The sequence below is a fragment of the Gracilinanus agilis genome, chromosome 1 (genome assembly GCF_016433145.1).
Source record: "Gracilinanus agilis isolate LMUSP501 chromosome 1, AgileGrace, whole genome shotgun sequence".
NCBI classification, from domain to species: Eukaryota; Metazoa; Chordata; class Mammalia; order Didelphimorphia; family Didelphidae; genus Gracilinanus; species Gracilinanus agilis.
Genome location: NC_058130.1, coordinates 84866161 through 84937552, shown reverse-complemented (window position 1 = coordinate 84937552; position 71392 = coordinate 84866161). Strand labels below are relative to the sequence as shown.

The window sequence follows — 71392 nt, the reverse complement described above, 5'->3', positions numbered from 1 at the left end:
TTATTTTTTAAAACATTTTTCTAATGAGAGCAATTGATTTTTCCCTTTTCTCATCTTGTACTGGAAGTACATATATAATCATTATTTATCCTTTTTTCTGATTCTACAGCAAATACCTGAGCCTATAGGACTGTGATTAAATGCCTTTCTGTCTGATTCTACGAAAAGGGAACATGAGAGCTGTTAATAGTGCTAAAGAAAGCACATGGTCAGAGACTTGACTGACTAAGATCTGCATAAATTGCAGCAGTTCTATGCCAATACTTTAGGGCTTGGAAATTGGGGTTTGAGTCCTGGAGTCCCAGTCTTTTCTAAAACTTTAGAGGACGTGGGTCCCCTCAACTTAGATTCCTAGAAAGCACCTAAGATTGGTTATTTATTTGGCTCACTTCCCTGAAAAGCTGATGATAAGCCAGATCAGAGAGAGACATTTTCCTTTAGTCCTGGCCCTGAATGGGTAATTGCAATCTGCTGAATTCACTTTAATTAGACCTTCATTCAAAGGTCTAAGTTTATTTTCCCTACATTTTTTGCACATTTTACATTTCATTCACAAGTTATTTTTTTTTCTTCTTTTTTCTTGAATTTTATTCCTTGTATTTTGTCAATTTCATACAACCCCCCGTGACTCAGCCACTCATCCTTAGCTGACTTGAGGTACCCTTTTTTTAAAAAAAAAGGTGTGTTTAAGATTTACCTCAGGGGGATATCTGTTAAGTTTTTTAAATCTGATAATGTAAAAATATATGTATATTTAACTCTTTTAGGAGTAATTTCAGGGGGAATTGTATAAATCTTAGAAGAAAATGTATGTTTTGTAATCTATAATGTAAAGTTTAAATTCTTTTGAGAATAATTTCAGGATAAGGATCTTGCCATCTCCCCAGAATCCAGACAATGAACCTGTTTGGTGAAGACACCATGAAGATGTCTGAAAAGCCTTCACTGTACCATGAAGACCAAATTTGAACTTTGGGGTGCAGTTGATTGAACTATGGGGAGTGGAAATTGAGTTGTATATATTGTTTTAATTGTACACTGTTATACCAATAGGGGACTGCCCCCAAATTGGTTTTTTGTCAATGCGGCTAATTTTAACCATTTGTTCATCTATTTCTTTTATCCCCAAATTCCTAAATTTCAGAAGTTGTCTATTTTTACAGGTCCAGCGAAGAAAAAGGGCTAACCTTTTTTTTGCCGGCCCTCAGGGGGAATTGTAAGAATGAAATTTGGGAGATGCCATCTTTAAGTATATATATGTATTTTCTATGGACACGTGGAAATTATCAAACTACATTTCCCGTGGTCCAACGGATTTCTGGTTCTGGTTCTTTGGGCGTGGGGACACCTACATCTCCACGCAGAGAACAGTTTAAATCTCCTGGGTTAGGGGGGGAGTGGTCCTCTTGGCCAGCAGACTCAGGAAGGAGGTAACAATAATGGCTGGGCGGCAGTTTTGAATTCTTACAAGCGCGTGGTCTAATGACTTTATCTATCAGCATGGCTTTAATTAAAATACTAATTTTTATATTTATAGCAGCCTTTATTATTTTTTACACTGAAAATTCAAACCCTATAGAGTGGTACCATAAGGTTAGAGGCCTATAAAGAGAGTACAAAGTGGGGTTTACCAGACAGTAGGGGGGGGGTCTCCTGTGAATCCTACATGTTTTACACCTAGAATTTCACTTTCTGTAAAATGATGGCTATATTCTGTTTGATATACAATGTTACTCAATGTTTGAATAAGAGAGAGGAAGGGCCCTCTTATGCCTCTCTGTGGAGAGCTAGTAGGAGCTAGATTTAGAAATTCCTTCTAGGTGGGGGCAAAACAAACTAATAAGATATAGATTGTTTGGTAGTCCCCCAAGATCACACCTGGTTCATGTAAACCAAAAACAGAAAGCCTGGTACTGCTTTTGAGTTTCCCAGATGTCTAGCTGTTCTTCCACATGGATTATAAGCTAGAGAAGAGCCCCATCTTCTTCACTGATGCCCCCCTCTCAGGCAGGGTTAGATAGTCAATAGGTGCTAAAGAGATACTTATTGCATGGTTGATTGAAAGCCCCCATTTATCTGTCTTCCCTGACCATTAAGAATGACCCTGGTTTATGAATACATCTCTGATTTTAGTTTATGAGATCCCTCCCCAATGGAAACTGCTGTGTTGGGCAATATTTTAAATTATGATTTCGAGCAACAGTCCTCACTTCTGCAATGGCCTATAGATGTATCCCTTCTCTCACAATCTTGTTGATTCCTGAAAAACAAATCTTCCTCCTGTTTAATCTGGGGGTTAACATCCTGTGTGGTAGCTGCATAGCCTGTTTCAAGGGAAAAAAGTCAGAAATGAATGTGTAATTTTGTCTAATGGCCTTTCAATAGAGAGGGATGGATTGACAAAATCTGTATTAAGGGAAAGTGAAATAGTTCTTCTTATTGGAATAAGCAGATAATATGAAAAGTCACATGAACATAAGTGTTGAACAATGTCCCTTATCATTTTTTACCATCTTTTTATAGGAATGGATTTTGTATCCTGGGATTTTTTAACAAGTAGGGACCTTCTTACACTTTAGGGACCAGCCTACAAAGTATAGACAAGATGTGATCCTTATCTTTATAGATGAGGAGGGGAATAAGAAACAAACACTTAGCAGTAACACAGAGTACCAATGGTACATCGTAGGGCATCGTAGATGTACAACGCAAGGTGCTATGTGTCAGAAGGGGGAAAGGATCACAAATGCCACATTAGCACAGTAAAAGGCACGGGGAAAGTTTACCATAGCCAGGTGACTGGGGATACAAAGCAGCCAGCAATGGTAAAGTTCCAAACGAGTAATTCTAAGAAGTCAAATCTAAGAGGCAGCTCAAAATAATTAAAGAAGTCAAGAGAGGATCTAGGGATAACATGGCTATGCGTTAGACACAGGAGTAACATAGGAAGGAGGGAAATTTTCACCTATAAGCCTGGCAAAGCAAACAACATTCAGTGGTATGCTTTATTCATTATGGAAGTCGCATTTAGTTAGAGAGGCTGTCAGAGAAGGTGTCCACAGTTACTTGAAAATCTGGAAACTTGTTAGATAAAACATTATCATTCAGGCAGTACAGATTTATTGATAGCTGGCCTTTGAACTAGGAGAACTAAAGTGAACCATGATTAAGAGACATGTAACTCACAAGCGAGGGCTGAAAGAAATCCATTTTTGTATTTGTATAAATAAAATACATTTGCTTAAAGAAATATATATGGGTAGCATTTGCTATTGCTTACAAGGTCACAACTCAGGAGGTTATTTATTTATGCCTGAGGACTTTGTAAAATTAGAATGGTGGTGCCTTGGTTATGTTTCCTGTTCCTCCTGTGGATATGGCTAAAATAAAAAACAAACACACTTTTCCATTCATTTAGGCTTATTACATATAGAACTCTGCATGAAACAGTTAAGCATGAATATTAGTAAAGACTTTATACTGAGTTAACATATTTATTTTTATTTTATTTTTTAAAAAACCCTTACCTTCCGTCTTGGAGTCAATACTGTGTATTGGCTCCAAGGCAGAAGAATGGTAAGGGCTAGGCAATGGGGTCAAGGGACTTGCCCAGGGTCACACAGCAAAGTGTCTGAGGCCAGATTTGAACCTATGACCTCCAGTGTCTAGGCCTGATTTTCAATCTACTGAACTACCCAGCTGCCCTTGATTTAACATATTTATCATAAAATTTATCATAAAAAAACACTGAGCAACTTCTTGATACAGTGTTAGCATTTAACAAGTGGGGACTTGTTAACACAGCTAGACAGGCAGCTCATCCCATTAGTTATAGAAGTTTATCCTCAGCAGGTGCTACAGATGGACAAGTTGGCTTGGAATTAAGTAGGAGGAAGAAGGATACAAGTCTCTTTTTCTTTAACACCAGAACATCAACATGTTGTCATGTGCTTTGAATAATGGAACATCGTGTTCTCAGAACTCAAATTACAAAGAAGTCAAACCTCTGTCCTAAGATAAGAATTGAGAATTACAAGAATCCTTATCAAAGATTAATTGATCTCATTTTATTAAAAGCAGATGTTTCAAGTTAAATACTATGGAGAAAAATTGATTCCTGTGTGCCGACTTCCACGAAGAAATAAGGCTTTCTAAAGAAAAGGTCTTTTACAGGAAAAGTAGGGGATGGGGATGCAATTGAGTTTTTTGAAACTCAGTGTTCCTAATATTTAAAAAATTGTGATAAAAAATCCACTGTGAGCCAACTTCAAATGTAAAACTTAACAACTTTCTAACACATGGGTGAAAACTGACCTTTTCCAAGTGAGATCAAAGATTTATAATTATCTCTAACCACTTTCCTATTAAATTCCTTCTGCCAATCTAAGGTTTTTTCTTCTTGGACAATATATACAGTATGTGCATCCTGAAACAATAAACATTACATGCTCAAAATATTTGTATTTTACCATTCTCTGCTTATTTTTTTTACAAGTTTCTGATGTACTTGGAGGTTAGAAGCAACATGATTCAGTGATCTGCAGTCCAATCTTGCTCTCCACTGAGTAATTCTGTGACTTTGGTCAATTCATTTATTTTTTATACCTCAGTTTCCTCATTTGTCAAATGGGGATAATCTCTGCCCTCTCTGCCTCTTAGGATTATTAAGAGGATCTAGTAAGATAGCAAATTTACAAGTGCCTTGAAAAAATTAAAAACAGTGTAAAAATAGCATGCTCCTTAAATGTTCACAAGACTGTTCCCACTGGTGAGAACACTACCATGAGACAGATAAGAAATGGCTACATGGGAATATCTGGTTTCCCCATTCACTTACCACATTCCCAAATAAGATACAGAACAGTAAGGTTGACAAAAGCTGAAAGGAAGAAAAAGTAGAGAGGGATGTCTAGAGATAAGAAAAGACAGGTAAGAGTTGAAAGATAAATTTTAATAAGCTTTTATTTTAGCTCAATGCTGTGGGAAGAAATAAAAAATTTACCTCTCTTGGTGTAATCAAGATGAGTTTTTCTGATATCATCATTAAAAGACTCTCTGGATCACCAATTACCAATCTTCCACCTCAAATAACCACTTCCTACAATGAAGTCATCCACACAATCATCTTTTACTGAGTATCTGCTGCATGATGTAAAACTGCTAGAAATCTAATTTTTTTAAACCTTTTCCTTCTGTTTTAAAATCAGTTTTGATTTTTAAGGCAGAAGAGTGGTAAGAGCAAGGCAATCTAAATGACACCACTGTAAGGTAGTCTGAGTATTATTATCCTCATTTTATAAATAAGGAGGTGCCTAGAGAGAGGGAGTGATTAGCTAGAGTCATGCATCTATTCATTATAAGAGCAGGAATCAAATCTAGGACCCAAATTTGGCTGCATTTTCAGCCAATCAAGTTATTTGTGCAATTGGGCATTGTCTCAAATGAGTGAGCAGAATGGAAGTTCAGTGGGGCCAATGGTTACAGGCAAAGTCCAGATGTGTGGCTTGTTGTTTTCCAAGACAAACAGGACAGCTAGAATGCTCCAAAAGGACAGAATGCAATGGTGGTCATAGGACATTTAGAGTAGCATAGAGGTCAAAAGTGCATCCCAAGCTTAGCTCAAGACTTAAACAGCAATATCTGAAAGGAAAAGTTCACCAAACCATTAATCTGACAATTGGATGGGTCTTCAAGAGATCATTTGGTCATAGGCCACTGACTTCAGGCAGATGAAGTAGTATATCATCATTTTCTTTCTAGGCTCATCTCAGGTACCATGTTCTCTAGGAGGCTTTTCTTCATTTCACTAGCTATTAGTGATTTCTCCCTTCTCTGTTTAAATTTTATTGGGAGGGGGGAATCTGAATGGTTTTTCATTTTGTCATTATATCCCCAGTGCCTTGCATTGAGGAGGCCCTTAAAGATGCCTGGGAACTGGGAATGTTCTTTGCCTTTCTTCTTATCTCCAGCCCTTAGCACATTGCTCGACACAAGGTAGGCAATTAAGAAAAACTGCTTGACTTGCCTTGACTTTTTTTTTTTAAGTCAGTGGGGGTCAAGTAACTTGCCCAGGGTCACACAGCTGGGAAGTGTCTGAGGTCAGATTTGAAACTAGGACCTCCTGTCTCTAGGCCTGGCTCTCAATCCACTGAGCTACCCAGCTGCCCTTTTTTTTTAATGCCTTAATAAGAGGAGGCAATCAAGATTGAGAAGCTTGTCCAAGGTCTCACAGCTAATGACAGAAGAAACTCTGACCCAAGTCTTGTACCTCCTGGCATTGTGTTCTACCTCTCAATGCTGCTTTATTTATAAATTCTAACAGTCTTCTATCAGTTCCTTTTCTATTATTTTCTTGCTCAAAGAGAATAGAAAACTGAAATGATAGGGAGAGCCCAAGATTGTGTAGCAATCCAGGCATACATTAATCTTGATATTATTTTAAGAGTGCTCAAAAGATGACTCTTGTATTGCTTATGATTGATTTCTGTAACCTTGAGTTGAATTAAACCTCAACCGTGCCAAATTCCTAGCCCTTCCCTAAGGCTACACTCTGGAAGATTGGTCAGTTATCTCAGTCTCCTTGCTTTACCTTCAATCAATCAGCATTTGTATCAAGACCTTGGGCCTCATGGATTCCTGATCTAGATGTTTGCTCTACCTGTAATTTCAGGTTCCAACAGTTTGTATCTCCTGATGATTACGTATGTATCAGACCACTTGGCTCTCCCCATCCCCCCATATACAGTTGTAACCCCAATAAAAGTAGCTATATGACAGTTGAGAAAAAAGCTCTTGACCATCAGATCTCTGAACCATCTAAGCTCTCCACCACCAGAACTTACTTGCTGTCTGTCTACCTTATCCCAAAACTTTCTATGTCTGTGTGTCTTTCTTTATTCTCACCTTATGTTCTCTTTCCACTAGTTTTTAACCTGCTACCCATTTTCACTCAGTCCTTGGTTCCCCTTTCTAAGTGTCCAACCCACTAGGAATCTTCGTGGAGCTGCTGGACGGCTTCAGATTGCTACATAATACCTATACCCAGGTGGAGAATTTTGTAATTACATGCATTATTGCCATTAAAATTTTTTCTCCAATGAACAAAGAGAAAATTTCAGCTAAGGAGCTTTTCAAGTAAACCAATCACACACAATCACAATCGGCTCACCAGATGTAGATAGTAAGAGATGATGCTAAAGAAAGGGCTAAAGTTAAATGTGAAGTTACATCAGTTTGAGATTTGCCAGTCCTGTGTGTTACTACAACATAGACAATAACTTAGAAAATAAAAATGAGTGGCAGTCAGTGATGAATTTAGTGATTCTACCCAGATATAGTAGGGATTAAGATGTGGTCTGGGCATTCCAAGCCTTCTTCAAACTAAGCTGAACTTGAGATGAGTGGTGCAGGCAGGGCACCAATATAAAAAAAGGCATTACCTTTGAAGGGTCTTGATTTCGAACTTTTTTTGTGTGTCTTCATACTCAGGCCACTACACAAGCGCTAAGGGATGCCTGAGCCAGTCTCCATTATCTAGCAAAATGAATGTTTTAGGAATTGCTCCCTTGAGCAGTCACCTATTTTTCTTCATTTTCAGAGGATCTATTTCAAAATAGCTGTCTTCAAAGTGTTTGGAACAAAGGCGCTGGGGTTTGGATGGGATTCCCATTTCTCGGCCCATATTGTGAATCCACTATGCCAATAGTGGCTGGTTTTGCCATGGGAAGCCATAAAAAGTAATGGTTCGATTCTTATAGACACCACTTGTGGCATTTTGAGAATCCAAAGCTGAGCAGTAAATTATTTCAAAAAGAGAATTAGGAGTCAGTACCCTCTGAATAAAACTTTCTCTGCAAAAACAAAACAAAACAAAAAAACAAAAAACCCAGAGTTCATTTTTTGGAGCAACCAATGACTGTAGACTCTTGGTTCCAATCTACCCACCTGATTAGTTAAGTATTCAGAGCAGCAAGTATACCCTGAGCATGGCAGATATCTAACATAATCAGGAACAAAATTCCAGGTAGGAAGGAAGCAATATTTGGTAAGGAACATGGATTTCTACACATGAGATACCTGCAGATGAGATAGAAAACAGAAAAAATTTCTTTAAGAATACTCTACAGATTTATAAGGTACCTTGCCAGACTTATGTATCCCTTCACTGAAAACAGCAAAAGAGTAGCCCTGATTATCCTTATGCACTGAGGGGACATACTTCAAAGAGATCAGGAACATGATAGATGTCCTGGTACTATCATTGTGGAGTCCTGAAGGTCATCTTAGATGAAATTCCAACTATTGGTTTAGTGTAGCATTTTTAAAAAACTCTTACCTTCTGTCTTATAATGGATACTAAATATTGATTCCAAAGTAGAAGAGTGGCAAAGGCTAGGCTGGGTTAAGTGACTTGCCCAGGGTCACTTAGCTAGGAAATATCAGGAGTCATATTTGAACCTAGGACCTCCTATTTCCAGGCCTGGCTATCTTCTGAACCACCTAACTGCCCCTTACTATAGTATTAATAACCTTCTCCTAGGTCAGAAGATCTTAGATTTAGAAGTGGAAGAGATCTTAAAAGTTTAGTCCAATTCTCTCATTTTGTGCATGGAGAAACTAAGGCATAGGAAGATTTATATGACAGAGAGTAGAGCTAGGATTCAAACACAGGTCCTCTGACTCCGAGTCTGGCAATTTTCACTGCTCCATATGGCTATTCCTTCCTCTTGTTATTTAGCTGTTAAGATTTGTGAAAGTTTAGAAAATATCCTAACTGCTCCCAAGCTGATAAATACATACTGGGTTAACAGATTAGGTTAACCATGGACAAATTCACAAGGTCTCAGCGGAGTTTACAGGAATGCTAAGTCACTATTGTTCTTTTTCTCTTAGGAAAAGATACAAGTTATCCAGAAGACCAACTGGGAATGCTTGGGTGATCTCAGAGGAAAGCTTGATCTCAATCGTGTTACAGGAGTACAAGATGACTGAATAAACATATAGACATCCCTCACTATATCGCAATTCACTTATCGTGGCTTCATTATATTGCAGGTTAAAAAACAAACAAACAACTAATACTGTATCACAGAGTTTTCACTATATCGCAGGATTTTGCAGATGAATACTGTACTGTAACAAGGTTAATGCAGTACGCCACTACCGTTTGCACAAGTTTGCCAACGTGAGATTTTACATGGCAATGTTTTCATTTGATCCCTATAATAATAGCTCACATTTATGAAGTACTTCTGAGTTTGCAAAGAACTTTTATCTCAACACTGGGAATCAAATAGGTAAGCACTTATTAAATGCCTACTATGTTCCAGGCACTGTGTTAAGCTTGGGGTGGCAGGTAGTTCAAGTAATGAATTGTCATTTGCAGAATGAGAAAAGTTAAGGCTTAAGGTTATGTCTGTCAATCAACAAGCATTTAAGTATTTACCATATTTGAGATACTGTGTTAAGTGTTTGAGTACAAAGAAAGCCCTGGAGGAACTCACATTCCAAAAAAGAAATAACATGTAAATATGTAGGTACATATATGATACATAAAGAATATTTGGAAGTTAAGCTTGGAGAGAGCACTAGCAGTTGGGGAGACTGTAAAAGGTGGCATTTGAGCTAAGTCTTAAAGAAACCCAAAGTTGAAAAGGCAGAAAAAAGGATGAATAACATTCGAGGCAAGAAAGACAAGTAGTAAAAAGGTTAAGGGTCTAAATTGATTTCTAGTCTCCTGATTCTAAACCCATAAAATATCTTCATTTTGCAGATGGGGAAACCGAATTAGATTTATACAAATACATGATAATATAGTTTAAACTTCATTTAAAAGCTTTTGGAATCAGAGAAATGGAATAATTATAGTGAAGTGAGGCCTGGCAAGGAAGTTCCATATTTAATTATTAGAAATAGGAGTATAGTTTGGGGAGGGGGCATGGGAGCAGTTATATATGAGAGCAGGATGGAGTGATTGTAGAGGTGGGGGCCATGGTAAGAGAGGAAATAATAAAGGACAGCAATGTAGGGGGGATGGGGATGACCATATAGGCAGAGTGAGCTAGATACATCTAGAAATGGGGGTCAAGAAGCCGGGGCACTCACAAATTGAGAGCCAGCAGGCAGAAATAAAGAAGGGGCTAGGGTACTGGAATCATGGGACTCTGGAGCAGAATTTATGGGCACTGGATTGAAAAGTCTTTGCTCTTGACCCACTACTAACTGTATAACCTTTGGCCTCGGACTAGAAATCTCTAGGGTCCCTCCAATCTCTGACATTGTTTTAAAACAGCATTTTATGAGCAGAATCAAGAGAACATTATAAACAGAAAGTGAAACATTGTGGAAGGATTGGATATAATAGACTTTGCTACTAGTAGCAATGCAATGATTCTAGACAATCTCGAGGGACTTATGAGAAAGAATGCTATCCATATCGAGAGAATGAACTGTGGGAGTAGAAATGCAGAAGAAAAACATATGACTTATCACTTGTTTATATGGGTATAGGATTTGGGGTTTTGGTTTAAAAGACTGTTCTATTGTAAAAATGAATATGGAAACAGATCTCAAATGATAACATTTGTATAACCCAGTGGAATTGTTTGCTGACTTCAGGAGTGGGGAGGGAAGAGGGGAAGTGAAAGAAAATGTATTATGTAAATATGGAAAATATTTTAAAAAAATAAATATAACAGCATTATAAACATCAAGAATTCAAAAACTTGTGGAAGAAAAGATAGATCAGGAAAGAGAGGAAATGGAGAAAAGCAGTGGAGGTAAGGCAGGATGGAGGACTGTGGTGGGGAAGGTGGTGTCTCAGAAGTGCTTAATGTAAAAGGAAGGGTTGCAAAGGTCTAAAGGCACATAGAATTGGGATAAAATTTTGAGACTCTCTAGCTACCCCTTTAATTTTATACACAGATGCTGAATAGGATCAAGAAAGGTGAAGTATAGTAAACAGAATAAAACATTTCAAAGAGAGACAGGGCATGAAGGAAAGGTTATACTTCTCAAGGTCTGGTTAAATATAAGTTAATATGTAAAGCACTTTATAAATTTCAAAGCACCATATTGTAATAATTGGGTAGAACTAGTAAGGATAGATATAAATAAATTCAAGGAATAAGGTTTTCTAAAGATTTCTCAGGAGAAAGGCATTGGGGGGAAGTAGAGGAAAACATCATATAGTTAAGAGTTAGAAGAGACTCAAAAGTCATTGTAAGTTTTAAAATTAATATTCAAGGTCTTTTCAATTTTACATCATCCCCTCCAACCTCTTACTTTACTAATGAAGAAACACATCCAGAAGATGCCTAAGATCACACAGGTTAAGTGGGAGCTGAGGTTTCAACTTAAGGCTTCTGACTTCAAATCCAAGCAAGCTCTTCAGGGTTCTACATACTCTAAGAAAGCTCAAGGGGAAGCAGAATATTGGAGAAAAGGAATCTTCTTTTCAGGACTCGGTGAGGGGGTTGGAGTAGCTTGGAAGTGCAGGCTGAGGGTAATGTAAGGAAAAAAGGGGACAGTATAAAGACACATTCTAGAGGCAGTATAATGGCAGGAGGTGGTCTCAGGGAGGAGTGGGATGGAGAGTTGGAGGGAAGTGAAGGGGATAGGCCTAAGTTTGGGAGGGTCAGGAAGGAGAAGAGGAGAGTTTGAGGGACAATGAATGGAAGAGCAGGAGGAGGCCTGGGGAGAGTAAAGGGGCAGGCAGGACCAGGTCTGCAGTGCTGAGAAGAAGGTAGATGGGCTTGGTTGTGGGGGTAATATAGGGGGAAGAATAGGCGTCTGTGGGCAGTGAAAAGAGAGGCTGAGGGGGTAATGAGTAAAATGAAGGGGAAAGGAAATGAAGGTCCTGGGTACATTGAAGGGAGAGATGGAAAGAGGGTCTGGGCGGCAGTGTAAGAGAGTGGGAGCATGTGTTGGTCTAAGTCGGAGACAGTGGCTGGGTGAGAAAGTGGGAAGTTAGGAAAGAATGTTGGGAGTGTATAGGGCATAGATAGAGGAGCAGATGGGAGGGGTCTGGAAGACCTGGGTTCTCTTCAAGAGGATTGGGAGGGGATTTGAGTTGCAGTTTTAAGTAGGAGGGGAAGGGTCTGAATGGGGGGGCTGCATAAGGGGGAAGTCTGGGGAGATGGGGGTTTGGAGGCCACTGGGCTGGGTAGGGTGTGCATAGAGTCAGGTTTGGAAGGCATTTCAGGGGGCATGGGATTAGGGGTGCAGGTCTAGGGTGCACAGAACTGGTCTAGAAGGACTCGTTTAGGGGTCTGTCAGCGGGGGATTAAGCTGGGTGTAGGGGGGGCAATGTATGGGGCCCGGGCCGGGCATAGGGGCACATCATACCAGGGTCAGGGGTTGGGACCAGCACCTTAGGGGACAGAGCTCAGCCTGGGCACCCCTCCCCCAGGGAGGCTATGGGAAGGGTAGAAAGAGAGGTCAGGATTCTGATTTCCAAACATACCAGGAGTCACTCGGCCTCGGAGGAGCAGCCCATACCCCCAGAGATCTCTTTTTGGGGTTTCGACTGTGGTCGCAGCTTCAGCCTCAAACAGCCACTCCCACCTGCACAGCAGGGGCTCCACCCTTTGCTTCCCAAACACCAATCTGCGGCTGCTCCTCCAAACAAATAGCCAATGAGGGAGGAGGAGGCGGGGCCAGGATGCAAAGTGCCCCTCCTTTGGGACGTTTTGTTGGTTTCCTCTACTGCCTCTCCTGCCACTCCACTGGGTGCCCTTCACGTCAAACAAAGCGCAATGGACCTATCGGATTCTACTATTGAGTTAGAGCTGGAGACATGGGGATTTGGCGTCCCTCTCTGCAGTTTGCGCCTGGCTCCTCGGCTACCCTACCCCTGTGCTGAGGTCCCGCCGTAAGGGGTCATCCTGCTCGCCTTAGAGCCTCCTGCCTGGGCCCTTAATAGCTCGGTAACTTGACCGGGTCCTGACAGGCCCTGGGCCTCAGTTTCCTCATTTATGAAATGTAGCACCTACCTCGGGATCATGATGCTCCGCAGGGTTCTTCCGGGGGCCTCACACGGCTGGGATTCGCCTGATCCTAGGGCCAAAATGCTTCCCCAAAGTACCGGGATGCCAAGCAGCAGCTACCTCCCAGGTTTGTGTTTCACATATAGGAGTGGACGGGTAACCGAGACATGCCCTGGACCTACTGAGAAAGAAAGAGAATGGCCTGCTTTGGCTTGGGCACATCCTCTATGGAGGATTTGAGAAATGATAGGCAGAACTGTAGGGGATGGATGAGAAGGGAGGGTTAGTGTCTGCCTGTCTTCCATGCATGGGTGGAGGAAGTGCTCACGCTGATAAAAATCTGAGAGACATGGTAGTATCAATGTGTACATTACTAAAGTTGTTTGGAAAGGCACTTCAGAAAACCTTTTGCAATCCATCTTTTCTACTTTGGCCAAAAGTGATCTTCCTCAAGGTGTAATTCTGCTATGTCATTCTCATACTCAAAGGCCATTACTGGATCCCTTCTCCTTTTAGGATAAATCATTCCAGCATTTCAAACATTCTACCATCTGGCTCCCACCTCATTTCATTTTAGTCCCTTACACTAGTGTTCTAGCCAAAATGAGCTACTAGTTATTTATTGGAAACAACATACCATCTTTTGCTTGTATTACTTTGTACAAGCCATCTCCTAAGAATATAAATGCCTCCTAAAAAAAGATTTCTACAATCTTTATTTTCCTTAAAGACTAAGCTCAGATGTGCCTTCTTCAGGTAACATTCTCTCATCTCCTAAACAAAGTTCTTTCTATGTGAGCTCCTTGAAAGCAGGGAATGGAGTTTTTGTATGTTTGTTTGTTTCCTCAAGATTCAGCAGTAGCTGGCACATAGGAAACATTTTAAAAATGCTTGTTGACTACCTGATCCCTAAAATATCGCTAGAGCTCCTTGTCTGGGTCTCATTTGCTCCTAACACTCCCTACCTTGTCTTATACTTATCTCCCTATTGCAGTATCTTTAAAGTAGAACAAACACCAATAGGACAGGATGTTTTTATTTTTTGCATCCATAGTACTTATTTATTTTTTTAAAACCCTTAACTTCTGTATATTGGCTCCTTGGTGGAAGAGTGGTAAGGGTGGGCAATGGGGGGGGTCAAGTGACCTGCCCAGGGTCACACAGCTGGGAAGTGTCTGAGGCCCGATTTGAACCCTAAGACCTCCCGCCTCTAGGCCTGACTCTCAATCCACTGAGCTACCCAGCTGCCCCCATCCATAGTACTTATAATAGTGCCTTGCACTTAGTGGCATTTAAATGTTCTTTTAATTGAATTTGTATAATTCCTGAAACTTAACAGGGTAGAGCAAAGGCAAATCCTTCTTTCCTAAAGACACTCACCAGTCTCTGTTACTGGCTTCTGATCAGCACTGAAAGAAGTGGACAGCTCCTGCCAGTCTATAGCCCAAACTAGGAGTGAAAGTTCCAAGCTGCTTCAAATCCTATCAGAGAACTGGAGAATTTGAGGGGCTACTTGAAGATAAATTAAAGCCTGAATGATTTTACCAATGTAATCAACTAGCAGAAGCACAAACAAAATCTAGGACTCCTGATTCTGAATCTAGTATGCCTTCCCACAAAAGAATCTGAGCCCTAAATCTTTGGATATCATGAATAAACACTGTGAATCTTGCAAGAGCTAGAGGAAGTAAGTTTTGAACTACATTATCATACTAAGGAAGGAAAGAATGTAGAAGAAATAAAGCTGTGAACAAAGGACAAACATTTGGTAGGGATTAATGTTGCTCAGAGAACCCCATTAACTAAAGATGTGCATCTTGCTAGATGAACCAGGAGTATTTAATCCTTTGGTAAATCATTTCTGATCTTGGAGATTATTCTTCCTGTGAGGATAGGAAACCCTGTCCCTGACTACACCTACAAGTTGTATAAGTGAGAATGTAGCATTCTAGCAGCACCTAAATGACATGAATATTTAGTTAAAATGGGAAGCTACTAGATGGTAGGTGATTCCTCCCCCTTGTGTCAAACTGTGTAAGAGAAGCCTCACTTTATCTTGGGGTCTCTGTCTCCAACTCCTAAACACAACCCAATTAATCTTAAAAAGTGTTTTGGGTGCATTCTTCATGCTTGTTTGCTCAGTTCAATTTATGAAACTTGCTCAAATAAGCAAACTATCAGTGACATCTCAACTAATATCTTTCTGGTGGTTTGCTGTGACAAAGCCAAAAATGGCATCTGAATCAAATTTATAATTTAACTTTTGTAATCTATAACTATAGAATCCTTGCAGGCATCTAATAGCACATTTATTCCCCTATTATAAAATTCCTTTGCTTTTCTTCACCTTTGTACTGACATTGGCCAAGACATTTAACCTATTCAATTCCATCATCTGTAAAATGAGATTGGACTTGATGGTTTATAAGTTCCCTTTCCAACTCTAGCTCTATAATCCCCTAAAAACAGCATTCCTAAGAATGAATAGTCTAACTTCTTTAACGTGTATATAGCTAATTATCATGTATAAATGGGCATTTTGAAGGGGAGACCATGACCTGTTAGCCATTTAACTTTTGTATTAACAAATGAATGAGCATACACTGATTTTACTTCTTATTACAAATGCGACAATACATTTCCCATTTCTAAAAGGATTTCAGATGGCTGTAATACTATTTAATGTGCTGGTTCATCCATACCTTCAATACAAGGAGCTGCTACCAAGTACCTAAATGTCAAGCTAAGTGCTAGGCAACAGGAAAGAGGCAAAAATAAAAGCTGCCCTTGAAAAGTTTTCCATTTTAGAGTGGAGAAAAACACTAACATATGAAATTATGCAAAACAAATAGAAAATAATTTGGGGGAAGGGAGGAGAGTAATACCAATTGGGGAAGAATTACAAAGCCATTCCTCATAACAAACACAGTTCAGTTCCTATTCAAGATGTGTTTTTTGTTTTTCTTTTAAACAGTAGCTCTGGTCCTGAGAACTTTGTAGTTCAGGACTGAGGAATGGGAGGCCAGGTTCTGTGGTGCCCTTCCTGGCAGAAGCTGGGTCCTTCCAGAAATTATGGGTAGATGTGGTAATGGCAGTGCTGAAGAATCTTTTGGGAGTAGGTAATAATGGGACAAGAGCAGTGTTGGAAGGCCTCATTCAGGCCCAGTTGGGGAATGAGAAATGAAATGGAGGTGGGGAACAACAGAAGACTGACTCCCAGCAGACCCGAGTGGTTGTGGTCTTTAGTAGAGAAATAAAAATTTCAGTTTCCTTTTAGCCAAAGAAATTCATTTTCCCAAAAAAATTGAAGCATGTAGAATAATTTTTTTCTGGCCCCGTTGTAGATCTTGCCACTTTGTTAGTGTAGAAACATTAAAAAATAGATTTTGAATAACTTAATTGAGCCTAAATTATTAGTTTGGCATGGGAAAAGATCATACCTCATTTAGTATAGGTAGCGGGTTGAAAAGGACCTATTTTCTATCTTCCTCTGTGCCTAACATAATGTCACATACAATAGGTATTCAATGCTATATTTGTTGAACAAATGGAGTATAAATGGGGAGTGGGAGAGTGGAAATGGAAAAATTGGAAGAGAAACCATTTTCCTCTTGTAATTTTTTTGGGTGGGAATCTCCAAAAAAGTACTGAGGAAAAAGCTTCTTTGCATCTTTTTCCAATTAGCTTCTCTACTGGCCTTTGCATCTGTAAGGCCCTAGCCTGACCTCTGTTTTCTTCTCTACTTTGTGAGTTCGTTTGCCCATTATGGGGCAGGAAAGTGAACCTTTCTCCTTGAATGGCAATTCCTCAACGACAGTTTTTCCCTATTTTTTTGTTTTTGTGTCCCATGTGTGCAGCACAATTCTCAACATGTATGTGGTATTGAGTTTCTGGCCATTCTACTGAGTCCTCACCATCTATATCTCAGTCTACCTCTGCCTCCATTCAGCTTCCACCTTGCTTGCTCTGGGCTCTAGACCACAACCTAGGTACATCATCTGAGACTGAACTAATTCTAATACCTGGTGCATCCACCACTGAGGATCTTTCTTTTGGACCATGACCCTTATAGGGACAGGGGAAGAGACAAACTTCCTTTGATTTTGCTAACTTATCAGCTCATACGTCAGTCTAGTAGAATGCTACATTTTGGATTGTCTATCGTCTGCCCAAAGCAAGTAAATTAGTAACAGGACTTCCTGTTAGCATGAAAAGGGATTGATATGGGGCTCTTATTCATTGGTCACTGTGTTAGGGGCTAAAGTCCATTCTCCACTGTAGTTACCACATGACTTGGGGGAGGAGGTAGGTGAGTAGGGGGAGTAGGCAGTACTTTCAATGGCATCTACATAGCTGCCCTTGTGGGTATTGCTGTAGTGTGCTTAGGTTATAACTATTATGGAGGGCTGATGCTGGTTTCAGAAGGAAAGAAACAGAAGCTAACAAATTAGAAGGACTGGAGTAGGAGAGCATTAAGGGACAAGGATAGGTGTAGCTGTGTTGGAAATGAGCCCCACTGGCTATCCCTGGGTGGGTGAGATGAGCCTATCTTCCCACCCTCTAAGTGATTATATACCCCCTTTGGGTTAGGCCTTTGCTTCTTTGGGGTCAGGCCTGGCCCCATACTTACCCTGCTCTAGCCTGACAAAATCTTTTTGGATTCTGCCATGTTGACATTGATAGATGATGGGTAAAGAGCTGGTGGGATGGATGGGACCTAACGGTGGTGAAGATCCTTTAGGGATACTGTTAAATTACTCCTGCATACCCCAATAATCCTTTTTTAAAAATCTGAAACAACTAATCCACCTGCTTCTCTTGCCACTGCTTCTCCAATCCTGATGCTTATGGCCAAATTTTCTCACCTCCTTGGTCCACATCATGATAGAACAAAGTTTCATGGCTTCACCTCAGCCTCTTTTCTGAAAAACAGCTTTATTGTAAAGGGTTTCAATGCTGGATGAATGGAGTCCAATCCTGTGATTCCCCACCTTTTTTTTTTTTTTTTTACTTAAACTCCCAATGAAAAGTTGAAAATAATCATAATACTTGTCACAGCCTATATTTATGAAGTATTATGGAACCTCAAGGTATATGTGAGATTTTATCTACATTTCAATGGGGGAGCAAACTCAGTTTCTCTTTGGTATTTCACCAGAGGGGCTGAGGGGAATGCTCTCCTGCTCACCAATAGTCATTACTAGTCTTGGGCAAGGGACTAGCTCCCAGATCAAGGTGATGTTTGAACCCTTTATCCCTCAGTTTTGTTGCTTCTAAGAGTGGAATTGGGGTAGCCTAGGATAATGGACAGAGCTCTGGATTTGGGAAGACTTGAGTTTAGATCCTATTTTGGATATTTATTGGTTGTGTTGGTGCTGGATTAGTCACGTGTTCTAAGACTCAGTTTCCTCATCTGTAAAATGATAATGGCACCTCCATGATAGGGCTGTTGTAAGACTCAATCGACAATGGATACAAAGCACTACACAAATTTCAGGAAGAGTGTGGTACAATGAAAAAAGAAATACTGATTCTTGAGTTGGAGAACCTGGATTTTGGCCCCTCCTTTTGGCCCTTCCCTGTGTGGCCTTGGACAAGTCAGTTACTCTCCCTGGGCCTGTTTCCTCCCTGTAAAATGAGGGGGTGAACTCAATGACCTTTGAGTTCTTTCCAGATCTACGTCTATGACACACTGTCACTGCCAAAAAGCGAACCACAAAGGGAGTAAAACCCCCTCAGCAAGTGGCTTATTTTGAATCCACATGAGGCACTTTGCTTACTGTCCCCAGTCTCCTTCTTTCTTTCTTCCTCCTCCTGTCTCCCTCCTCAGTTACCTTCCCCACCAGGGTCTCACACCAGCACCAAGTTCTACCCTGGAGGGACACTGAGGACAGGACAAAGGTGGATGATGGGCAATGCTAGTCAGTAGGGAGAGCAGAGAGGCTGAAGAGTGGGAAGGGAAGAAGATCAATGACTCAAGACTAACTTCTGGCTTTTCTCATTTTACCTAGTTTTCCTAGATCACTCACTTAAGGGGAAAAACATCTCTTCACCTCTTTCCCAACTGCTGAGATGAAAGACACTTGATGATATGAGAACACAAAACAGGTATGGAAGAGACCTAAAAGATAATGGAATCCAAGCTCATGTTACAGTTGAAGAAACAGGCCTGGAGAGATGTTTATTGCACTTTGTCATTCATTCCATCAAACTAGAAACCAGAAAATAAAAAAGGGAACCAAACAGGGCAAATATACTCACCATCCTCCAAGATTCTCAGCCCAGGGGAGAATAATAATAGCTAACTTTATATACAGCACTTGGAGGAAACAGGCTGAGAGGTTACAGTGATTCGTCCTGGGTCGCATAGCTACGAAGTGCTCCAGGCTGGTTTTGAACTCGGATTTTCCTCGCTCTAAGTCCAGAGCTCCTCCCATTCCGCCACCCAGTTGCCCCATTCTGTGCCCACACATCTCGTTGGCCTTCGTCTATCTACAACCACATCTCTGTCTTCACTGCTGTAATTGCGCTGTGGGGGCCGGAGCCTTGGGAGGCCCACAAGGGACACAAAGCTGTTCTCGGGGAGCTCCGCTGGGACGGTGGGGGCTCCCGGTTCATGGCTCCAGTCCATGGATAGAGCAGTTCCTCCACCTGGGGCCTGGACACAGGCGGCCCCAGCCAGCCACCGCCAGGCGGATTCCATCCCGAGCTCGCCTTGGTCGCAGTGGACAGGCGGTCCAGGATATCCTGCGAGCATCCTGGGGGCTTCTCCAGCTTCCGGCTGTGCCTTTGCTGGTGCCTGATGAAACTGCGCTTGAGCATGAAGGTGTGGCCGCACTGGGCGCAGTGGAAGGGCTTCTCCCCGGTGTGCAGCCGCTGGTGGTTCAGGAGGTACTCTTTGCGGCTGTAGCACTTCTCACACTCGGGGCACTGGAAGGGCCGCTCACCCGTGTGCAGTGTCCGGTGCCGCTTGAGCCAGGAGTAACACACGAAGCTCTTGTCGCACTCAGGGCACTGGTAGGGCCGGGGCTGGGGGTGGCCTTGAGGGTGCCTGCCCAGGCTCCGCCTCCCGGAGCACCGCTTTCCTCGCTCTGCGCAGGAGCGCAGTCGGCTTCGGGTCAGCAGAGACCCCCGTGTTCGAGATGTCTTGGTCTGGGGGGATCCAGGGAAAGGCCTTTCTCTCGGGGACTCCCACGGCAAGGCCGCTCTGGGGCCCTGCTGCCTGCCGCCAGCCCTCTGGTGCTCGGGGGGCCGAGAGAGCAGTTCCTGTCCGTGGCTCCTCTGATGCTTCTCCATGTTCTCTCTCAGCCGGAAGCTTTTACCGCACTCCGCACATAAATATGGCTGCTCTCTGGCTGCGGGGCTCCACCAGGCGGCCAGCTGGGGCAGCACAGGTCCTGGCTGCAGCGCCTGCCCTGGCCCTGGGCTGGGGAGGAGAGGCTGCTGCTGTTGGAAGCTGGTGGGGCTGTCAAGATCCGAGCTGCCACCTGGGACAGACAGAAGTCCTTCTCTGACCACTCTGGACAGGGGTTTGGGGAGCTCTAGACTTTTCATGGCCTCCAGAGGATGCAGCTCTGTCACTGAACTCATGGCCCAATTAGCATCTGCAAGAGTTTGAGAAAGCACACAGATGTCATTCACTGGGACTTGCAGGAGTATGGCCCCTAAGGAAAAGGCCTTTAAAAAGCCCTTTACCTTCTTTAGCAGTTCCAAAGAATGGCAAGGGCTAGGCAATGGGGCTTAAGTGACTCACTCAGGGTCACACAGCTAGAAGATATGAGGGGTCAAATGTGAACCCAGGACTTCTGATCTCTAGGTCTGGCTCTCTATCCATTAAGCCACCTAACTGCCCCTATAGAAGCCATTCTTACACAAGGTTTGATAATTTTCTTTTTTTTTTAAATAAGATGTTGTTGATGTACTGTTTTTTTTTACATCACCAGAAATTCTCCCAGGTTTTCACCCTTTAAACGAAAAAGATGAAGGAAAAAATTTAATCAAAACAGGTTCAACACAGAAAAGGCTTGAAAAGAATTCAATGTACCTCCATTGTTGGGTGGACCTCCCACCTCTGTTAAGAGACTATCTGTTCTCTCTTTGGGACTTTCTAGTTTTTGATCATGTAGTCCAGTGATTCCCAAAGTGGGCACCACCGCCCCCTGGTGGGTGATGGCCAAAGGTGCATTTGGAGGCGGTGAATAACTGTAAGGGGGCAGTGATAGTATGTGACAGAGGGTGCTAAGTAATATTTTTTCTGGAAAGGGGGCGGTAGGCCAAAAAAGTTTGGGAACTAGTCTGATGTTTACAACAGCCCGTTAAAGTAGGCTGGACCAGTGGTTTTTTTGTTTTTTAATCCCTCTGTCCTAAACTTGGTTCTGCCATTAATCTTCTGTGATTTGTGACAATAAGTGTATTAACCTGTGTCCAAACTACCAATCATTACTACAGTAGTATAATTATAGCCTACCTAACAAACTGAGGCACAGAGAGATTAATTTACTAATGTGTGCTATTCCCTTGTTCAAAGAGTTTTGTTGTTTCTAGAATGAAAACAGACTCCTCAGCAAAAGAATTTAAAGCCTTTTACAGTCTACCTCCAACTGGAAAGAGGCAGTGTTGTTTAATGGTTAGAGCAGCAGTCATGGCATCTTTAGACTTGAGTCAACTTCTGTCTCAGATACTTACTAAATGGGTAAATGATCTACATTGTAAAGAGGAGATAACAATACTTGTGTACCTTACAGAGTGGTGAGGATAAAAGGAGAGATCCTATTTCCCTAAATGCACTTTGCAAACCCTAAGCACTCTGTAAAAGTTAGTTATTTCAAGATTTATTAAGAGCAATTCCCATCCACACGCATTAAGTTCTTGCAGTTTCTCACATGTCAGTCCAATCTGGGTCTCCCTGCTTCTGTCCCAAGCTGCCCGTCCCATCCCCCGTCCTCCCCGCCCCCCCATCCCTACCCCCACCTCTGTCTCCAAATCACTGACATCCAAGCTCTGCTCAGGTGCTATCCCATCCAGAAAACCTTTCCTAATGCCCTAGATGTGAGGGTCCCTCTCAACTTGTATGTGTACTTGGTGTTTCTCCTGATAGAACATAAGCTCTCTTAGAGCCAGGGTCTGTTTGGTTTTTGTGTCTTTGTAACCCTAGTGTCTGAGGGTGGGTGATGGGAGAAACACCTTCAAGTGCTTGGGGAGAGGGGGGAGCACCCCCTCCAGCATACATGCCATCGGTTTGCCAACATGGGCCTCGCCCTTACCTCTCTTCTGCCTTAGAATCAAAACAGAGTGTTGATTCTCAGACAGAACATAAGTGTTTCAAACAAACAAGTAGTGACTTGTGAATCTTGAGATGTCAGACCACAGTTGGTAGAAATGACCAAATACTGTCATCTTCATGTGCCCAGTTTTCCCCTTCAGATGTAGAGAAGCTAATTTTTTTTACTCACCTTGGTTCTGGTCTGCAACAGGGATACTTCCCTCTATGTCTTCCTGATCCCTGGGCCCTTGCTCTTCTTGCTTAACACATGGTTGCACATCATTGGTAGATATTGGAGGCCCTGTTCCTGGGAAGGAGATCATATTCGATGTTTCTGGCAGCCAGTGACCACTCCATTAAGATCTCACAATGGAGAGCAGGATGTTGGAGAGGAAAGAAAAAAATCTCAAAGCTGAGCCAGCTGAGAAGATATTAGGGATATTAAAATGGCATATCAATGATAAGCGCTCCTGAAGAGAACAGAAAAGTCAGCCCCCAAACCCAGTTTTCTGTGACACTAACTGACGATTTGGCTGTGAAACTTCAGAGCAAGAAGACTTACCAAGGTCAGGGTTTGCTGCTATTTCTGTCTCTTCTGAGTCCAGCTGATTCTGGGCACATGGTTCTTCTCCTTGTTCAATTCGGGTCAAAAATTCAGGTTTGGAAAGAGCATAGTCTGTTTGATGGAGGAAGAGAGAAACTGTGTCACCATTCATTTCACAAATCAGCTTCTGCCACACTGTGAGGGATGCCATCACCAATATTCTTTCCTGTTTTCATTTCTGACATCTCTTAAAAATTGCCTGAGGAATGGGTCATACTCTTTGGTCTCCTGACAGCTGGATGATGGTATTCCAAGGGGCTGGGAACATGTTGCTGAACTTTACTTCTTTCCCTTAAAATGTGACTATCTATTGTCTCTGACTTTATTATTGAGCCTGTGCCATTTGGAAGGTAATTTAACTATTTGTCCCACTTTTGATGTCAGGAGTATTTAATTTTTTCCAACTTCAAAGACTTGCCATCTTGGTGGTTTGGATGTTCTTTCACTAATGTGGCCTGCAGCAACCCTACTCCTTATCAGGAAGTTTTGTATGTTGCTTTGGTCAAAAAATATTTAAGTGGTGGTAGTCTTCTGCAGGACAATTAGGTAGCAAAGTGGATAGAGTACAGGACTTGGGAATTAGGAAGATCTGCATTCAATTTGCCTCAGACACTTTCTATACTGTGGGCAAGTCTCTTAATTTTTAAGGGCATTCGTTTCTTCATCTGTAAAAGGGAATAATAATAATACCTACCTCATAGGGTTGTTGTGAGAATCAAATGCATTAACATATGTAAAGTGCTTTGCAAACCTTAAAGCACTAATATAAATGCTAGTTATTATTTTCATCATCATCACTATCATCATCATTGTGATGATAAACTTGTATAAGCTGAATTAAACTCAGCTAGGTTGTTCTTTGGACCAAGTTAATGCCTGGACCAGGGAAGGTCAGTCCTTTCTGCCAGAGCCAATCTCCCTTTCTCTGGCCCTGTCTTAGAGGTGGCAAGAGGCTTTTAGACCATGGAGAAGGAAGGCCCTGGGGAAGAACTTAGAGGAGGTAAGGAGAAGGAGTTCATCCAAATGACTTCTTGCCTCTTGTGGTTCTGATTATCACCCCTTCATTTTCTTGCTTCTACATGGCTCTTTTTTCCCCTTTCCTTTGCAGAACCATCTAATTTCAGTTCTTGGCTCTTTTCCTTCCTCTTGTTTAGTCCTTTAAGAGGCTCTTCTATTCACATATCCCTAGACCAGTGATGGGCAAACTTTGGAAATGCTCATCTGTCAGTCTATTTCTAAGGCAACTCTTTCGAAGTTTCATTGTATTGTATCCTACTCTTTGTATTAGTCAGATTAGGAATAATGTCTTGAGGCCAGATATAACATTTCAGGGGGCTGCATCTGGCCCAAGGGCCATAGTTTGCCCATCACTGCCCTAGACAGAGCCTCATTCAATTCCTCATTACTATAAAATGGACAGGGATGGGACTTGATTAGGGAGCTCCCAGAGTTAATTTCCACAGAACAGGGCTTAGAGAGCTCCCTAGAAAGAGGTTGTAGAACTTGGTGGGTCACACGAGGTACTCTGGTAGTGAGTTATATTATATGTAATTGGAAAATGTTGAACAAAATAAGTAAAAATACAACACAACATAGACCCTGGGGGTCAAATAACCTGTATGTTTCAGAGGCAGAACATGATCCCAAGTCTTCCTGGCTTTGAAGCCTGCTGCCCAGCCACCACCCTACACTGCATCTTTTTTTTATTTTTTAGGTTCCTTATTGCCTTTAATGATAAGTTCCCATGACTCTTTTATTAATGGCTTTAATTTATTTTCAATCTATTTAATGGATACTAAGGATGTGTAAGGCACTGAGTTAATGACTGTGTCAGACATGGCAGACCCTTGGTTTGAAAAGTTTCCTCTTTTCTTCCTTACTCTTTACCGTACCTTTCCTCCACCCCAGAACTGTGTCAATACTTAGATCTCCAATGTGATTATCTAATAAAAGCAACACTTACAGTTCATTTTCTCCTATACTTTCTAGATTTCCCTGAAACATACAATTTTTCTCCCTGACCACCAGTTCTGTGGCCACTGAAGAAGTGCATGGACCAGAATTAATATGGAAAAGTCTTTTCTTTTGCTGTGACACTCATGAAGTGACCAATGGCTGCATCTTATTAAATTATTTGTGACAAAATATCATGGCATCACATGGTAAATCCATCTGAAAGGCTATGTGAGATCCTAAGTTAGGTTGAAAAAGAATAAAACTGGGTACCAACAATAGGTAGGTAATCCTGTCAGGGAAGAAACTAAACCTTTTCTAAATGTATTCGCAAAAGGTCTTGATAAAACAAGTATAATTTAACTTCTCACTTGTTAATGGATAATGGAGGAAGCCTAGAACCTAAGCTAAGAGACGGCTTATGAAATTGAGCTCATTTTAATGAACACAGACATGTACTGTGGGAATTAGTTTGGTATCCTCAGTGGATCTCCTATTGAGCTGCCTTTTGTGGATTGAGCAGTTAGAAGAATTACCACAATCCAAATCCTTACAGCTGTGTCCACACTTGATGCTTTCTGGAAATGAAACCTCTAGAGATCATGAAAGATGGGTAACTCTTTAAGTTAGTACTGTATAAACTATCGAATAATGCCATATTACTTGATCCACAAGTTCTATGACCAGCATCACAAATGTAAATGAGGGAAGAGTCTGGGTTTGAAAATTCTGAATCCAGAATTCTAAGCCCCCAATAGGGTCAGACTGAAAACATTCATCCTTCCAATAGAATGATCCCTCCCCTTGGTCTCTTTCATACAGTAACATGAAATGAAGGTTTCCATGTCTGTACCCCAGAATCCTTGTGAGACCTTTGTTTGACCAAAGTGAGTTTTCTACATCTCCCCTGAACAGACTGCTAATGAAGAGGGAAGGGAGTCTCTATGTCTCTATGTTTTCCTCTCTCACATTTTGAATTAAAAACCCCCAAAAGGAGCTAATAAGATCTTGAGTCCACCATAGAACACCTAAAGGGGCTGTGATTTCCATATTGTAGGAACTCTGGGTATAGGAACTGCCCCAACAAATGCAAATGATAACTTATCTAGGACTTGATAGAGATAAATCACAAGGAATAGCCAGCCTGGGGTACATAGATGATAAACGATTGGCCTGAGTCAAACCACCACTAGCTGTGGGGAATGTTATTTGAATCCTGACATCTTTCCTGACTTCAAGACTACTACTCTATACACCATATCACACTACTTCTACAGTCTTCTAACAAATGATTAAAAAAGTAAAATCATACCCAAGGAGACAAGCATCTCATAGTTGCCCATCATCACGTGCTTGTAAAGCTCTTTCTGCCATTTGTCCAGGTTCCCCCACTCCTTTTCTGAGAAATATACAGCCACATCATCAAATGTCACAGGTACCTGAAACCATAAACATCCCACACATTATCTCTGGATAGATGTATATCATCTCACTTCTGCCCGGTTCATGTTGTTCTTTTCCTCCTCCACCTAAAATTCCTACCTTCCATATCTCATGTTTATCTATGTCTCTGTACTTAGAGGATTCTTAGCCTGGGGTTTATGGACCCCTGCTCCTCAAGGGGCCTATATGTAATTCAAGGGATCTATGAATTTGCTTTATAAATTATTTCGATAATTCAATATAATTGATTTTCTTTGCAATCCTTTATTTTATGCATTTAAAAACATTATATGGAGGAGTCTTATGATGCCAAAAAAAAGATGAGAAACCCCTACTCTACTCCAAACTCACCTCCTCTGCATTGCCTTCCTTAACTATTTCCATCTAGATTCAATCACTTCATTCTCTTCAGATTCTCCTTACTCTTCAGTTAAGATAGCCCAGTTAATTTCCACAACTCTACATAATTCTGTATTGCATCCCTACATAGCCATCTCCATTAAAAAAAACACGTATATTCCTTAAAGACAAGAGCTATGCCCACTAAATTAATTCATCCAATGAATAATCATTAAACACTAGTTATGGTGCTAGGTGTTGAATATCCTGGCCATCCCTCCTGCATAACAAATGCAGAGAATGTGGTTTCCTCTTAGGATTCTAGGTGATTCTAACAGTTATTTTATTAATTGAATAAAACTGCTGTATCTCTTGTCAAAAAATAACCTTTTGGAAATACATACTTGCATCAAACATTTCTTCAAAAAGCTTGATATCTGTTCTCCAAATCACTAATAAATGAAATGCAAATTAAAACAATTCTTAAGTTTCACCTCAAACTCATTGAATTAGCAAATAGAATAAGAAGATGGAAATCATCAGTGTCAGAGGGGTCATGGGAAGGCAGAACACTAAGACTGTTGGTGGAGTCCTGAATTGGTTGAGCCCAGTCTGGAAAAGAATTTGTAATTATGTGAGAAAAGTACCTAAACTATTAGTCTCCTTGGATCCTAGATCCAGAGTTGGAAAGAGCCTCTGAAGTCACCTCATCCAATCCTGTCACTTTATAGATAAGAAATGAAAACAGCAAGAAGGGCCACATGTATACAGCACTAGTGGTAGCAAAGCACCTGCTGATTGGGGAATAACCAAATGGCATACAAACATAATGGAATAAAATTGTCCTACATGTAAGAAATAAGGAATGTAAGGAATTCTAAGAAACAGTGTAAGATATTATAAATCATAATAGCTTTTGTTTACATAGTGCTTTAAGGTTTGCAAATCTTTTTAGAAATATCATTTCATTTTATCTTCCCAACAGCCCTGGGAGGTAGGTGCTAGTATTATTCCCATCTTGCAGATGAGGAAACTAAGGCAGATTGAGCAGGGATTTGAATTCAGGTCTTTCCAATTTCAAGTCAAGACAGACAGACAGACAGACAAATAGACACAGAGACAGACAGGCGTGTCCGTAAGCCCCCCAGAAGAACCATGGGTCAGACCCTTGGGGCTCCCTGGAGGATGGGTACCTTGGGCACTTCCCCACGGCAGCCTGGCGGGAGCCGCAGGATCCAGAAGTTGCGATTCCTCAGCAGGTTCTCCATGTTCTCCAGCCTCCTTTGGAGCAGCCCGTACTCCTGAAGCACAGTCTCCAGCGTGGCCCATTTGCTATCCAGCTGGTTGCCAAACTCCACGGCTGTCTTCTCACAGTCGATTACCTTCTTCTCTATGGCCCCGGTCCGCCCTTCCAGGTTCAGCAGGCGGCTCGCGTGGGAACAGATGGTCTTCTCCACCGCCTGCATCGTCGCCACCACGGGCCACAGCGATAGCTCCGAGGTCTGGAACGGGGCGTCGGTCTGGAGGCCCGGGAAAGGGACACCCACACCCACATCCCACTCCTGAGCCTAGAGGGGAGGAGAGAAGAGGGGCTGGGCCACGAGCACCAAAGACCCCTACCCCGCCACCCAGGACAGGCGGCTTACTCTCCCGGAGGCCCAGGCTCACAACGAAGGGGTGAAGGCACATCCCAGGGAGTAGCCCATCCTGCACTCCCGCCTCCCCAAGTACACACGGGAGAGTGGAGGCGGTGAAGGGCAGACTATTCAGAGCTGAAGGGACGTCTCTGGGGACGTACACACTGGAGAGCCGAGGGTCGGGGGCCTGAATCAGAGGATGCAGCCCGCACGTGGTCTTTCCATGATTCCGTCCCCCTCTTCCAGTGAGTGGGTGGGCTCTCACCGGCAGACACCGGGGCGCTCCCGTAGGGAGGCTCTTACCTGAGCAGGGGCGGTCTCGGCCATGGTCTCCATCTTCCTTCCTTGCCCCCACCTCGGCTCGGCTCTGCGGTGCCCCTGGGCAGCGAGGATGAGTGCCGCGCCAGGGGACGGACACCGTGGAGCCCAGGCTGCGCCCCACGCTGCTGGAGGCCGAGCCCGCTCCCCACTCCCGGTTCCAGGATCCGAGGTAGTGCTTCCCAGAGATACTCTAAGGATGTTTCCTGTCGGTTCCCAGAAGACAGCGGCTCCTAGAGATTGGAGGAGCAAAGGTGGCTGGGTTCCTAGTCATCCAGGACCACCCCGCCCCGCCCCCAGGACCCAGGAGATTGGCATCCTCATCACCCAATCTGACCCTTTCACCTTCTTTCTGGGCTCAGCGGGCAGGCTGTAAAAGCAGGCTGGTGTGGAGCTTCGGGATTTGGCCAAAGAAGGCGGGTGCACTTTCCCCCTTTCCTTAGTCTTCTCCGTCTTTGCATTATTTGACAGGTCCCTTCCTCTGTCTTTTCGTAATTCACTACAGTTTGGCTTCTGACATCATTCAACTAGAGCTTCCCTCTCCAAAGTTGCTACTGATATAGTAATGGCAAAACTTAGGAACTTTTCTCACTTCACATCCTATCTCCCTGCAGCCTTTGCCACTGTCCATCACCCTCTTCTCCCAAATATTCTCTTCTCTCTAGGTTTTCATAATAATCTCTTGGTTCTTCTCCTACCCATCTGAAGGTTCAGTGCTGCACACCTTGGGTGTTCCACAAGTCTCAGGCCTGGGCCTTTTTCTCTTTTCCTTCTATATCCTATTTCACTTGGTGATCTCATCAGCTCCAGTGAATTCATTTATCATTTCTATGCTGATGAATCTCAGATCTACTTATCTAACCCTAACCTCTCTGATGACCTCAAATTTCCCATCTTTATCTGCCTATTGTATATCTCAAACTGTATGTCCTATAGACAAATGAAACTCAATATACCCCAAACTGAATTCATTCTCTTTCTCCCCAAACCCACCTCTCCTCCTAACTGTCCCTATTACTGTACTGGGTACCACTATCTTCCCAATCACCTAGGCTCACAATTTAGGTGATGTCCTCTGTATCTCAGGTCTTCCTGATTCCAAGTCCAGGAACAGAAATCCCAAACGGTGTTTTAACATATGATCTTTTCCTTATTCAAGATTCCTTTAAATGTTACCTGAAAAAGTCTTGGGGCAGAGTCATGTTGGAAGGCATGGGAACTATGATAGCTTGAAGTTTCTCTCTATCTGTTTGTCTCTCTCTCCAATGGAGAAATGATTTGCATGTATATTCAATAAAATCATTTCAGGCAGACAAGACAAAATCACAGTACTTTAATATATGGTGCTCTTTTACTCAAATTAATGACATCTAACAGCATTGGGCATAGGACCATTCCTTTGGAAAAAAAACTTCTGTGGCTAACTAAATAAAGGTGAGGGACTTTTGAAATCCTTATAGGAAGATTTTCTGAGGAGAGCAGTTCCAGTCTTGCTGACTTTGGATTAGGATCTGACCATATGAAAGAGAAGCCAAGTCTTTCAAATACAGTAAGGAGTAACTGGGCACATCTCTTCATGTCTGTGTTGGGGGCTACCTGTCCTTGTATAATCTGTTCATGTGGACAACCTCAAATTATGTCAGTGTAAACCTTCTTGTGTAGCTTTAAATCACCACTGGCTCTGGGACCAACTCAGTTTCAGGCAGTAGAGTCTGGGCCTGACCTGGTAATCCCGGAGACAGGGAAGTTTCCTTAAACTCTTCTTTGCTGGGTGGGGGCAGGTTTAGTTAGTCCATCTAACCCTTCATTACATCCTGCCACCAAGTGACAGTGACTTTGGTCTCAGCCTCAGTTTCCTCATCTGTTCAATCTGAATAATTATGGCATCTCCTTCACAGGGCTGTTGTGATGATTAAGTACTTGGCCAACCTTAAAGTGCTCTAGAAGGATTAACTATTAAGACAAGGAGAAGCAGGGGAAAGTCTTTTTTTCTTTTTGTTATCATCAAATTGATTTTATCTAAATAACTGTTGTAATGCTATGCATGTTGTTGTAAAGACATTTTCACAATGAATTGGATACACTCTGAAGCAGGAAGGAAAACTGCTGAAAGTCACACTTCAATATTGGCTTCTATAATCCACTATAAATGAGCTTCTGCTTCTCTAGTGCTGGAGGCAAAGGACAGGCTGCCTGTGCTTTTATCCAAAAGGAGAAGCTGTGTCATTGCAGAACGAGGAACTTCTGTCTACCAAGTGTGTACATATCTCTGAGACTAAACACTAGGCAACGAATTCCTGATGAACACCTTTCTGGAAAGAACAGGGAAAGGTTTAACTGGAAATTTCCAGATGTGCTGACCCTCTGATTAGAGTGGGAGCAGTAGATACAGCATACACAGGAGGCACTGAGTACATATTTGTCCTACTTACTGAAACAGGTCACGTTGCAGGCCCAGGAGAGGTCAGATCAGCTTCAATTTCCAGCAGTTTTCCTGCTTGAAGGAAAGGATGCTTTCTGAGTCCTGGCCCTTTCAAGGCCTTAAGTTTTCCTTTAAAAAGCCACTGATGGATTCACTGTGAATATGGACTAACTGCACCTGAGACCTGATGACAGAGAAGCAATCTTTTGTTAATTTCTTAGTAACTGCCCATTATTAGAGTTCTGAGCTGTTTTCCTTCCCTTACCACACTAGGGGCAATTAGGGTTTTCCAGGTTTTATGAAGCAGAGCAATAATTAGATTAGGGGTTGGGTGTACTTGGGACCCAATCAGTAGCAGTGTTCCTGGCTGGAAAAATTGCTGAGTGAACAACAAAAAAAAAGAAACTGCATTAAATGCTTTTATCTGAATCCTACCAGTTCACTGGAAGTTCTTTATATACACCTTCTGTCCTGGGTATAGATCATGGAGAGAGAAGTCCAAGGGTCCTACCTGTACTGTTGTCCCAATTGTTATGCTCACAAAATCTGATCAGAGCACGTTCACCAATTATAGTTTTAAGTTCTTTTTAAATATGTTTAACTTGGCCTGAGCTCTGGGATGGTAGGGTGTGGAGTCTGGGAGTAATTCCCTAACAAAAATAAACCTGTGATAAAACAGAATCAGTAAAATGAATGCCCTTCTCTGAATCAATGAGTGCAGGTGGGCCAAATAGGGAAACAATCTCTCTCAATAGCATTTGAGCAACAAAAGCAACTGTGGCACAAGTACCAGGGAAGGCTTCTATCCATCTAGTGAGCTGGTTCACTAGAATGACAAACTCTATAATGTCCAGCTTTAGGCATATTGAGGAAATCAATTTGCAAACGTTCAGGTGTATAAGTCAGGGGACGCCCACCAAAAAGCTTGGCTTGGAAAGCATGCTGATTATATGCCTGGCAAGAACAGCAAGAAGCACATACCCAGGAGGCCATGTTGGTAATACCTGGGGTCACCCAAACTCTTTTAATGGAATCCCCTATCCTTTAAGTACCAAAGGGCCACTCCTATAAACAAATAAGCATATTTGGTGGTAGAAGATTCTGAGAAATAGGAGTTTTTCTTGTAAAGACACTTAACCCCCACTAATCTGCCTTGCTTTCCAACTCTGCTTCCACTTCTCTACTTTCTATTCATAATAAGAAATAGAAATTTGGTTCATCTTTAGATGTCAAAGTCTAAGGCTGAAAGTTAAGCTGCAATGTCAGTTCTTCCTGCATGGGCTGCAGGTAACTGAAGACCAGAAAGGAGTTCTTTAATGAGCTTTATGTTTGTAATATTCTTGCAAATAGAAAACCTCTCTGCATCCAGTGCATCCCAAAAGCACATCTGGAATCTACATATTGTTGTTTTCTTTCCCTTAGCTCTTATACAGCATTTTTACAAGAATCAGTTCCACTTTCTGGGTACTAAAATATGAAGATAATGAAGCTGCCCAAATGGTATCATGATCTGATCCATCTGTGTCAGTGTGGTGTGTGCCATCCTTCATAAAAGAACCATCAGTGTAGAGAACTAAATCAGGGTTTTCCAAAAGTGAATCAGAGACATTTCATTATAGAGCTTCTCAACCATATTCACAACAGATGCACAATCATATAGTAGTTCCTTAGAGACGAGCCAATCAGGGAGCAGTATTACAGGATAAAGAATTGTATAGCATTTAAGGGTGATATTTTTAATCCCTAAAAAGTTATCTCCTACCTAGTAAGCCTTTGATCTGAAAATGCCTTGTTTCATGTCAGACCACATGCTTGGACCTCATAGGAGCAGAGAACAGTTAAATGAGAACTCAGGAGGATGTATGAGGCATTTTCCACCAGGAAAGCTTTGGCAGCAACAGGGTGGTATTTCAGCAGCCACTGCATCCAGCTGTGCAGAATAGTAGGCTACTGATTGTTACAAGGCTGCCAAGGCCAAATGGGTTTTTGAGGTCTGGAATTCCTAGAGCAGGGGAGACAGAATGGCCTGTTTTTACTCTGTGAAAGCAGATAGGTGTTGAGAATCTAACTTAAATGGTTCAGGGACTGAATTTTTAGTCAGAGGTACAAAGGGTTTAGTAATTTTTCTTATAATGGGATCATTGTCTACAGAACTCCAAGGCCCCCAAGATTGCTCTCAGCTGCCTCTTAGAAGAGGGAGCAAAGAATTGCTGAATAGCTTTAATGCACTTGGGAGAAATAAGAGTGGGTTTCAGCAGCTAAAATAAAACCTAAATATTCACTTTTTTAAGGTACTACTGCACCTTTGATCTAGAAACTTTATGACCTCTCTGGTGGAGCTCAAAGAGGAGATGCCCACTATCTCCCTGGCATGCTACTGTGTTTTGGGCTCTTTACATACCCCAGAGGCAATCAAGTCTTTGTCCACTGGGAACCTTTCCAAGTGAAAGCAAGTACTTTCCTAGAATATATATGGATAGGAATGGTAAGAAAGCATAACAGAGGTCTACCACTATAAAAAAAAATGTAGCTTAACTAGGGTTTGAGGAGATGACAGTTGTGGGGTTTGGCACCACTGGATGCCTAGGTATAGGATGTGAATTAATTGCATGCAGATGCTGCACAAAACGATAGATCCAGGCTTCCCATTAGGGCCTGGCTTAGGTTTTTTACTGGGAAAATCAGCAAATTATATTCAGATTTCATGAAATTTTATCTTGTTCAATCAATGAGTCAATTATTAGGGTTATCCCTTCAATTGCTTCCTTTGATAAAGGGTGTTGAAGAATGGAAGGGGATACTTTTTGTTTTACTCTAACAGGAACAAATAACTTAGCAGACCTGAATTATAGGGGACCAGCCTCCTATATGATAAAAATGGGGGTCCTGAGTGGCGTTTACGGCGTCGGATTGATAAGACAGGAAAAAGAAAATGAGAACAACCAGACTAGTGGTTAGCCCATGCTGTTCCAAATTCTGTGGGCATGGAAGTTTATTATATATCTTTCTCAAAAAAGAAGTCACAGTTGGTAAGGGGCAATAAATCACGTATAATCCATTGAAGTTTAAAGAATACAGATGCAAAGACAAATGGTCAAATTCCAAACCCCAATTCAGCAGGTTATAATTCCGGGAGAGGAAATATCCTATGGAGATGCTCATCAATTGAAATCTGCATACAGACTAAAGACTCAGGTTTTAATCTGAGTATGGAATCAGCGTCTGTTTAAGATTAAGGCTTCTTCAATTATCAAGGGAGGAAATTATCAATTCAATAGAAGCTGGTCTGCCACTTCAAAGCTCTCCAATAAGAATTGTAAAAAAGGTGGGGATCAAAGACTGAGTCAGAAGAGGAGCCTCAGATTTTTATCTTAGATGGCCCATTCAGTCTGCATCCTGACATGCAGGGCAGAAAAATTATACACACAGTTTTACTTGCCGATGATTTTGTAATGGGATCCAGATAAAATATCTGTTACAGACTCTGTTTCTCTAAATGACTCCTAATAACCTTTTTGGAGGGATCAAGTTGATTTTGGATTAACCTACCTTCTGGTACCAGAGCCTTTTTGGGGCTCAGGTGACCAGGACCAAACACAAAGACTGCCTCAGCCTGGATTGGTCACGTAGGGAATCCAGATAACAGGCCCTAAATTTGATCCTATTTCTCCAAAGGTTTTAATACATAGAACGGCTTCCCACACTGAATCAGAAGAGGAGACCTGGAGAGATTTTGAGATGTCTGCTGGAATTCCAAAGGAAGGGACTGGAATGAGAACTGGAAATAAAGTTAGAAAATCATCAGACAATTTTAGGAAAGAAAAGCCATCTGGAGAGCACGATATTGTGGCCCTGAGTTTACATAAAAGATCCTTCCCTAAGAGATTCATAGGAGAATCTGGCATCAGGAGGAATGAGTTTTCTATTGCCAGAGGCACCATAGACCAAGGAGAGGAGAAAGCTTCCAAAATTTTGAGGCTTCTCTGACCACATTTACCACCTTTAAAGACCACAACAGAAGCATATTCTTAATCAGGTTTGCTCACTAAGACAGGTTTGGAGGTTCCAATGTCCAAGACACAATCATAATAAGTGTTTCCAAATTAAGAGTTTTATGAGGCCTTGTTCTAGGGGGAGAACACACTAGAATAAATGGGAGTAAAGAATAAGGGTCCAGGAAGAAAAAGTCACCATGCTTAAGACTCTAAGACCCCTTTCTGTTTCTTGTACTATCATAAATCGTTTCCCCTGGCTACTAGCAGCCTCATAAATTTAATTATTATAAATTGGCAACCACTCTTAACTATTACAATTCATAATAGCCCAGTCTGGACAATGCTTGTGAAAATATTTTTATTTTGGGAAAAGAATGGTACACACAATGGTGCCTATGATACAAGCATCACTGGATTTAGAGGGTTTGAAAACTGCATATCTTTTAGCTGTCATGTATACTGGATCATAAAACTAGTTGGGTTTTTTTTTTTTTCAAATTAAAATTCACATTTTTGCTAATTTTTCTGGGCAAGCAGAGCAGTCCCATTCTTTTTTAGCAGAGGTGTAACTTCATGTAGTCCTTAGGATTATGGGAGTCCCATTGTGGGTTCTGTAATGGCCAGTTTCCCATCCTCATTCTGAGTTATTGGTGGTCTTAAAAATTGCCTTTCTCCCTCAGTAAGGCATGCATTACATTATTATATCACCCCAGTTTGCATTTAAACTTCCCCATATGGCCTCAAACTGTCTCAGAACAATGATTGGCTCACAGTTGAAGCTAAGCATATCTTGGTGCCACATGCTGAGATTAGTGGGAAAGAATGGGATGGAATTTCTTAACCTCATCATGTTGCCTCTAAGGTCCTGTGTGATAACCTCCCTTAGAGCAAAAATGCCTTTAGGGGATTCATTTTCTACTACTGAGTCTTAAATCTGTGTGGAGACAGGTGAGATGAGGAGGAAATGAACCTCCTTCATTCTGAGACATCTCTGGGTGAGGACTTCCCCTTGGTTAGCTGAGTGCAGAGAGTGGGCAGGGAAGCTGAAGCAGAAGCTGAATGAAAGGATGTGGTCAAAGAGGACTCAATACACCTGGAAAGGGGTGGGGGATGGAAATGGCAAAGGCCTCAGGGGGTGGGGTGGAGGAGTGCCCAGGATGGTGAAAAGAAATAGAGAGTGTGGATGAAAAGAATATGTAGGGAAGGGAGGGACAGAAGAAACTTTGGGGAGGGTCCCTAAAAAAAGGCAATGGGAGAGAGGCCAGAGGAGAAGGAGCAAAGAGGGTCCCCAAAAAGATAGAAAGGGGAACAGGCTGAGATAATGGGGGAGAGGTCAGAGAGGGAACAACAGTTATAAGATGAGAAGGATGTGAAAAAGCAGTGGAGAATTATTAAAAATTTGGCTACTTAAACTTAGTTGAATCTTTGTAGATTTATCAAGGAGCACAGTCAAAATGTATCAGTAATATAGTTCTTTGGGAGTTTTATTTCCAATAGCTAATTTTAACTCTTAATGTTTTAAAGCCAAAAGACCCAAAACAGGATCAAAAGGGGTCCCTAGCTGGTGTAGTCATAGTCTTAAATTATTTCTTACAAAGGGTAATGCCCTGGTTTTTTGTCATTTCTGGCTTTTTTGGTAGTAGCCCTTGTTCCCAAGAGATGAGCAGCCTATGTAAAAAGAGATCCTTGGGTTCTTACTGTGTATATTTCCTATTTTCACACAAAAAACATCCTAAACCAAGAACACGCACAAAAAGGTTAGAAACTGTTAACAATAAAAACCAAATTAGACACTGTTGGTTACTGTCTAATAAGTCTCTACCTTAGACCTCTCTGTAGAGGTAATGTGGTTCTGTTGAACTTCCCAAGCCCAGCTTAATTTGTGTTTTTTCTTTTTTTAAATGATTAAAGAAAGGCACAGAGAAAACAGAAGGTCACCTCTCTTACTCCTATATCTTTAATGCACTTTTCTAATTTCAGTTATTATTATCTAATTATCTTGCTTACTTTGCTGCTCTTCTAACTTATATTTTTGCTTCATTCCCCAACAACAAAAAATTCCAAAACAAATAATTGGCAAATGCACACACAAAAATAAGTAACCTCACTCAAAGTTTCTCCTCAATAATTTCAGTTTCTCAGAAACCTAGAACTTTATACATATATAAATATATATACTTTTTTGGGGATACCACATGTAAGTTATGCTTATGTGAAAAGAAAACTTTAAAAAAGGCAAGAAAAAGGAAGAGTTCAGACTCTTACTTCATGTTTACCAGAATTGCTATGATTAAAATTCTCTGGCAAATGTATACTAATTGATAGTTATTTATTAAATAGGAAAAAGTGAGTTGGAGAAAGCAAAGGCATGTACATAGCCACATGGCCAAGTCACACACTTTCTTCCCTAGTTCAGCTGCTCCATTGAGTCTCTATTCAGTCCTACTTCTAGGCCAGAACACTTTGGAGAGCTTCCTTAAGCCATAACTTATTATCCCTTTCCCCCTTTTCTGGTTCTCCTTGATCAGACAAACTTGACCTCAGTCCAGGTCAGTGTTTGGTCTTTCAGACAAGGAGTTACGTGGGACAAGAGGCAAGTGTCTTCTGGGATCCCAGAAAGCCAAGAAGCTTCTAGCTTCTTACACTGAGCATGTATCCTCCTTATACAGCTAAGCTTCAGGGCTTGTTCTTAATTCAAAGGGTGGGAGTGAGACTGAAATGGATTTTCAAATTCAAAATGAAACTTTCCTTTTAAAAAGAGAGTTACAGATTAAATTATCACAAGTTTTAGGTTCCAGTTTTGCATTTGCTACTTACTTAGCTATGCAACTTTAGGGTAGATACTTAGTTCTCCTGTGCAACAGACTGCTAAGCTAAAAGGACCAAGCAAGACTGCATTTGGATGGGATTCTGAGGACCCAGGAGAGGTGGCAGTTGGGCTGAGGCTGAGAATGCTGGGAATTAAAAAAAGACAACGGTCACTCACTGTTCTCTGGACCTTTTGGGAAGGACAAGGAGGTGGGAGGCAGTGTTTCCTTGGGACCCTGAACATCTCAAAAAGCCTAAATCTGAGATTTTGCCAGACCTTCTGTTACTATAGCCAGCGTAATTGATTCTACATCTTCAGTCAAAATTTTGGAAAACAAATATTGCAGCTTCTCCTGTTTGCCAAGGAGCCAGAGACTCTGGTGGGAGGGAGCTGGCCCTTGGGGGCTAACTAAGCCTGGGTTGAGTTTAGAGATTCCCTTTCCCTCTTTAGCCATTTGTAACCTTTTAGGAGAGGAGTTTTACTGGGGTCCTGAAACAGTTAACTAAGATTGAAAGTTACAGAAGAAATCTAATTACTGTTTAACCCTGGGAGAGACTGAGAATAGATTATTAAGTTTCATCCTCACCCTCTTTCCTGAAATCCTTTTCTTTATACCTGAATGCCTTGTTCCTGAATAAACCCCTGTTGAGTTATTTTAAGACAGAGTTGGAAGAGTGTTTTCAAGGAGGGAGGCAGCATCTTGTGGGTGGCATGTGGAAGGATCACAAACTCCATATTGGTGGACAGTCAGTTTGGGATAGGGGGAGGCTTGTGCTCAAAAACCCGGCTTAACCCTGGCACATCCATTTTGGGGAACCTCCTCACGTGCTACACCCCCAAGGGACTCCCAAGTAAGGAGGGATGGTGAGAGTAGCGTGGGCCCATATCTTTTCAGTCAAGGGGGTTTCCAGAACACATCCCTTAAAGAGTGGTAAGCCTGCTAGGAGTAATGGAATAGGACCCTGGTTCTATTTTGTTGGCTTTTGGAACTGAGGCCATGATTAAGAGGGATGGCTAGGGTGCATTCGTATTGTGCTGCTAGAGGTGAAATTCTTGGACAGGCGCAAGATGGACCAGAGTGAAAGCATTTGTCAAGAATGTTTTCATTATTCAAGAATGAAAGTCAGAGGTTCGAAGATGATCCAGATACCATTGTAGTTCCGACCATAAATGATGCCAACTAGCAATCTGGAGGTGTTATTCCCATGACCTCCTGGGCAGCTTCCAGGAAACCAAAGTCTTTGGGTTCTGGGGGAAGTATGATTGCAAGGCTGAAACTTAAAAGGAATTGATGGAAGGCCACCACCAGGAGTGGAGCCTGTGGCTTAATTTGACTCAACATGGGAAACCTCACCCAGCCCAGAAGTGGAAAGGATTGACAGCTTGATAGCTCTTTCTAGAGTCTGCATGGCTGTACTTGGAGTTGGCGTATGTATTTGTGTAGTTTCTTCTCCTATTATTGTTATTATTGGTGTTATTAAAATTGATTTGTTGCTTATAATAACAATTTCTTATAAGATGGCCTGGTTTCCCACATAAAAAACATTTTCTTGTATCAGTACTTTGTCTTGGCTGATACTGGGTCCTAGTGATGTTATTCCTAGCTTGCAATGTTGCCAAGTTTTTAATTTCTTCTATTTATTTCTCTTTGATTGTTGGCTTTGTTTCCTTTAATTGTTTTTTGAGTTCAATAATTGTTTCATCCTTGGTCTTTTCAGTTTATCTTTGTCTATTATCCCCAGTGACCCAGAACAAACATATGTAGTGGTTTTTCTCAATTCAATTCTAAGGATAGCTCTTCCCACCCAGGACAATGCATTTGGAAATATGATTTTATGGGTAAACTGCTGACTTTTACAATGTGTCTGTGGATGTGCTACAGATTGGTCTCGGCTAGGTCCCTGAACACCAAAATTAATTCTCCAGTTTTGAGTACCCTATCTGGAAAGGTACTAGGATGTTCTCCTATGTTTTGCTTTAATGCCTCAAATTGACCCCAGATATGTGGCCTTTTTGCAAACTTGGACATCGCTTCAGTAATATCCTCCCCACATCTTTCTAAGTATGCAGTGTTATCAAGATTAGATAATTCAGTATCATTGTAAACCTCTGGCTGTGATGTAAGTCTATTGTAGTCTCTGGTCTCTTTTATGAACTGTTGTGCTTGTGATAGTGTAAATAATTCCTCCAACAGATTTTCTATGTCCCGAGAAGATAAGTTGTTAGGCCATTTTCCATTCTTTTAAGCTCTTTTGGTTTTTGCATTGTCCAGTAAAATTGCAGGAAGAATGCTAAAGCTGCCATCACTGTTGGGGTATACACAAACACTCTCTCTAGCTCTATTTTCATCCATGTGTCTATAAAGTGCACCACCTGCAATAAGTAAAATGGAATCGTTTCCACCCACAACCTACATATCACAGACCAGAAAGAGTATACCAACAGTGAACTGCTGATCAAATTAAATAGCATTTGTTCTTTTACCCATTCCATGCTTGTAAATGTCTTTCCCAACGTGTCTCTGTCTATAAGTATAGTTCTTGTTCTGTCTTTTGTTCCTATAGAGGAACTGTAATTAAGGGTGGAGCTAATTCAAGATGGCTACCGTCTGACTGCTACTAAGGTTTTTTCCTATTAAACTGCCTTTTCTGTGTTTCAGATTCTTTAATTTGGATTAGAGACCCATGTATTAGCTCTAGAATTACCACAATTATCCAAGTAGGAGCGAGTGAGCTACCAAAGGAACCATAACCGATTTAATGAGCCATTTGCAGTTTCACTGAACTGGCCATGTGTACTTAGACATGCATGGCTTAATCTCTGAGACAAGCATATGCTACTGCCAGGATCAACCAGGTAAGAAGACACCAAGCTTTCTCATTTGTAAAATAAGTGGAAAGTATTGGTAAATTATTTCTACGGTCCTCAAGTTCCAGGATCTAGGAACTCCAGTCTTCCTCTGTTAGTCTAAAGAGCTGGCATGGTTTTGTTTTTTTATCAGAGTTATTCAGGTCACCATGGGGCTTCTCCCTTTTGTGCACTCTGATGTGGGTAGTGAGCCTAGACTTATGAATGAAGCCTTTGCCACAATCACTGCAGGAGAATGGCCTCTCTTTGTGGTGTAAGCGCTGATGGTTATTCAAGCCACTCTTCAAGCGAAAGCTGGTGTCACATTCAGGGCACTGAAAGGGTTTCTCACCACTGTGTACTCTGAAGTGCTCAGTTAATTTATGTTGGTGAGTGAAGCCTTTGCCACATTCCTCACAAGAGAATGGCCGATCTCTGTGCACACACTGGTGGACCCTGAGGGTGCCCTTTAGGCGGAAGCTCTTGTCACACTGTGGGCACCGGAAAGGCTTCTCTCCTGTATGCATTCGGAGGTGCTCTGTAAGGTGGAACTGTGTGGTGAAGCCTTTGCCACATTTCTCACAAGAGAATGGCCGATCTCTGCTGTGCACATACTGGTGGACCTTGAGGGTGCCCTTTAGGCGGAAGCTCTTGTCACACTGGGGGCACCGGAAAGGCTTCTCTCCCGTATGCATTCGGAGGTGCTCTGTGAGGTGGAACTGTGTGGTGAAGCCTTTGCCACCTTTTTCACAAGAGAATGGCCGATCTCTGCTGTGCACATACTGGTGGACCTTGAGGGTGCCCTTTAGGCGGAAGCTCTTGTCACACTGGGGGCACCGGAAAGGCTTCTCTCCCGTATGCATTCGGAGGTGCTCTGTGAGGTGGAACTGTGTGGTGAAGCCTTTGCCACCTTTTTCACAAGAGAATGGCCGATCTCTGCTGTGCACATACTGGTGGACCTTGAGGGTGCCCTTTAGGCGGAAGCTCTTGTCACACTGGGGGCACCGGAAAGGCTTCTCTCCCGTATGCATTCGGAGGTGCTCTGTGAGGTGGAGCTGTCTGATGAAGCCTTTGCCACATTCACTGCAAGAGAAAGGCCATTCTCCACTATGTGTGCACTGATGGGCTTTTAGAACATCCTTTAGATGGAAACTGCTGTCACACTGGGGGCACTGGAAGGGCCTATCGCCTATATGTAGGCGCTGGTGGCTGAGTAGTTGCCTCTTTAGGCGGAAACTGGTGTCACACTGGGGGCACTGGAAGGGCCTCTCACTGTTGTGTAGGCGCTGGTGGACCTTAAGTACGTCCTTCCTGGCGAAGCTCTTGCTGCATTTGAGGCAGGAGAAGGGCTTCTTATTCTTATGCAATCTGTTGTGTTCCGGGAGCTTTGTCTTCTGGGTAAGGTCCAATACAAATGCTCCCTTTCTTTTGGACAGGTCCTCTTGTGCTTTCTTGTGGCTCTTGAAATTTTTCTGGAAGGAAAGGGATCCCTCAGTTTTGTGGTTCAAGTCTCTCTTATATGAGTTGGATTTCTTGATGTTGTGGGCTTTTGGAGCCAAAGACTGTGAATCTTGGTTATATGGGCTCCTTAAATAAGAGCCTTGTTGACCAAGTGTAAAGAAAGCTTCTCTTCTTTTTCCTGATAATGATTCAGGTAAGTCCTGGTTTTGAGAATCATAAAAATAGTGCTTTTCCTCTTGTGAATTCATAGACCCCTCATCCTCTGGAATTAAAAACAAAAATCCAGTCATTAAATAGTCTAAGTGCTTTATAAGGCTTTCATTTCAGCCTTTCACCTGGGTTAACTAAAAAAAATCTTTTCTCTCTAAGCCTCACTTTCAGGGTAGTTATTACTCTGTCTCAAGATGTCTTTCTTAATTTCTCCAAAAGATCTTTGATTTTATTGGCATGAGTTTCTCTCTCTCTTAACACAAAACAATCCTTTTATTCCCTGATGAACACTTTCATTAGTTGTTGAGGTCATTCAACATTTATCCCCTGATAATGAACCTTCTGGAGAGACGTCTCTCAGAAGTTAGCTACATGGCTTTCAAGTCAATAATCTGTCACCAGATCAGTATATTACTCAAAGCCTTTCTAGGTTTGTAGAATCTTCTAGAACATGTGCTCAGCTGACCTAGCCTTTGAGATTATTTCAATATATTGTAAGGTCAGCAATTTATTACAATGAGGTATCACTCAAAGTGGGATTTTAATCTTCACTAAACGAAAAACAACCAGACTAGCGAGACTAAGTTCAAATATGTAGCCACACCTAGATAAAGGATAGAAAACAATGAGATCATAAAGGAGTACATGTAGTTGTTAATAAGCCTTGACTCTATGAATATAGATTCTCTCAAAGGACTCAAGGAAGAGCAGAAATTATTCTGGTTGAGAAAACTGTGTATTCATTGTCTAATGCAGGCACAAAGAAGGCATTTAAAAAATGCTTAGAGAACTGAAGTATTGAGTACCTGGTACATTTTCTCTAGTCTAAGTTCTCCACAAGGGTGTTTGAAGATCATGTTCATCTACTTATTTCCAAACAGCCCCAAAATGGATTACTGACAGAAACAAGATTTTGAGGGCTGTTATCCTTTAAGGAAAAATGCTAGCCTAAGAAATAAACTCAAGGAATCCCCAAGGAATAACATAACTGGACTTTCTAAAGCACTTTTACAAATAAGTAGATGGGCACTTGAACACAGAAAATGCTGTTACCAAGGTAAAAACCATGAGTAGAAAAAGATGTATGAAAATAGAGAATAAATAGCCACATCTTCCCTACTTTATCAGATTCTGAACTCTCTCAATTTAATCATACACTAGAGCAGTGATGATGAACCTTTTAGAGGGGTGGGTGATTTGAGAAATGTCTCAGGTGCCTGTGGAAAAGAAGAGGGGAGCAGCCTGGCCCTGTGTCCCTTTGGCTTTTTAGTAATGAAACTCTGGTGAATTCTGTGCTGGGGTGAAGCATGCATGACCACAAAGAGGACTGTGAGTGCCCCCTCTGCCATAGGTTCGCCACCAGAGCCCAAGGGTGAAGACCCATTCAGATTTGCTGTTTTCTCCAATTTCTGACCAGAACCAGGGGTTTTTGTCTTGCTTAATCTTTTTTTTTTTTTAAACTCTTAACTTCTGTCTCAGAATTAATACTTTGTATTGGTTCCAAGGCAGAAGAGTAGTAAGGGCTAGGTACTGGGGGTTAAGTTACTTCTTTAGGGTAATACAGCTAGGAAGGGTCTGAGGCCACATTTGAACTCAGGACTTCCCATCTCTAGGCCTGACGCTCAATCCACTGAAGTCACCCAGCTGCCCACTATCAGGTGTAATCTTGCAGAAAATATGATGTTAGGTTTTCACCTCCTCAGCTGTAAGATGACCATACTGCTCTAACACTGAGGATTTTTATGAGAAACAAACAATTGTAATAATAATCACTAACATAACATAGGCAAAGTGTTCTGAAAGCTATGGAACATTACATTAAAAGCTGTTACAATGAAGTAAAAGATGAGGCACCAATCTGGGAAGAGAGCTCATCCCTTGGAGAATTAAGTCCCCAGTTTGACACTGAACTGAAGTTGTTTGGTGGTCTCTATGGGCACTTTTGAAATCTACTTAGTGTCTCTGTCACCAAATCCCACCTCAGGCTTTTAAGTCTCTCAACATGCTCTCTTTAGTTTTACTGCCCTCATTCTTTCTCACTTACCCCAAAACAGCTGCCCCTTTGTGCTCTCCAAGTTGAGAAGATCATTAGCATTGGTGCTGACTACCAGGTCTGTTCTCTCCAAGTTTCCCAGATTTCTGATGAATGGCTCTTTCCCCTGTTCAATCAAGATGATCAAGTCTGGCTTGGGAATGGCAAAGCCTGCATCGAGCCCCAAAACAAGGAATTTACTTAAATTCAGTGTGTTGAATTGAAAATCATATTGATAATGACTAAATTAAACTGGTTTCCTAGGAGAACAAGAGAAGTGTGGAGTAATATAGCGAAGCAGATTCTAAAATGAGGTATTCCTGGGGATCCCATCCCAACAATGTGTGCTTCAACCTATTTGAATTCTCTATTGGACTTAATCTAATGCTCATAACTACTTCTTTTTCTTTTTCTCCTACTTCTAACAAACCCTTACCTTCTATTTTAGTATCGATTCTAACATGGCAAGAGCTAGGCAACTGAGGTTAAGTGATTCACCCAGGAAGTGTCTGAGGCCATCTTAACATCTTTAAATATGCTATTTGAGCCTTTTTTTTGGGGGGGGGGGAGGGTCCCAGGCTTATGATTTCATTAGCATGAGAGAATTCCTGGTACTGATACAAATCAATACCCTATGTGTACCTTAGTCTTGGAAGGTTTCCTAGGATATTGGATTAACGCTACATGCCCATGTTTACACAGCCAATATAGGGAAGATTTAGGATGATTTGAAACCAAGTCTTTTTGACTCTAAAGATGATCCTTCATTTCAGAGAACATGTGGTCCCCTGTATGATATACAGTGCTTTAAAAAGTAAATTAAAATTGCTTTTGTAATTCTGGTACCTACATTTTCCTAATTCCTAGGATTAAAGAGTAGGCCTTGTTTGCCTCCTCCTCCTTTATCCCTGGCATCCAACTAGTCAGAGTCTTCTTTAAAAAAATAAAAGAAAATAAAACTTAGATATCAAACAAAATTAATATCACCACATCCAAACAAGTAAAGAAAAAGAAGATTATACATGAAATTGTGGCTCTCCATTATATATAGCTTGCTTTCCCATTTAGGTATATAATAAATTCAACATATAACTTTCAAAGCTGTTCTGCTTATTTGTGTTTCCTCTAAGTTTTTCTTCTAATCATTAAAAAAAAAATGCTTGGATGATCCTTTTTTCTTTCTTCTTTTGACAGGAATCTTATTGCTACCCAATCTTTCTCTCCTACTTCCTCCTTAAAGCTGGGATGGAGAGGAAAAACAAAACCTCTGTAACAAATAAGCCTAGTCAAGAAAAGCCAATTCCCACATTGACCCTGAAGGAAAATGTATGTCCCACCTCTCAGTCAGAAGGTAGACAGCATTCTTCATCACTGGTCTTTTGGAACTGTCGTTTCACTTTGCATTGATAAAGAAATTACATAAATTGTTCTGGTTCTTCTCACTTCTGGATCAGTTAATGTAAATCTTTCTAGGTTTCTCTGAACTGTCTGAGATGATATTCATGATTTTGGTGTTTCTTTCTCTTTGTTCTCAATGCTACTCTTGCTCATTCTTTTATCACTTCATGCTTCAAGTATAATTAACTTTGGCTTTGTCTCTCCTCCTCCTTCTAGGAAATGCTAAAGAAATCTTTCTAAAGTATGCTTTTCCATGTCACTTTTTACTATAAAACCTACTAATACCTAATTAATTCCCAATATCATCATGTCTCATGAAAATCATTAACATGAGACTTCAAGGCTGGTCTAACTCATCCAACTTTAACTTTCATTATTCCCTAACATGAATTCTCCCCTTGAGTTAGCTATATTTCTTCTCAAGAAGAATGTAAGCATTTTTAGTGTAGTGACTGGGTTTTGTCTCTGTAGTCTCACTGTCTAGATAGCACACTTAACATGGGCCTAATAAATTGGACTATCATTCATTCATGCCAGTCTTTATACATTTGCTCATATGGTTTCCTTCCATCTCAAATATTCTTTCCTTGCCTTACTAATAAGGATCCTATGTTTCTTTCAAAGCCCTTTGAGATCCATTTCCTCCATGACACTTTTCTTGACCACTTTAGCTCACATTATTAGAGCTTATGCTTCCTTATTTGAATTCCTGTAGGACTTTTGCTCTCTACCACCAAAATTTAGCATTTCATAATTTACTGTCTAATATTGTTCCCTATAGATTTCATGTATATAAGTCTTTTTTCTTCCAATAATTCTTTAAGTTACTCTGAGCAGAACCTTACAAACACCACATAAATAGTAAAGAAAAACATCTATGAAAGACAAAAACTACAATCAATGCAATGATCAATCATGATTCTAGAAAATTGATGATGAATCACTGCTCCTACCCTTTAGCAAGATCTAAGAGGTGCAGAATGAGAAATATATTTTCAGACACTGTTAAACACACTAAAAAGGAAGAAAATAAAGAAAAGAATCAGTGGTTCATTAGAAAAATAAACAGAAGGAAGCTCAGAATATGTCAAAAACAAGTAAGGCAGCACTGAAACTACCATGTTAAATTTGAATTAAATAAGAAAAAATCCCAAGCTGTATGAAGTAGAAAAAAAGTCAAAATATAAAACAGTTCACAGTTCTTTATACAATCCTCTTTTTGCTTTCCATTGTGTAAATGGAATTAGCTCTAGCCCATTCATAGTCAAAACTCTAGTCACTAGAGATAAGGTCATCCCCACCTCCCTTAGTGGGGAGGGGAAATGTTACCCACATGTGACAATAAGTAACAAATCAAGAACAAGGGACTGCCCTTTGGGCAAGCCAAATCAGTGTAGAGGCTGCCATTTGTCCACTTGAATTAGAGGTGGACCCACAGGAAGTGAGGAGAGACACTATCTCTTCAAGTATGTTGGTTACTTCCTGTTGGGGCAGTTCCCACTTTGAACTTGGTGCTGATGGATCTGAGCTGAGTCCTCAGGCTGCTTCCACTCTGAATGGTCACGTGGGTAAGTTAGGCTGACTTCCTTGGCCGATCTTGGCGTTTTCCAGACTCTCTACCTTAAGTAGGCCTCTTGCCTCTCTGATTGCTAAGGACTAGTGGCGTGTAATCTAGTTTAATTAGCCTTTTAACCCTCTCTCTCAGTCCAGGCCTCTGCAGGCCTGGACTAGCCTCTCCCTCTCTTTATTTCCCTACCTTCTACCCTTCCTAATTGTAAATAAACTACCTTAAACCCGATCCTGACTTGGGTCTATTTTAATTATGGAATCAATCTGAATTATTGATTCTATTTAATATCTAATTTTTCCTTATTACACCTTTGTACACTGAAATGTTTATAATTGCTGTTTATTAAATCCCTAATACAAAAGAAAGTTTTAAAATATTATTAATTACTTAATGGCAATGAGCTCGACTTGTCTGTCTCTAACTCCTAGTCAGACTACTAAGTACTCAGCAGAGTAGTGAATAATGACTTGGCTAAAAGTCCCTCACTTTTGGACTTCTATTCATTATTTTTCCTTGTGTATTCATTGTTGTACCCTTTATTTCACATATCCATGATGTTGAAGAGATCAAGATGGAAGCAGTGGAGAAAGGGGAAAATACATTGCATAAAATGGCAATAATAGCATAATGTTTTTGGTGCTCTTGCACTTCCCAGCAAATTACTTTTTGATTCCATTTACAGCTCCAAAGTGACGGACTAGTCCTCTTCTTCTTCAGATTTTTTCTGTCCAAAAAAGGCAGTTCCTCTCAGTTTGGTTCTCTCTGGCTCTATCTTTGTCTGGCTCCTCTCTACCAGGTATACCTCCTAGGCATAGTGTAGACATATTTGTTTTCTAGGTAATTTAGTACAGAGTTCAGGCTACTATAACTCTAAGATCCCAATAAAAGAGTGGAACAGCATCATGCTAGAAAATATACCCCGCCTCCCCCCCCAATGGAGCTTTAATGTTACTAGGCACACAACAGAGTTTTCTTGAATTTGACTGAAGAATTATGAGAGCCCCAAAAGCAAGGTAAAAAGATAAGAGAAAAAAGAATCTTTGTCTGCATTGAGGATGACAAACTCACAGAAAGCATTCCAAAAGAAAAAGTCTTAAAAATCCTTGGCTGTTATACAATTTCATTTGTAATATATCTATGTCTGAAGATATATGTTTGTGTACATGAGGGAATATACACACTATATGAATGTTATATATATATGTATATGTATATAATATATATGTACTCACATGAACATACATATATTATCTTTAAATATACAATGTATATATGGAAAGATACGAATATTACATAAATGTACATATTTGTATGCCTACACAAATGAATTATACTTAAAATATTCAATGTATGCATGTGTATACAAGTAGAAAGACACATGACTATTATCTTATTTTTAATGTATATATGCACATATTATATATAAGGTCCATATACAAGTAGACATATGCATTATATATTACATATACCATATAGCATGTGTATGTATGCATGCAGAGAGATACATCATACAGAATATAGAAGTAATGTGTCAATACACTTATATGTTGTATGTATATATATACACATATTTATATAAAGTATTTATGTGTGCATAAGTGGAAATACACATAAACAAGCACATATATAAAGTTACGTGAGATCAGGAACTGTTTAATTTTTGTCTTTGTATTACCTAGCCCAGTTCCTTGGTACAGAGTAGGAGCTGAATATTTGGTGAATTATGGGATACTCGTGATGTTTTATTTGAACACGCTGGATATGCCTCCACATTGTACCAGAAAATGACCTTGAAAGCTGCCTTGTGGCGGGGTTCAGATGATTGATGCCATATATTAGATGTTCTTATATACTAATTTCAGTCTCTCAAGTGTTGAAAGTCCAAGGACAAAAAAAAAATATTAAAAAACCATCTTTCAAGTTTTCTTATAGAAGTCAGGACAAAGCAAAGCAAAGAATAACTTCATAAAACCCCTTTCCTGAAATCTGATTTCATGAAAATCACCAATAAAGTTCGCCAATTAAATGTAAAGGTTAAATGAGGGTTTTTGGCAAATTAAGAGAGCAGCTTTTAATAATTTAAGTTTTAATGAGAATATAGCAGAGTTGTAAATTAATATTATTCCTCTAAGTCAGAGAAAAGAAAACTTCTAGCAGCTTTTAACAATTAACATTTTAGTTTAATTAAAAGATAGTAAAAGAATATAGTAAAGTGAATGTAGTAAAGGAGAGAAATATAGGAGATAGAGAGAGAAAATTTCCTAATGTCTATACTAGTTATCCTATAACTGCTTCCTAAAACTGCCTATATCTACCTATAACTGCCTATAACTACTGCTAATAAGAACCATCCTACAAAGTTCCAATCCAAACCAAACCAATCAGTGTTTTCTCTAACCCCAATTAGGTCAACAAAGACCAGCCACCTCCCAAACCAGAAAAGGTCAAATAGTCCTCTAAAGGATAAAGCCAAAAAGTCTTCTTAGTAAGCTCAGGCCTGCCTTTATATTCTAGCAACCAAATGCCAACCACTAACCCAACACAATCCCAGCAGCCAACTTCCCAGCAACTGCCTGCCCTATCAGCAACTGACTCCTTTTATAACCTTTTCCTATCTCACTTCCTATCTCTATGGTTCCTTTTTCTGTCTCTATGGTTTCTACTTCCTGTCACTGTGGATTGGTTAATCCCCACACATCTCTATGGTAAGAGGACCTCCAGGTCCCCCATTAAATTAAAAAAAGAATAAAGAATTCCTTATTACATCTCTAAGGCATCTTACCCAAGAAGACCAAAGTCTCATAATTGGACTTCATTATGTTCTTATAAAGTTCCTTCTGCCAATCCTCCAAGTTTCTCCATTCTTCCTCAGAGAAATACATGGCCACATCATCAAATGTCAGCGGTATCTGGAACTACAAATATGAAACCAATCACTTTTAATTACTACTAATTCATATAAACTCTTTCAATCCCATTCATTTCACACAGGATGCTTCAAAACTGATTCCCAGAAAGCCTATTTTCAGCATTTTTAAGGTGATCAGAGCACTCCAAGAGAAATCCAGGACACAGACAACTCCAAGAAAGCAGGGCCTCTTTTTCCCAAGCATAACACATGGTGGCAAATTCTCAAGTAAAGTGGATTTTCATCAGGTGAAAGTTCATGGAACTCCTGATAATTAGACCCCAGGTTCATCAGAATCTTGGGCAGACACATTTTACTACAATACTCTGACATTTTAGGATGCTGAAAGTTTGCCTTGAGAAAATACAGTGTGAGTGTGGTGTAATTGGAAAACTGCTGGGTCTATAGAAATCTGGGTTCGAATCCTCTCACACCACTTTTCAGCGAATCGATTTTGGGAAAATCAGTTAAAATTCTAATCCTCAATTATCTCATCTGCAAAATGGGGAAAATAAAACCCATCTATGTCATAAATGATTGTGGGGCAATGTGCTTTGACAATATTTTCATGTTAGAGAAAGGCCAACAATTTCTTAGAGAGCACGAGCCAGCCCCAACAGTGGGTCTCAGAGGCTTCCTGCCTAGTCCTACTCTGGGGTGGGTAGGCAAAGTCAGCCCTGAGGACCGAGGGCGGGGAGGCTCAGGGGCCTCCTTCAGAGCGGGGTTCGTTTCGGTCTCTCCGTCCTCGGCTCTGGAGAAGAGATGCCTGATAGTCTGTGGCAGCGGGAGACTGTGCCCCTCACGAGCCCCGAGATCCTCGCCAAAGGCTTAACCTCTGGAGCCTCGGGCTTCTCGTCTAGGATATCCGAAGAGGTCGCTGCAGCACAGTTCTAAGGAATTACAGATAACGTGTCGGCAAACTTTAAATAGCTTCATAAGGGAGTTATTACGGACACGCCTCTCACTCCAACCCCTCGCCCCCGCGGCCCCGTTTCTCACCCGAGCAGGCGCCCCCGCGGCCATGCCTCTGGATTCCTCCGGCCCGGGGCAACTGAGCACGGAGCTCGGTCCAGCAGTCTGGGGACCTCGTGGTCTGGGACGCGACCTGCATCCGGGGTACCGACCTGTCGGCCTCAAGGAGGGGCCCGCCCCTTCTCCCGCACTCCGCCCCCACAGCGCCACCTGAGGGCGGGAGGAGGAACTCTTCTCCCTGCCCCTCCTCCTCCCGTCTGCGCCTCTCCTGCCCCGCCTTCTCTCGGCCCCGCCCTCGGTCCCTCTCTAGGCTCCGGAGCGCTTTCTCTCTCAACTGGTATCTCTCCCTTTCTTCTCTCCTTTCTCCTGGCAGCTACGGCCGCCTGTCCCTGTCTCCCGGCAGGATCCAGGTGTCTCTTACGAGGTCGTCCAGCAATGTGATCGCGACCCTCCACGTTTTCTCTCATCCTTCAGCCTCCCTCTGGAACTCACGCGACCCTGTGCCACAACTGGCCCTAGCCCAGTACCTACAAATTTGCTTCCTTTCCCTTTTTTTCCCCTTTCCTTAATGCCCCCTTCTGATTTTTTTATTTAGGACCCTGGTGCTTCTTGGCTCCCCATTCCATTAGCGAAGGCTGTGCCTTTGCTCTGTTGGGGCACCGCCAAGTTCCTATGAATTCCGGTAGGGCTCCTCACGTCTGCTTGTAACCGGATTTAGCCTTACGCAGCCGACGCCAAGTCCCTAAATATGCCTGTGCCCGGACCTAGGAGAAAATACTGTACTTTGAGTCGTGGGAGAGAGGTGGGAATAGAAGGCTAGGAGTCAGACTGCTGCTAGAAGTGAGTGGGTAGTCAGTGAGGGTGAACCCTTCGAGAAACTGGATCGTGAGGGGAAGGAAGAAGGAGGCTGTTGTGGATCCTACAGATCGCGGGCTAGACATAAAGAAACAGAGATGGACAGGTATTTTAAGGGGAGAGTTAGTTTGAAGCCTGCAGGTAAGGATGTGGGGGAGCTCCTTAAAAAAAAAAACAAAAACAAAAAACAAAACTTCAGCTGCCTTCTCTTGCATGGTGTTTCATCCCCCTTTGCCAGCTATCCCGACGTGATCATCTTGCTCTCTGCCCAACCAGTGCGTCCTTCCCGGGCCATTTTTCGACAAGTGTTGCAGTCTCTTAGTGATATGTAAAACTCTAAGAGTAGGGACTGTCCCATGTTTTTGTCTCCCCACTGCCAAGCAGTCTGGTACAAGGATGGGCATTCAGTATTTGCGGCTTAATCTATCCAGGGGCTTGAGGAGGATCTGGAACAACTGTTATGAGGAATACAATAGGGAGCCACATGAGTTGAGCTGAACAGCAATTACAATACAATTGGAGTAAGATACCATGAATTTGTTCAGCATTTCAGATTTTTCCAGAAACATTCATTCTCCCAGAGGCAGAAGGGGACAGAATGGGCAGTGAAAGTGACCCACAGCTGGGGATTGTTAAAAGAGACTCAAGAAGTCAAAGGGACTGTCCTGAGGGTCAACCAGGAATCACTGAAGTAACCAGAAGAGGGGAATGTTGTGATAGAATGGTGCTTGAGAAAAAATTATCATGCAGGCTAGATTAGGAGGAGATATAAGGCAGAGACAGAGTCAGTGGACACCCATTATTTTAAGCCTGTGCTGTGCAGTTAAGTGCATTGGAGGATCTGGCCCACAATGAGTGAGAGTAGAATAGATTATGAATGATTGAACCATTAAATTTTCAGTTTGTTTGATTGATCCTGACCACAAACTTCTGAGGTAGATCCAGAGGTGTTATTTGCATAACAGATGAGGAAACTGAAGGTCAGAGGTTAAATGCCTTTCCTTTGGTCACAAAGCTAGGTGATTCAAACTCAAGTCTCACAAACTTCAAATGTAGTGCTTTTTTCTTTTGGCTTCATGTTCCTTAGTCTGAAATTCCAGGGACAATCTCTCCTCCCCCACTACAGACACTGAATTTCCTCAACACTAACCTCACAGTCATTTTCATCATCTTTCTCCAGCCATATACATTTGGCCTTAGTGAACTTCCCCAACCCATTTTTCTTCCTGAAATGTCTATCTTCTTCTTCAGTACAGCTCAAGGTACTCCATAAAGCCTTCCCAGACAAATTCACCCAGTTCAATCCACCATCTTATCAGGCATCCTCTGGACCCTTTATGATCAGTCATGGCTGAGGGGAATTTGGTTCTATTTGTTTGTGATTATTTGTTTTCAAATGTGCTTAAGGAAATCTTACTCAGGCTAAGAGAGCAGGAACTAATTCCCAAGCTCACTGTTCCCTCACTCAGTGGAACAGAGGGCTTCTCTCAAGTTGAGGGGATTTTGTGTAGCTAACACAGAGCACTCACTGACTCTTCATACAAGCTAATCACCTCAGACTCAGAGATGTTTTTTATTATTGTGGCATTAATAAACTACAGCAAAAAAGCAAACACCTCCCCTCCCAAAACAAAACCAACTTCACCAAACAAGGCCTAAAATGCAACTGTATTCATTTAAGACATTTTAAAAGGCTGTGAAGTGCCTAAGTGCCTTCTCTGTTCAGGTTTGAGATGGGCAGAAGGAAGACTATGTTCCCTGGCAGACTAGTCTATATTCTTGGTTCTCTCTCAAGTTTTCTGGTAGAATTTCTTTGGTTTTTAGGGAGTACAAAGAAGGGATTTGCCAATAGTGGAGTATTATGACATCTGAAGAAGTGATAACCTCTTCAGAGCCAGTTCATGAGGTACATGAAAACACAAGGCTCATTCTCAGTTTTATCTTATTTTTGAACAAAAACCAGCATCACTCAGTGTGATCACCAACTTTACTGGCCAAAGTTCCTGAATAGCTGAAGAACTACCTTATGGAAAAGGAACTTCCCTTCTACCTGGCTCGGACCCTGATTCTAGTGCAATCTAAGAACTCTGCAACAATCACAGCTATCCCAGAATGGAATATGGCCTGCCTCATGAGGTAGCAAGTTTCCTATTACTGGAGGTGTCCCTGTGTTTAAAGACCTTTGGTCATGGATGTTGTAGAGTTAGATGATATCTGAAGTCCTTTCCCACTGTAACTCTTCTTGGAGTGTATATTTGATATCCACCCCTTGTCTGCTAGGGGTTTTAACTCCAATCAAGATCCATCAGTCCATACAGCAAACCCTTGTAGTGCTGTTTCTTTGTGTGTACCTTAATGTGAGCTGTGAGCTTAGACTGCTTGGGGAATGTTTTCTCACACTCACTACAGCAGAATGATCTGGCCTTGCTATGTATTCGAAGATGACCCTTCATGTCTGCTTTCAGGCGAAAGCTCTTGTCACACTCTGGGCACTGGAAGGGCCTCTCCCCAGTGTGCAATCTGATGTGCTCAGTGAGATGACAATGCTTTGTGAAGCCCTTACCACACTCACTGCAGGAGAATGGCTTTTCCCCACTGTGTCGGCGCTGATGGGCCTTCATGTCAGCTTTCACTCGGAAGCTTTTGTCACACTCTGGACACTGAAAGGGCCTTTCCCCAGTGTGTATAGGCAGATGCCTGAGAAGATGCCCCTTCTGGTGGAAGCTCTTATCACACTCTGGGCACTGGAAAGGTCTCTCTCCAGTGTGCAGGCGCTGGTGCCTGAGCAGTCGGTCCTTTCGGCCATAGTTCTTGTTGCACTCAGTGCAGAAGAAAGGCTTTTTCTCTCTGTGTACCCTAATGTGATTGGCTAGCTGAGACTTGTGGGTGAAGCCCTTGTTACACTCACTACAACGGAATGGCAAGAGCCAAGATGAGTTCTGATTTTGAAGGTTTTCCTGCTCTTTTGAAGATTTAGAATTCCCTGGAATTAAAAACAAACAAAAAATCCCATCAATATTCCTGGCAACAACATGGAAGCCCTTAATATTTTTTGAAGCAATGACTTCTCTATGTCTTTACCAAAGTTAGATGCCAAGTTGTCAGAAAAATCTAAATTTCATTGCAAGAGATGCTCTTGCTTTGCTCCTAAATTCTTTTTTTCATTTCATTATCACAATCAAGAACAAACAGATTGCTAGGACCCTATTTACTACTCCCTCCCTTTCAATACATGTGAGAAAGTCAAGGATTTGAAACCCCACATCTGGTAACATCAAGCCCTAACTGTGAGTCCCCAATTTCCTCCCCTGAAGGTAGCCATTGATATGAATTAAAATACTCTGAAAGGCTGGAATATATATACACACACACACACACATATATGTATATGGTGACTACATTTTTCCCAGTCTCTCATGTGACTTGTGGAGGTCAAAGAGGGATGCTCAGAGGAAGTGTTAATTTCAAAAATTCTACTACAATGTCCAAGGAAAGTTTCCAGGAAGGTCTGACTCTGGAAGAATGGTGAGGCTCCAGTGCCTTATATATATGATCTTCTGCAATTTGTACAGCAGTTCTGTGAGTTAATGATTTATATGTGGTACAAGCATTATCATCCCCATTTCACAGATGAGGAAATTATGGCTCAGAGAGATTTAATGAATTGTGGTCAATGGGAGTATAACTCAGGTTATCTTGAGTGCAGCACATTCTCTCCATAATACCATGTTGCTTCTCTAGAAATCTTGAACAAAAAGGGGTTAGGAAAAACTGCCTTCTTGCATTCTCCTTCCTTTGCAGATTGAAAGCTGACAAATTAATTGTGCTCCTGAGTCTGTTAAGAATGTTTTTTCATCAAATTCTTATTGATCTGGAACCAATGTTTCTAGCACAACACTGTGGCAATTCACAGAGGTGGAGTTCCTTCAGGAAAGGAAACTAGATACTTAAGTACTTTGTCTCATGAGAAATAATCATCTCAGTCATATCACAGGACCCCTCCCCACTTTTTTATTATAGGTAATTTATTTTAGCCAACTAAATGCAGTGGGTGGAAATTCTCCAATTGAAAAGAACTATATGTCTTTTCCTTCTTCACTTATAGAGTTAATTAGGAACTCAATGCTTCCTTACCCAGGAGCAAAGTTTTCTATTTTAGTGGTTTACTTCCTGGCAAATGAAAGGCAACAGCCAAAAATGAAACAAAACATTTTCTATTATATTACAAATTTGCTTCCCAACTCATGACAGTTTTTTTGGGGGGAGGAAGCTGGAATTTCAGTTTTCTGAAACAAGAAAATCAGGACAGAGCTTGTCACTGTTACACATGTAATAGTGAAGTTGTTTAATGTCTGGAGCTCTGGACAGTTCAACTCCTTCTCTGCTCTCTTGAAGCCCAGTCCTGCCCTGAAATCAAACCCCAGCTCAGCTCAACATAAAAGGAAGATTTAAGTCCCAAAGGAAGAGGATCTGAACATATCCTCAGTTTTACCCCTTTCACCTTTTCTCACTCACCAGAAAACAGCTGCCCCTGTGTGTTCTTCAAGCCAAGATGCCCACCAACACTAGAACCAATGGCCAATTTTAGTGTCTTCAAAGGTCCCTGATCTCTGATGAATGGCTCTTCCCCTCCTTCAATCTGGGTTATCAAGTCTGGTTTGGGAATGGCATACCCTGGATGAAGGTTACAAAATAGCAATTAAGTTGATTTTTCTTTAGGTCACTAGAAGAACAAGTTTTGGGGACACATAAAAAACAGAAGCTTTCAGGTGTTATAAAACAGAACATGACTATTCATATCCCATCACTGAGTTCCTAGAGTGATGTCTAGCCTATCTTGCTCTAAGCTGTTCATGAGTTAATTTCTTTGTCTCTCTTAAAAGTATAGCATTGTATATAGTGATTAAATTATTATTTTTGTTTTGGGAGTTCCTGAATAGCCATTTGAAGTGACTCAAGATGTGTCAGATGGCCATAAAAATCAATCTTTGAATTACTGACTGACTTGAAAACAAGTGGTTCTAGGTGAAATATTCTTTAGTGTTCTTGGTGATGTTTTCATTATCACCTGGCTCAAGTAGATGGACTGTCTATCTTGTTTAAGGCTACTCCACATCAATAAGTTACATTTATATAGTGCTTTAAGGTCTACACAAACCATGAGGTTCCTAGATCAAATGTCATTGTATCCATATTAAATATCATAAAGAAATAGAATGCAAAGAGATAAAAATACTTGCTTGTGGTCATATTAAGTATAGGGAATGTGACTTGTAATGAAGGTCTACTTACCCAAGTTCCTGCACTTATCAGTCAGTCAATAAATAGATTCCTACTAGTGCCAGGCACTAAAGATACAAAGAAAGGCAAAAGCCAGACCCTGCCCTCAAGGAGCTCCCTGTCTAACATGGGAAGACAACATCCAAACAACTCTGTACAAACAAAATCTACACAGAGTAAGTCGGAGAGAATCAAGTGAAGGCCTTTAAGGTACTAGTATGAAGGGAGGTCAAGAAAAGTTTCTCTTAAAAGGTGGGATTTTTAGCTGAGACTTGGAGAAAGCCAGGAGGCAGAGATGAGGAAAAAGCTTTCCTGGCACGGGAGCCAGGTAGTAAAAATGCCTAGAGTCAGGAGATGGAGTGTCTTGTTCAAGGGAGAACCAGGAGGCCTGTCAGTGGACCACAAAGTACATAAGATCAGGTAAAGCACAAGAAGGTTGGAAGGGCCAATTTGTAAAGAGCTTTGAATATTAAACTGTAGGTTTACACTACAACCAGCTGTCTTCAAGTCCCACATAGCCACCCTTGCTTATGTTGCAAATGCAGCAGGGTGCTTGCTGCTGCACAGGAGCAGGCTGGTGGGCAGAGTGGGCTATGGTCCAAGTTTTCATTTTCATTCCTTCAAACCTAGCTTACTATTGAACCACTGCTCCAACTGTTCCCAGGAGGGTCAAAGCCTAAAACCATCAGCCACTACTCATTTCACATTCTCTTTGGACACTTTGTAGACTCGGGTAAGCAAACTTTTCTTTTGAAAATTCCTCGATTGTTCTAAGAGGCATTTCCAACCTATTTTATCCCACAGTGGTTTTCTCTTCTTCTGGATACTGTAGCACTTACAACTGATAGCATTTGCTTTACCTCTTGGCAACTCTTGCACTGTAGAATTTATCTTGTATTGTAATTTAGAAGAAAGTGTGGCAGAATAGACAGTGTTGAACAGGGTGTAGGGAAGTCCAAGGGTCAGAACCTGTCCGTGACACTATCTGGGCAAACTAACTTTCCCCAAGCTTCAGGAACCTCTCCCAGACTGGAAGTTCAGGTACCAGAAGGTAAAAAGGAGGAGATGTAAGTGATACCGGCTGGGGGATCCTGGGCAATTCTCTAAAGTTTTATCTGCTAAATCAGTGGTTCCCAAACTTTTTTGGTCTACAGCCCCCTTTCCAGAAAAAAATATTACTTAGCCCCCTGGAAATTAATTTTTTTAAAATTTTAATAGCAATTAATAGGAAAGATAAATGCACCTGTGGCCATCACCGCCCCCCTGGATCGCTGCAGCACCCACCAAGGGGCGGTGGTGCCCACTTTGGGAATCACTGTGCTAAATCATAGACATGTGTGGAAAATTCTCAAGCCATACATTCTCCATCCTCACAAAATCTCAGCTCCTTTACTATGTATGCTATGCTATTTGCTGATGTTTTAGGTCTCTTCAAAGAGACTAATAGTTCCTGGAGAATTAGGTGGTTCTATTTTTAAACTGATATGTAAGAAAAGCAGAGTGGCCTAGAGCAGAGAAGTCAAAACTCAAAACAAAAATGGATCCTAGCTTGCAGAATATTGACTTAGAAAACCATAAATTAACATTATTTATGTTGTATTGCATTTTTATTTTGTTAAACATTTTCCATTTACATTAAAAAAAACCCTAACCTTCTGTCTTTTAGGATCAATACTAAGTATCAGTTTCAAGGCAAAAGATCTGTAAGGGCTAGGCAGTGGAGGTTAAGTGACTTGCCTAGGGTCACACAGCTAAGACATATCTGAGGCCAGATTTGAGAATCCAGGAACTCCTGTCTCCAAGTCTGGCACTCTATCTACTGAGCAACTTGCCTGTCTCACATTTACATTTTAATCATCTGGTTCCCTAGGGGCAATATGTTTGATAACTCTTGATAGCTGATAGAGTTGGCCTTGGGGAGGTAGAAAGACCTGGATTCAAGTCTTGCCCTGCCCCCAAAGAAATCTATATACATATAGACATACATACATATATTTTCATAATAAATTTCTATGAATTTACCACAAAACCTAATATAGTACTCTTCATCCAGTAGGAGTGTAGTTGCCAGTCATATAAGGTTAATGTTCCCATACAGGATAAAGTAGGAGGCCTATGCAAAATTCAGAGATACAAAACTGTTAAAAGAAAAGAATGAGGTGATGCACTTCAGGATGAAAAACTTAAGCTGTCATTTGTTCTTGCTGTTATTCATGAGATATTTATAGAACTAAAATGAAGATGATGACTCCAAGTGAAAGAAATGAGGTAATTAAGATTAGCCTGATTCTATTTTTGGGGGTGACATTAGCCAAGCAAAAGACACAGGCACCACCAAAAACATAGAAAAATGCTGTGGGGGGGATATTTCACTTGATAGGATGGAGGTGGCGTGGTAACACGTTAGACCAGCATGGCACCCTAAGCATGCACAGTATCCAACATCTCTATTTCTAAGTGATCTTCTTCATTACTGATGGCAGCTATGGCATCATAGGTGGCTCAGTAGATAAGAGAGCCTGTCTGGAAGCAGAGGACCCTGGATTCAAATCTGGTCTCAGACATTTCCTAACTATGTGACCATAGGCAAATCATTTAACCCCAGTTGCCTAGACCTTACCACTTTTCTGCTTTGGAACTAATTCTTAGTATCAATTCTAAGGGCATAAGATAAGGGTTTAAAAAAATATCATTGACAGTTGTATGTTACAGTTCTATTTTTGTCTTTGTATTCCCAGTATCTACTACCTTGATAAATTTAATAAACAGATAAAGTTCCAAGTAGTCAAGCTAGATCACATTTTGAGGTCTCTTCTAGTATTTATTTCTATAAAACAATCACATTTTGGTTTTGTATGAGTGTACTCTTTTGACAGTGATCAATATGGAAATGTGTTTTGTATGATAATATACATATGGCCCAGATCAAATTGTTTATTGTCTTCAAAGTGGGGGAGGGAAGAGAGGAAGGGAGGTGATTTGGATCTTATCATTTTGGAAAACATGTTGAAAATTATTATTACATGCAATTGGGAAAAATATCTTTGAATTACAAAACAACCCCCAAATTCCTCATGAAAACATCTTACCCAATGAGACTAAGGTCTCATAATTATTCTTCACTACATTCTTGTAAAGCTCTTTCTGCCACTCCTCCAAGGTCCTCCACTCTTGTTCCGTGAAATACAAAGTCACATCATCAAATGTCATAGGCACCTGGAACCACAAGCATGAAACACATTCACCACTAATTAAAATAACAGCTTTTCCTTTCTTAAATTTCCTTTTAATATTTTTATGTCTTTTTTTCTGTTGCTTTCATTTCTGAATATAGCCCTTCTTTCCCCAATTCAGTGAACCATCCCTTGTAAAAAAGAATAAAAAGGGGGAAAAAAGCAGCTAAGCGAAACCAACAGGAAAAAAAATTTTAAAGCATTCATTTATTAAAAACGTAATATTAATATCAAACAAATTTAAAAAAGAACAGTATGCTGGACTTTGTGCTAAGCACTGGGGATAAAAATATAAAAAGGAACTTATTTTCTCCCAGGGGAAGATAAAGGGGATTGGTGGTCAGGGTGAAGTGTTTTGGTAGGAGAAATCACAGATATGGTAAGTCAGAGGGTAAATGATTGATACAATTCTAATCAAGAGTTGAGGACTCCAGGATGGAAACTGGGGTATTGGGTCCAAGGCAAGAGGGCAGTGTAGCAGGAAGATGGCAATGATATCTAAGCACATGACATCCATAGTTCTTTACTCCTGAAAAGAGGGGTGTGGAGAAGATTTCTCCTGTTCTTCTTTGAGGTCATATTAATTACACATCAGTTAGGTTTTTTTCATTCTTTCTTAATTTGTCACTGTATATATTGTTTTCATGATTCTGCTTACTTCACTCTGCATCAGTTCAGAAATCTGCTTTCAATTTCATTACTTTCGCACACAGTGGATGTTATAAATGGATTCCTACAAGATGCATTTTTGTCATGTTAAAGGTGACTTTATCTGCAGCCCACAAAAAGGGTTGGGTATAACTACATCTTCCAAGATAACAAGGACTCTTTTCCCAAATGTTATAATAATGCTGGTGGCAGATGATTAAATAAAGTGATTTACATTGTGAAACAATCTAACAGGGGACAGCTGGGTAGCTCAGTGGATTGAGTCAGACCTAGAGACAGGAGGTCCTAGGTTCAAATCCGGCCTCAGACACTTCCCAGCTGTGTGACCCTGGGCAAGTCACTTGACCCCCATTGCCCACCCTTACCACTCTTCCACCTAGAAACCAATACACAGACGTTAAGGGTTTAAAAAAACAACAATCTAACACCTGTTATCCAATGGAGAAAAAAATTTCCTAGGTATAGCTTGAGAGCCTTGGGAAGTCACCAACCTGTTTCCCCTTCTATAAAATGAGGCAGTTGTACCATACAATCTTTAAGTTCCTTTTGGGTCTCAAATTTAAAAATCCTACTCTGATATCTCATCCTGTTCCTTTCCATCAAGCCCAAACCAGGCCCAGTGGCCAAATACTAATCCTCTTGCCATCTGGTCCCCAGCCAACCCATCCACACCAGACCACATCAACATAAGACTCTGGCTTATGCCTTACAAAAAACACCGAGACCATCTATCCCAACCTCATTTTACATTCTAAAATCTCTATCACACCCATTCTCTCCTCCTTTGTTCTAGTCTTAGAAGAGGTGCCAAGCAAATTGTGTTCTTTGGAAGTTTATTCCTTTAATCATTCCTCATTCTTTCTTAGTTTTGGTCTCTTATTTCCTGGTTCCTCCCCAGTTGCCTATAAATGTTTAAATCTCACTCAAGTTTAAAAAAGAACCTTCACTTGACTATACCACATCCTCAAACTAGTCTTCTATTCCTCTTATCTTTTTCAGCCAAACTGTGAAGAAGCTATCTGTATTCACTGCCTTTACTCCTTTAATTTCTACTCATTTCTCAACCTTAGCACTTGACTGATCCTGTTCTCTTTTCTTGGCCCCCATCCTTCTTGGCTTATTTTCCATGTTAGAACACTGACCCTGATGACAACCCTCTCCTCCTAGGTATTCTCTCTTTGGGGAACTGCACTGAGATTGTGCTCTTCCAGTCATTCTCTAATTTGTCCAACTACTTCTCAGTCTTCTTTGAAGGATCATTATCCAAGTTCTGCCCCTTAATGAGAGTATTCTAGGTCTTAGCTTGGGTATTTCACTTTCTACATTCTCTTGCAGATCTTATCAGTTTGCATGTCAATTATCTTTTCCATACAGATAATTTCCCAATCTACATATACCACTCTCCTTTGCTCCTGAATTCTGGTTCTACTTCATCTGCTTGCAGGAGATCTCTACGTGGATACTATCTTAAACAATCATGTCCAAAACAGAATTTGTTACTTCTCTCTTAAACTTACTCTTCCTCATAATATTTCTGGCATAAGCCATTCTTCCAGAAAACCCAAGTCTGAAATGTTAGTGATCCCTGCTTTTTCACTCCTCATTCCTTGAATATCTAATTAGCCATCAAGTTTTCTGTGGTAAGTCAGATGAACAGAACAGTCCTCTTCCCTCATGCTGTATCAATCAAATCTTTCTAATATGCCAGTGGCAAATAAAAAGAACAGGCATTTAAAATTTTCTAGGAGACAGTAAGACAGAGAGGAAGGTCCATTAGGGAGCTGGACATAATTCAAGTATTTTGAAAAGCTGACTCATACGGCAAGAAAAATGGATACAAATACAAATATTTTGGAAAGGGAATAATTAAATCGGAGTAAATTCAGTATGAAAAATGGCGTCACTTTGTCATTCTGATGAAGAGAATCTGGAGATTTATAAAGTGGATTAAAAATTTCCAAGCACAAAAGCTGCGGGAGTCAGTTTATTCTCTTTTAAGGGGTGGGAAAAGGTCTTTATAAAAGATCTGATTACTTTCCAAAGTCCAAGGCAAACAGCCGAGTTGGACTGCTTCTCCTAAAACCCCAAATCATGATTCATTAAAGCCTAAAATGTGGTTTTGCGTTCCAATAGTAAATCTATTTCCTTTCCTGTATATGTAATGAATTCATTTTTCAGGGTGTAGGTGGTATTTACATGAGAAATTCATAATCCTCGTGAACAATGTTGAGTTATCTTATTCCTTTCCTATTGCTTAAAAAATTCCAGTGGCTCTCTATTACCTGAAGGATGAAATATTATATTATTTGGCATGTAAAACGTGTCCTCTTTCTATCATTTTAGTTTTATTATACATTACTCCTCTCCTGGCCCTCTGGAGTCCTGGTCTACTTGATGTTCTTCACACAGGAAACTCCATGTCCCACCTCCATGCCTCCACTGGCTATCCTCCTTGCTTGGAATGCTCTTTCCTCACTTCTACCTTTTGAAATTCTTGGCTCTCTTCAAAACTTATCTTAAGTAGCCACCCGAAGGCCTTTCTTGTTTCTCCTCTTGTGCCCTTTCTCCCAAATACCAGCTTTGAATGTCTTCTCTAAAGTTTCTGGGTATTGGATCCACTTTGAATCTTGGATATATGGGAATTTATGCATGTTTTCTTCTCCATTAGAACAGAAGTTCCTTGAGTGGAGGGTGTATTGTCTTTGTACTCCAGTGCTTAGTACAGTGCCTGGCACTTAAAAAGACAACAGCAAATACTAGTTCATCTATTTGAAAGGCAGTTTATGAAGGAAGGAGACAAGAGAGAGAATAGGCAGAAAGCCACCCATGTAGGCAGCAGTGTCCAGGAAGGCTTCCTGAAGAGGTGGATTCTCCAAGTTGAGTCTTTGTGGGGGCTGGAGGAAGCTGCCTAGGGGTATGGATGAGTGCCCCTGAAGCCAGAACTCCCAGATGGATAAGGCACCAATCACACTAATCTGAACCAGCTGGGCAGCTTCTTAACCTCAGAGAATGCTTGGACAAAGTGTGGGCTACCCATATGAGCGCCTCCTACTGCCCAAGGACGTTGGCTCACAGGGTCCTTTTTCTATACTTTCAGGGACCCCGACCTTCCTCTCCTGGGCAGCCTGCTTCGGCCTTTCTGAAACCATACACCAAGGCTTGTTTCAAAGGCAGGCCGATGATGATAGGTGAGAATGGAGAGAGCACGGAATAATCCAGCTTCCCCACCTCACCCAGTGTACACCCAAACTGGCTTACTCCAAGTTCCCTACACTTCCTGTGACCCCTTGCACAGAGCAGGCACTTAATAACTGCTCAATGTCCTCATCTGTGGCCTATAGGTCGCAGATTTCTCACCGGGTTAAATAAGGTGGGCCGGAATGTGAGAGTATGCGAAACTTTAAATATTTAAAAAAGGGAAAGCCCCAAATGGCTTTTACTTATTAGTAAAAAAAACTAACATTACTGACAGGACCAAAAAAAAAAAAAAGGTGGGCTAGGGCTTTAAGGCACCGCGCCCTTTACGGCCCTGAGGTCTGAGGCTGAAAAGGGCCAGCCAGTCAAGGAATATTTAGTTTTGTTTCACGCGGTTACGGCCAAGCGCTTCCTCCCCACGTGGCCGCTAGCCTGGGACCCGTAGTGGCGCGGCGGCAATCCTCCCCTAGAGCCTCTTTGCGCCCTCTCCCGGACGGCTGCTGCGCCCCCCACTTCCCTTGCAAGCCCGGCCCTAGCGTCGGTCCTCCTACGCCCGGGCCTCAGGGCGCCGTGTGGGACCAGTACAAATCCTGTATCTGCTCGGGTTGGTGGAGAGACTCCGTCTCCCCCGGCCTCGGTTTCTGTTTCTATCTCTGTAAGAAGAGGAGGTGAGGCCTCGACGGCTCCTCCCAGGTGCGGTGTCGGGCCCAAGCCCGGAAGCCGTACCTCCGGCAGGCCGCAGGCCCTCCCCGAGAGCTCCGCCTCCCTCCTGGGTCTCCTGCCCCGCCTTCGGCCTTGGCTGCCAGTGGCCGGTCTTACCGGAGCAGGCGCCCCTTGGGGCATGGCCTCCTCGTCTCTTCCGGCCTAGAGCCGAGTATCCGGAGGTGCGGTTGGTCCACTCCGCCTGCACCACGCACTGGGACCCGTGCTGCAGCCGGGATGGGCGCCCAGCCGGCCGAAGGGAGGGGCCGCCCCTTCCCCGCCTCGAAGCCCCATCACCCTCACAGCGCCCCCTGCGGCCGGAGGGGAAAGGCCCCTGAGCAGGACCCAACCCCTCTCCGCTCCTCCTGCTGGGGTGTCTCTGGGCCCTGCACCTCCTCGCCCAGTTTTCTCCCGGCCCCGCCCCTCCTGCCGGGGTGTCTCGGCCCCACTCCTGCCTAGCCCTCTCCCGGCCCCGCCCTTCTTTTCTTGGCTTCTCTTCAGTCCGGTTCTATTGCTGTCCTAAAAACTCTTACCGTCAACTCATTAAAAAAAATAAACAAAATAAATTTACTAAATACTTACTATGTGCTAAATGCACAGTGCTAGACACCAGAGACAGAAAAATCTGAGGTGTTTTCAAGGAGCTTACTTTTTATTGGTAGGAGATAAAGAATGTTCTATATGAAGACACATGTTATGCATTATAAATATATACATATATAGATCAATTTAAAGAGTTTTTTTTATGTACCAGACATTGTATTAAAGTTAAAAAAAAAAAGACAATCCCAGACTTCAAAAAACTTATGATTTAATGAATAGAGAGAAGAGGATGGATAAGAAAGATTTAGCACTACTGGGCAACTAATTGGATATGTGAGAGTGATAGGGAGGAAAAGAGTCAAGAAGTCTCCAAGGCTGGGAACCTGGAGGAGAGGTAAACTGGTTGTGCTTTTAACAGAAAAAGAGAAGTTTGATGGAAAGATGGGCAAAAATAACTTAGAATATGTTGAATTTGCCATCCATCCAGATAAAGATACAGAATCACAGAATCTCAAAGGTGGAAATAATCAGTAGTCATTTATTCCAACTCATACCTGAAAAATAATTTTCACTAAAATTTATCTGACAAGTTGTGATATAGCATTTACTTGAAGACCTACAACATGACAGAACTCCAAGGGCAACTAGGTGGCACAGTGGATAGAGCCCTGAGTTTAGAATTAGGAAGACATCTTCATGAGTTCAAGTTAGGCCTTAGACAACTAGCTGAGTGACCTGGGCAAGTGACTTAATTCCTTTTACCTCAGTTCCTCATCTGTAAAATGAGCTGGAGAGGGAAATGACAAATCATTCTGGTATCTTTGTCAAGAAAACCCTAAAATGGGGTCACAGAGCCAGACACAACTGAAATGACTCATCAAATCAACGTCTCCAAAGGCAGCATATCCCACTTTTGGAAATTTCTAATTGTTTGCTTGTTTTCCCACCCAAAGTCTCAATTTGTCTTGTAATTTCCATGCATAATGATTCCAAGGTTTGTTCTTTGGGGCCAAACAGAGGAGGGGAAAGCCTAATTTCTTTTCCAAATGAAAGCCCTTCAGATAATTGCACAGCTATCACATTTTCCAAATTTTCTCTTCTGCTTGACAAAGCCTCTTTAATGACTATTCTTTAGGTCAGGTCATCTAACTTGTTCTTATATCTCTAATTGTCTAGCACTAATTTCACCTGTTAGTCTTGCCCATCCTTGTCCTTTTAGATACTTTCCAACTTTATCATTATCCTAGAATATGCTACCTGTAACTGAAATCCATGTTTCAGATGTGGTCTGTCTAGGGTCCAGTATGGTGGGACCTTCTTATTACTGCTATGACTGCCCAAGAACACACTTTTTTTGACTGTTACATCACATTATTGGTTACCATTGAGCTGGCAGTTCAATAAAATTTCCACATTTCTTTTAGAAAAATGTCCATCCAACCATGCTTTCCTTAACTTGTATTTGTGAAGTTGATTTTTTGAATTCAAGTGCAAAACTTAACATTTTATATTTAGAGTAAGACAATTAGGTCCTAATCTATCAAGATCTTTTGGGATCATCAAGTCTGTTTTATATATATATATATATATATATGTATGTCTAAATATATCCAGTTTTGCTTGCATCCTAACTATAAATGTAAGAGATCTGTCTTGTAATCTGTGTGCTTTGCCCATGTAAGTTATATATGCCCATGTGGATCTGTTTGGAGGTAGTTCACTAAGAACTGTGATGTGTAAAAATTCTGAGAGACTGGGTTCTGGATAAGAAAAATCAATTTATTGGGGCAGCTAGATAGCTCAGTGGATAGAGAACCAGGCCTAAATACAGGAGGTTCTGGGTTCAAATCTGGTTTCAGATATTTCCCAGCTTTTTGACTCTGGGGAACTTAACTCCAATTGCCTAGCCATTAACCTGCTCTTCTGCCTTAGAATCAATACTTAGTGTTGATTCTAAGACAGAAAATTAAGTTTTTTTTTAATCATTTTATTGATTAGGCTAGCAATAACCAATAATTAAGGTCCACAATATCTCAGTGATCATGGACAATTCATCCAGAGTCTTGAATCATTTAAATACATATCTGCAAGCTCATTATTCAGCCCTCCCTAGACAGCCCAAGACATTTCTAATTGGTATAATGATTAAAAATGATAAAGGCTGATATTACAAGAGAAAATAATATTTTTATTGCCATGGCCATGTTGATAAATATATATATATGTGTATATATATATATATATATATAAGACCACACACCATATATATATATATATAAATATATAAATAAATATATATATATATATAAGACCACACACCTGGTAAAAGCTCTTCAAAGTTACCACCAAAAGAGACCGTCTCAAGCCGGCCCTTCGAATTTAATACGTTGGTTCCTGTTGTCAGAAACCAGAAACCCACTGGATCACGGGGAATGCAGTTTCAAAGTTCCCCACATGTCCACAGGAAGTTTGTAAGATACTACATATCTTGAGGCTCAATATTTCCAAATAGAACCCCAAGTGATTTTAACTAACACATTGGTGATTATCTAATGAGATGAACTAATATATTTCAGTCTCTCCTTGATCTCCTCATGATGATGGGGGTGGGGTTAGAGGAGGAATAACAGGCCTGATTGTTGATCTAGATGGAGAAATCAAGTTAGGTCTGGTTAAGTTTGACTTCCATCATTGATCCTAATGGAGGGAATCAAGGACATGCCATTCAAAGACAACCAAAAGACACAGGTGATATCTTTTGATTCTTGCATAAATTGTATTTGAGGTAGAGTTGCATAAAGTCATCAGCCTCACATTCTCTTCCAGATTGGCAGACTTGAGTTCAAATCCAGCCTCAGACATTTATTACCTATGTGACCTTGGACAAGTCACTTAATGCTGTTAGCCTCAATTTCCTCATCTGTGAAATGAGCTGGAGAAGGAAATGACAAACCACTCCAGTATTTTTGCCAAGAAAAACTCAAATGGGATCATGGAGAATCTGATATGAATGAAAAACAACTCAACAATAATATTTACCCAAATGTTTGAGCAGGGACAGTTTTTTTTTTAAGAACCTTGGTGAAATTAGGTTATACTATTCCTTCCTACTATGCCCTAAGGGGCCCTTGGCTACAAGTGAACAAGAAGAAACCAGACAAGGAGTTGGGATGTGTTTCCACAAGTATTCTTTATAGTACTTGACATTCATCTAATGCTTTTGACATGTTCAGTGTTCTACAAGCTTCGTCTAGTTTGAACCTGATAAGTAGGTCTATAGGTATTGTTATCTCCATTTGTTAGAATTAAATCGAGGAGGTAGAAATTAAGATAAATTAAATGTTCATAGTCAGAAAAAGCTGATATATTTCTGGGTAGTGATCCAAATTCATACCTCTCTTTCTTCAATTCCTATGTTTTTTCCCACCATATCACAATTTCTCTCTTAAGCCTAAGTCCCTAAACCAGAATTTCTGTACTTTCCTGTCACTGCAAAAAACTTATTTTTCAATAATCTCTCTGCCATCACTTTTCTCCAAACAAATTTGGTGTGGTTAAACTTCCCTATGGCAATTATACTGCCTGAAATAGTTCCTACTTTCTTTCAAACTTAGCTCAAAATCCTTCATGAAGCCTTTCCAGGTATATTTCACCAAGTTTTTCTCTTACTCTTTTTACAGGCTGTTCTCAGAGCTTTTGTATGGAGAGTGTTCTTGCTACTTCCACCTGGGATTTGTTTCTTTTTAAGTGTTCCTATGTATATATAACATATGGATGAGAGCAACATTACTTTTTCTATTTCTATCACATCTCCCCTCAATGTCTCTAGACATTGCCTCAAATTGGGCGAGATGTAATATTCATCCTGAAAGATAGACTCAGACTCAGGGATGTTCCATTTATTGTGTCTCTGCAGGAAAACCATCCCGCCAACCATTGCTTCAACAGCAGTTGCAGTCATTCAGGATTACATTCAACAAGTTTTCAGGTTCTTCAGATGATCACCAGCCTTACCTATTCAGGTTTGGGAGTAGCAGGAGAAAGATTTTCATTTCTCTCAGCCTAACAATTTCTCATATTTAGACTTATGAAGGGATGTGCCTTAGACTTTTAGGAAGAAATTCTTTGGCTTTTAGAGAGTAATAAAAGAGTGATGCAGAGAGAGAATTTCAGCACTATGACATATCAGTAGCCTCTTTGGAGACACTTTATGAACCAAGATAAATATCATTACTTAATTGTTATAACTTGTTAATGAAAGAGAATAAGCAAAAAACAGCATTACCCAGTTCCATCATTCACTTTAATGGACAGATAATATTCAACAGTTGTGATGTGGTTACTAAACTTCTGCTTGGTCAAAGAGGAGAACTATGACTAAGAGGTGAAGTTATAGGGAGCCTGATTCTGGTTCTAGCTAAGGAAATACTTTTCAACAATTAGAGCTACCCCAGAATGGAATGACCTGCTTTATAAGGTACTAAGGATCCTGTTACTAGAGATAGTCCAGCAGAAGCTGAATGGTCATTTGTCAAGAATGTAATAGGGTTAGATAGTGTTTGAAATGCTTTTCAACTCTTTGACTTTGATAATCACATGTTGTATGCTATAGATTTGGTCTCAACTCCAATCAAGATCCATCAGTCCAAACAGCAAAGCCCTGTAGTGCTGTTTCTTTGTGTGCACCTTAATGTGGTCTGTGAGTTCAGATTGCTTGTGGAATTTCTCATCACATTCACTGCAGCAGAATGACCGGGGCTTGATATGTCTTCGCTGGTGGGCCTTCATGTCGCCCTTTACTCGGAAGCTCTTGCCACACTCTGGGCATTGGAAAGGCCTTTCACCTGTGTGGATTCTGATGTGATCAGTAAGATAATGATGCGTGGTGAAGCCTTTACCACATTCACTACAGGAAAATGGCTTTTCCTCCCTATGCCGGCGCTGGTGGGCCTTCATGTCACCCTTTACTCGGAAGCTTTTGTCACAGTCAGGGCAACGGAAGGGCCTTTCCCCTGTGTGAAGGGGCAGGTGTTTTAGCAGATGCCCCTTCTGGTGGAAGCTCTTGTCACACTTGGGGCACTGAAAGGGCCTCTCACCTGTGTGCAGGCACTGGTGCCTGAGCAGTCGAGACTTTTGGGCAAAGTTCTTATCACACTCCGTGCACTGAAAGTGCTTCTTGGGTCTATGGACTCTAATGTGATTGGCAAGCTGAGATTTGTGGGTGAAGCCCCTGCTGCATGCATTGCAGCGGAATGGTAAGGGTCTATACCAGTTCTGGTTTTGGAGGTCATGTCCATGGCTTTCCTTTTGTCTCAAACTTGAAGATCCAGAATCCCCTGGAATTAAAAACAAAGATATAGTCAGGAACTCATGGCTGCACTACAGTGGGACCAAGGGACTTTGGCAGTTTCAGGATCAGGTTTAAATCTTGGCTCTGATGCTTATTACTTGTGTGACCCTGGGTACGTAAATCAATCAGCATTTCCTTTTTTTTTTTTTTAACCTTTTTGTCTTAGAATGAATACTGTGGGGGTTAAATGACTTGCCGAGGGTCAAGTAGCTAGGAAGTATCTGAGGTCATATTTGAACCAAGGACCTCTTGTCTCTAGGCCTGGCTCTCAATCCACTGAGTCACCTAGCTATTCTACCCCAGCCCACCTCCCCAGTATTTAGTTCTGAATGAGGTTGGCTTTGCCTTATATATAAAACAAGGGGGCTGGACCTGATTGTCAGCCTTAAATATAAGAAC

The 71392-nt window shown here is 41.3% G+C and overlaps 3 protein-coding genes across 3 annotated transcripts; all 3 read right to left on the bottom strand.

Annotated features, from left to right (window-relative positions):
* Positions 1–19135: 19135 nt before the first annotated feature.
* On the bottom strand, positions 19136–28551 carry LOC123230747 (zinc finger protein 398-like). The gene is made up of 6 exons (XM_044656907.1): positions 28528–28551; positions 27781–28155; positions 26118–26244; positions 22811–22924; positions 22439–22555; positions 19136–20590 (listed from the first exon to the last, which is right to left on the bottom strand). The coding sequence occupies exons 1-6, from the start codon at positions 28549–28551 to the stop codon at positions 19479–19481; spliced, it is 1869 nt and encodes a 622-aa protein (XP_044512842.1). The 3' UTR covers positions 19136–19478.
* A 12096-nt stretch (positions 28552–40647) lies between these two features.
* Positions 40648–51217, bottom strand: LOC123247612 (zinc finger protein 425-like). Its single transcript, XM_044676561.1, has 7 exons — positions 51028–51217; positions 50846–50943; positions 50069–50201; positions 44331–44489; positions 41395–42338; positions 41061–41319; positions 40648–40976 (listed from the first exon to the last, which is right to left on the bottom strand). Exons 1-7 carry the CDS (start codon positions 51215–51217, stop codon positions 40708–40710), a joined length of 2052 nt encoding a protein of 683 aa, XP_044532496.1. The 3' UTR covers positions 40648–40707.
* A 2343-nt stretch (positions 51218–53560) lies between these two features.
* LOC123247603 (gastrula zinc finger protein XlCGF8.2DB-like) lies at positions 53561–65241 on the bottom strand. Its single transcript, XM_044676549.1, has 4 exons — positions 65125–65241; positions 60391–60517; positions 56537–56695; positions 53561–55004 (listed from the first exon to the last, which is right to left on the bottom strand). Exons 1-4 carry the CDS (start codon positions 65239–65241, stop codon positions 54307–54309), a joined length of 1101 nt encoding a protein of 366 aa, XP_044532484.1. The 3' UTR covers positions 53561–54306.
* Positions 65242–71392: the final 6151 nt, after the last annotated feature.

Bases quoted from the DNA above. Each gene is read 5' to 3' on its own strand.
- LOC123230747 (XM_044656907.1), bottom strand. From the start codon at position 28,551: ATGGCCGAGACCGCCCCTGCTCAG. The intron at 22,925-26,117 runs GTATGATTTTAC...TCCATCAAACAG, and splicing joins TGAGATGCTTGTCTCCTTGG to ACTATGCTCTTTCCAAACCT. The intron at 20,591-22,438 runs GTGAGTAAAAAA...AAACTCTTGCAG, and splicing joins TGTTGCAGACCAGAACCAAG to ATGCTAATTGGGCCATGAGT.
- LOC123247612 (XM_044676561.1), bottom strand. From the start codon at position 51,217: ATGGCCGCGGGGGCGCCTGCTCGGGTGAGAAACGGGGCCGCGGGGGCG. The intron at 44,490-50,068 runs GTAAGATGCCTT...GGCTCGATGCAG, and splicing joins TGAGACTTTGGTCTTCTTGG to GCTTTGCCATTCCCAAGCCA. The intron at 42,339-44,330 runs GTAAGTGAGAAA...TTTTAATTCCAG, and splicing joins AAAGGGGCAGCTGTTTTGGG to AGGATGAGGGGTCTATGAAT.
- LOC123247603 (XM_044676549.1), bottom strand. From the start codon at position 65,241: ATGCCCCAAGGGGCGCCTGCTCCGGTAAGACCGGCCACTGGCAGCCAA. The intron at 60,518-65,124 runs GTACGGCTTCCG...TTGTGGTTCCAG, and splicing joins GGGCCTGCGGCCTGCCGGAG to GTGCCTATGACATTTGATGA. The intron at 55,005-56,536 runs GTGAGTGAGAAA...TTTTAATTCCAG, and splicing joins ACAGGGGCAGCTGTTTTCTG to GGAATTCTAAATCTTCAAAA.